General features: G+C 28.2%; 2 protein-coding genes and 2 long non-coding RNA genes across 4 annotated transcripts; 2 read left to right on the forward strand and 2 right to left on the reverse strand.

Moving 5' to 3' along the window:
• Positions 1–1,175: 1,175 nt before the first annotated feature.
• On the reverse strand, positions 1,176–5,728 carry LOC135122129 (uncharacterized). Its single transcript, XR_010279252.1, has 3 exons — positions 5,653–5,728; positions 1,345–1,429; positions 1,176–1,282 (listed from the first exon to the last, which is right to left on the reverse strand). It is a non-coding gene; the product is annotated as an uncharacterized LOC135122129 (long non-coding RNA).
• A 10,436-nt stretch (positions 5,729–16,164) lies between these two features.
• On the reverse strand, positions 16,165–17,174 carry LOC135122127 (uncharacterized). The gene is made up of 4 exons (XR_010279251.1): positions 17,091–17,174; positions 16,443–16,563; positions 16,295–16,381; positions 16,165–16,239 (listed from the first exon to the last, which is right to left on the reverse strand). It is a non-coding gene; the product is annotated as an uncharacterized LOC135122127 (long non-coding RNA).
• A 2,650-nt stretch (positions 17,175–19,824) lies between these two features.
• On the forward strand, positions 19,825–24,277 carry LOC135122138 (uncharacterized). The gene is made up of 9 exons (XM_064046360.1): positions 19,825–19,900; positions 20,160–20,243; positions 20,369–20,474; positions 21,272–21,361; positions 21,544–21,680; positions 21,822–21,944; positions 22,773–22,967; positions 24,018–24,090; positions 24,159–24,277. Exons 5-9 carry the CDS (start codon positions 21,576–21,578, stop codon positions 24,203–24,205), a joined length of 543 nt encoding a protein of 180 aa, XP_063902430.1. The 5' UTR covers positions 19,825–19,900; positions 20,160–20,243; positions 20,369–20,474; positions 21,272–21,361; positions 21,544–21,575; the 3' UTR covers positions 24,206–24,277.
• A 9,868-nt stretch (positions 24,278–34,145) lies between these two features.
• On the forward strand, positions 34,146–35,477 carry LOC135122131 (protein Skeletor, isoforms B/C-like). Its single transcript, XM_064046354.1, has 3 exons — positions 34,146–34,222; positions 34,339–34,398; positions 34,466–35,477. The coding sequence occupies exons 2-3, from the start codon at positions 34,376–34,378 to the stop codon at positions 35,397–35,399; spliced, it is 957 nt and encodes a 318-aa protein (XP_063902424.1). The 5' UTR covers positions 34,146–34,222; positions 34,339–34,375; the 3' UTR covers positions 35,400–35,477.
• The last annotated feature ends 36,612 nt before the right edge of the window (positions 35,478–72,089 follow it).

Genomic DNA, 72,089 nt, shown 5'->3' on the forward strand with positions numbered 1-72,089 from the left:
ATATTTCTGGGCCCTTAGTGGAGCTCCTAGAAATCTTCTTACTGTAGTTAAGAAATGCTTTTCGATACAATAAATGTTCTTAATAAACGCGAAACCGTTGAATTATTATTTAATGAAGCTTTTTGTTTATATTCATGGTTGTAATATAGCTAATATTAGTCGCTTAACTTATTTACAACGCCTGTGTACGTGTTCAACGCATGGAAGAGAGGAGCCGATCCCTTTTTTTTGGTTGATTCTCAACAAAAGCTGGTCTGTTATAAATTAAAAATGTTATGCTTCTATCTTGATAATTGTTTTTTCTTAGCACTGCAAGTTCTCAACCCTGCCTGACGGACAAAGACGCTTTAGATGTGATCACCGCTACTAAAACTTTTATAAATATCAAGATGAACATTCTGCAGTAAGAGATTTCTCGAGAATAAGCTATAGTGTCTTTTATAGCAAAAAAAAAACTAGAAGAAACGGCTTAGTTAAAGTGTAGTACACCTACACCCGTGAACTTAGCTCTTTATAAAATGCGTAATTTAACACATCTTTAAATTATTTAAAGGCGAGGCTTATGTAAAAACACTTAAGTTTGAGTCGGCAATAGAATATAAAATTAGTTGAGATCAAGGCATCTTACAATCAAACGTTTAGTATATTATACTACTCACTGGTATATTAGGCTCGTGTGGTTGCGTTATAACAAAAAAATAAAAAATAAGTTATGTTTCTTCATCACCAGCAGTAATGCTGTTTGTTGAAAAAGGAACATATTATCTCTCTCATTGGCTTTCTTTTACTAAATGTCATTGGTAAGATAAATTGTAAGGACGCTACTAAAAAAGGCTACTAGAATTTTTAAAACTAAAGGGGTATTTAATGCAGAGTTTATCCAGTTTTGAGTTTTAAAATATCAAAAAGCAAAACGAGCTAAAGGACGAGTAAAAGGAAAACTCGTTACTTTTTAATATATTAAAGTTAAAGAGAAACTGAAGGTTAATTTTAAACTTTTTAATAAAAAACCAGTAAAAAGGTGATTATTAACAGTTTTATTAACCCCGTTAAAGAGAAGAACTAATGTTACCTTAAAACTTTTGGCTTTTAATATTAAAGTAATATTAATTATTAATTTTCTTTGTGCATTAATACCGAAAAAGAGCAGCATAACTCTTTTTCTTGCTGGACAATTATATTATTATTATTATTATTATTAGTATAAGATCTAAAACAAAAAGGGGTTCCTGGTGTTCTACATATCAAAGTTTCAGTAGCTGCTTCATCTACATCACTATCTCTAGTAACAATTTTTATTATTATTAAATTTTTATTGGTAATAATAAAAATAATAAATCTCACGCTGTCTGATCAGAATCTTTAGTAGGACGTCGGCGAAGAGATTTTGTTATATAAGACTGTTCGCGATACTCCTTTATTCGCTTTTCTATAATCATAATTTTAAAAAAACTTTTTTCAGAAAATGGATAATTATGGTATAATAATAACTATTTAAGGAATTAAATTTTGTTTAAGCATTTTTGCCACCAAAAAAACTGTCCTTGTAAAACATTGAATGCTAATAATATTGGTTACAACGATAATTCTGTTCAATAAAATTGAAATTAGAGCATTTTTCATTGGTTAAAAAATTGTTATTTCTTTAACTAGTATATTATTTTAAATATTCACAAAACATCGCATTTCAAATTATGAAAATAAATAAAATATTTTCTTTCAAGGCTCTGTAAGTTTTATACTCTTGCATGCTACTTTTAAAGTATCCACCGCTTTATTAAAATCGAACCGTTCTAATTTTCAGAGCTGTCACCTTATTGGTCAATAATAGGTAAAGAGAGCCACGTGTCATGGAAAATCTTAAAAATTAAAATTTAAGCAAAATTTTTATTCTCGAGTATTAGCTATGCGGCTCTTCATCTTTTTATACTTTAGTACAATTTTTTTTAAAAAAACCTAGAAATTTAACTAAAACTTCTTTTTAGTAAAACTTTAAATATTCATATATAAAGAATTCGCTACACGCCTGGCTCATCATTCCTCAATACTTTTATAAACCATTTTTTTGAAAAAATAAACAAAAACTCTTTTATACAAATTTGAATATTTAAGTACGAAAACTCGAAAAGCGCTTCAGCATTCTTTAATACTTTTATATAAAAAATTTTTTCTTAGAAATCATAAAAGTCAACAAGAACTTTACTATTTAAAACATTGCTTTTACAAAAGTAAACTCGCTACACTCTTTAGCGTTCTTTTATTGCTTTAATAAATGTTTTTTTATATAAACGTCAATATTTTATATAGAATAAACTAATTATCCTTAAGCAAACCAGCTATCAATTCAGCATTCTTTCATAATTATTTAAAGTTAACAAAAAACTACTTTTGAAAGACTAAATTAATATAGTGAATCTGCCTTGAGGCTCCATTCTTTAAAACTTTTATGTCTTAGAGCGGAATAGAAACGAAACTGAATATATATATTTTTTAAATAAAGCTTATGCTGTACTTCATTTATGGTTGTGGTTCGTGCGGCTCAACGTGATTAGAGTTTTTTCTAATATTTTTTCGAAGTTAAAAAAAAAATTACTAACTTTTTTTACGCGCCTTTTACTTCACGTGGCTAAAAAATAGTGTTCCTGGTTAGTCCAAGTTCACAGTAAATAGTGAAAAATATATTTTTTAAACAATAAAAGGTATAAATTTACATAAGTATTATATTTTTAACTATTTACTTGCTTAAGGCTAAATGGTTGAGTAGTTCAAACCGCTTCGAAAGATGTATATGTTTTTAATCAATAAAAAGTATATTATATTTATTTTAACTTTTCTAACTTGCTCTAAGCTAAATATATAGTTAATTCAATCCCAGTTAGCAAATAAATAGAGAAATATTTTTTTTGGACAATAAAAAGTATAGAATTGTATAAAATAAAAATTTTACAAATTTTCAAACTTGCCTTAAACTAAATATTATACCTGCAAAGTTTACCCTTTAAGGAATAATTGTTCTATTAATGAATATCATTATCTACAATTTCTTTACAGCAGTTATATTTAATATTATAAATACTCAACTAATACTTTATTATGTATATATTCTTACTAATCTATTTTTATTTTTGGGATCTCCATGACTTTAAATAATTAAAAATGCAAGTAATTTATAGTTGTGTATATTTTATAAGTATCCACTTTAACTTTTCTCTATGCTTTCATCTATTACTAAATTATTTTTAAGAATTTCACAAGAAAAAAAGTAAAAAGAAGCTTTACATCTTTTTACCCCTTTTGATCTTCTCCATAACTTCCATAAAAAATTTTATTCCACTATTTCTATATTTTTTAATTAAATTTATTGCTTCTTTTATTACTAACTAAAAAGCATTTCTTTATTATTATTAGCATAATGCTTCTTTTATAACCAACCAAAAGAAATTTCTTCATTGTTATCAATATAAATTTTTTTATGACAAGCAAAACGGCACCTCTGAAAAAATATTAAACAAATTTTCTAATTTTTTTTTTATTCTACAATTTTTTTGCTATTTATTTAAGTTATCAGTTATCATTATTATATAAAAGTTTTTAACTCAGTTTTCTTAAAATATTTTTTGGTGTAAGACCAGCTAGTTTCATTATTATATTTTACTTTATTAACATTTATAATATAAACTAAGGAAAATAAGCTCGATCCTATTCAACTAAAAACTTTTAGTATTTTATAATTATTACTATAATTATTATTGTGACCTTCAAACACTTGCGAATATTCAGTTAAGGGAAGAGCTAAAAAACTTTTTTCATATGAAAAAGTTAGTTTGGTGTAATAAGGTGTGAACTCAAGAAATGGCTAGCAACTGTATTAGAGGGACGCAAAAAAGTTCACAACTGATTGGTGGAACAAAAGAATGGCAGCCAATAAAAAGTTGTAGCGGTTACACCAATGTAAAGGAAAGCATATCAAATTATAGATATAATTTTCAGTGAAATTCTCTCTGATTTCTGATTGGCTAAAGGTTTCTTGTACAAAAAAATAATGAATTCTGTACTAAATAATAAAAGCTACGATTCGTTGTCTTTTCTTTTAAGGAAGTGATTGGTTGAAACATATTACTATTTTTTATATGGAAACTAACTTCCAATAAAAAAAGGCACATATATAAAAATAACTGCAACCACAAAGAGCCACTATATCAACCGAAAGTCATAAAAGTAACAAATCCCAAGCGGTTTAATATATTATGTATTTTAGACGCTCATCGTTGTTTATTATAGTTATATTCATTTAATATTACAATAATAATAATAATAGCTTTGAAACGTCAAACATACTTTTTAAATTTTATTTTTCCAGTGTAAATAATATTTATTATAATCAATGTAAAATTTATTTTTATATTTAAATATTTATATATAATAAAAAAACAAATAATAATATTTTTATACCGGAAATACTTTTTTACTCATATTAAAAATAAATATCAAAGTAAATAAAAAACTACTTTGTTTTTTAATAATGATTTTTAATTATAAATTTATTTTTATAAATAATTTTACACTAATAATTAGAGAGAATTTTTTAATATAAACTTTAAAAAAGTTATAAAGAGTCCGAGAGTTTTTTTTTATAATAGAAGTCTTGTAGTTTATAAATCATAATACAATAAAAACTTTAATTCATAATAATAATAAACAAAAATTTATATTGTTTTTAATGATTTATGATAATATAAAAAAAAACCTTATTAGACAATAATAATGTTATTATATTATATAATAATAATAACAATTATTATTATCTAAGATAATTATATCAATAAAAGTTTGTGGTAATAATAATTATAATAATAAAAGTGAAGAATATAAAACTAATAATACTTTATAATAGTAAAAATAAAATATTCTTATAAAAAATTTTTATTTTAAGTAATAATAAATATAATAATAAAAGTTAAATATTAATATAAAAGTAAAAGTTTTTATCATAAAAATAATAATAAAAGCTTAATATTCTCTTGAAAAAAATTTTCCTTTGGAAAATAATATTAATAAAAGATTGATTATTAACATAGATAAAAGGGAGTTTTCTTATAAAAAATAATTCAAATAAAAGTTTATTAATCAAAGTCTTTCTTTTATATATTAAATAATAATAAAAGACTAAATAGTGATATATAAATAAAAGTTTTTATTGATAAGTAATATTAATAAAAGTTTATTATACCATTCAAAAGTTTTCTTCATAGTATATGATAATAAACTAATAACAGTTTTTATAAGTAAAAAAATAATATAATCTTAATAAAGTTTTTCTTTTAAATAATAATATAATAAAAAGAGTGAATGTTGATTAAAAATGGTTTTAATAAAAAACAAATAATAAAGTTTAATATACTCTAATAAATATTTTTTACTTATATAATATTATAAGTAAAGTCTAAATAATTATATACTTATTAAAAGTTTTCTTTTATATATATAAAATAATAAAAGAGATTGAATATTTATATATAAAAATGATAACATAAAAGTTTATTATATTAATAAAAAAATTTCTAAATAATATTTATAATAATAAATATAATAGTAGCAAATTTTAAAAATTTTTAGCAAATATAATATTTAAATGGAAATCATAATAATAACCAGAAGTAAGCATAAGCGAAGGGGAGTTTTGCATAAGCATTTTCTTCGCAAACTTTCCAACGTTTTGATTATTGTTAGTCGGGGAATTTTTCCTTTATTATCAATCAATACAAACAAAATAAAATTATAAAAATAACAACAAAAATAATAAAGAAATGTTATAAAATAGAATTTACGATAATAGCTTTAAAAAATTATATAGAATTAGAACTAAAAAAAAATAAATATATTTTTAAAAAAATAATTATTTATTATGAATAGGATTATAAGTATAATAATATATATATGTTGAAATTTATTCAAAAATATAATAAACAATAAAATCGTTATATTTTACTATAAAAATTATTAAAAAAATTCATGCTGATAAGAATAAGTAAAATTAAAATTTTGATGTGCAATAATAATAATGATAAAATGGATCAGAAATTTAATAAAAGGTCTAAAATATGAAAAATGGCACGAATAATTTATAAGAAAGAAGAACACAAATAAATAATTATCGACTAAAAATGAATAAATCAAAACAAATAATTGTAAAGAGATCACACAATGTTAATAATTTTATTCGTCTTTAAATAAAATTATTAAGAAACATAAAGATACAAAAAAGACTATTAACAACTAAGGTTTGAAGAGAAATAAACATTGGATCAAATAAACCTAAAAAGGTCAAGATAAATACAAAAGTGTATACCTTATGTTAGTAATAGATAATAAATAAAAACAAAAAATAACTAAATTGGTCCAGAACACTCTAAAAAGATTGAAATATAATAAAAATTGTTTCATTTTATAACACGAATAAAATAAGACAACAAAAATAAAAAACAGTAAAGAAAATAGTAAAAGGACAAAATTACTAAAATTATTGCTTTTATGTAAAAAATTTAAATTATTTATAGAAGCCAAAGAAAAGTACTAATAAGGAAGTTAACTAAATTGAACGCAAAAATAAAATAGAAATTGTTGTATTTTCTGGAAGGAATAGATAATTAATAATAAATACAAAAAATGATTGAATTGAACGAAATAATTCTATAAGATCAAAAAGTTTCAATTTTGTAACATTTTGAACACAAATAAAATCATTGATATTACCAAAAAAGGAACAAAAAAGGCAACACAACAAAGCAACATAAAAAAACAAAGCCATGAAATATTTAAAAGTTACACTTTAGGACAAAAAGGTACTAAGATACAAAGATACAAAAGGCTACAAATAAATTTTTTTAATATAAAAATTTACTTAATCTATCCAAATAATCTTAAGATTTTGTTGCCATTTAAGACACGATTAAAATAATTAAAAAAACAAAAAAATTACGATAAATTAACAGATAAAAACAATCTATAAAAAATTGCTAAAGTGGTCCAAATAATTTAAGAATTTGTTACAATTTAAAAAACGAATTATAATAATTAACAGCACAATAAGAGATACAAAAGGCTACCAATTTTAATTATTTTGACCAAGTAAATTTTAGAAACAATTCATATACAACCAATAAAATAGAGGGACAGAAAAGAAAAAAGTCTATAAGTATTAACCTTTTAAGTCATAATCAATAAAATAATTATTATTATAATTTTTTTTAATAAAATTATAAAAATTATTGAAAAATACTTTAAACTTTTTTAAAATATTATTAAAAATATTTATAACCAGATGTTTAATTAATACTTATAAAGCTTATTAATACTAAAATTACTACTATTAAATTTTTTAATTTCTGAAATTAAACTCATAAACTACCAAAATGTTCAAGTGTTACATATAAAACTTATTAGTACTAAAATTACTACTATTAAAATTTTTAATTTCTAAAATTAAACTCATAAACTATACAAAAATTACTAAAACTTAATTAATATAAGTTTTTTTAACAGTTCAATATTTTACTGTAATTTTCATATAAACTTTATATTAGTATTATTTTCAACTTTTTAATTATTATAATAATATCTAAAAATATTAAAAATGCTTATAATATAAGAAAATAAAATATATTCAACCTTTTTAAGGCCAAGTCTAAGGGATAAGCAGGTGGAATATATAAAGAATTAAAGCTTGAGCTATAAGATTTATTAATAGAAATAATAAGTAAAGACAAAATTTCCGGAAAAAAAAAATTAAAAATATGAAATTGTAATAAAAATTATATAAAATAATATGTATATGTAAAAAGTAATAGAATTATAATGTAAATAAAGAAAATTAATATTTATAATAATCATAAAATCAATAAAAATAGAATAAAAAGTATCATAATAAAAATATTAATAAAATACTATTTAATAACTAAATTATGGTTAAAAGAAATCAACACAAAAAATATAAAATGATATAGTAAATAGTAAATAATATATAATAAAAAAATATTAATTTAATAGTTTTACTAAAAAATAACAAAAATATAAAAAGTATAAAATAATCAATAGAATAATTGATTGTAAGTTTTTTTTTTAATTTTTTTATAATAAAATAAAATAATAACAATTATTAAAAAAATTATATAATAGAATCAAAAAGTAAAGTAAAAGATTTATTTTAATAATAAGATAATAAATAAAAATATTTATGTAAAATTATAATAAAAATATTAATTATTTATAAAGTTTATTTAATAAATATTATAAAAAAAGTAATAAAAATATAAATATTTAGTCAATTAAAGTTAATGTTAAGTAATATAAATCAAATAGAAAATATTGAAAAAGAGAATTATATAGACTAAAAGATATAAAGTAGTAATAAAATAAATAATATTAAAAAAAGTATTAAAATAAATAAAAAGTTTTATTATAAAAATAGGAAATAATAGAAATAAAAATTACTAAAATAAAAAATATTGAAGTATAGTATAAAAATAGACAATAAGTTTAATATAAAAATAATATAGTAGAATATTATAAATAATAAATAATAAAAATAAAAAAGGTATATAATAATATTATAAGAAAAGTCATAAAAAAATTAATAATTAATTAATTAAATGTTTATAATAATTAAAATAATAAAAAATATAAATAAAATAAAAATTATTAGAAAGTAGTATAAAAATAGATTAAAATTACTGATAAAAAAAATAAATATGAATAATAATAAAAGTATATAAAATAGTATAAAAAAGAAAAAGAGTTAAAAATAATAAAATAACAAGTAAAAAATAAAAATAATAAATAAAAAATATTAATAAAAGTAACCTATATAAAAATTTATAATAAAAAATAATATTTTTCCAAGAATAATAAATACATAGAAAATTTATAATCGTTCATTAATTAATAATAAAATAGAAATAAAAAAAATAGTAATCAGTAAAAATTGAAAATAATATAATATTGAAATAAATAAATAAATATATGTATTAAATAATAATAATAACAACAAATAAAAATATTATAATAATATTCTTATTTATGTTTTTCGTAACAATAAAATAATAAAAAGTAATTTTATAATAAAATAATAACAATAAATACTCAATAAATGATAATATTGAATAAAAACGATAATAATTTTAAAAATTGATAATAAAAAATATTTAAAGAATCAAAATAAAAGTAAAAAATTGTATAAAATAAAAAATAAAAAATAATAATTATTACTAATAATAAATATAACAATATATAATAAAAAGTATTAGAAAAATAATATTATAATAAATAAAATAATAAAGTCATTATAATATAGAAACAAGAAAAATACAACAATTATTTATAAATAGAGTTATAATTTAATAAATAATAAAAGTACTTTTAAAAAAGTATTTAAAAAAATATATACAACCATGATAACAATAATTAGTAGTATTTTATAATAAATAAAAATAATAAAAGGTAAATTAGTACTCCAAAAAAAAAGTTATAATAATAATACATATAAAAAATAATGTAAATAATAATTATTAATTTACATAATAATAAAGAAAAGAAAATTAATATACTAAACAAAAAGTTATAATAAAAATTATAATTATTAATAATTTATATAGTAAATATATAATAGAAAGAAAATTTTTATTAAATACGAGTAGTTATAATGAATAATAATACATAAAATTAATATTTATTATATAGTAACAAGATATATAATTAAAAATAATATATAAAAAAGTGATAATTATTTAATAATAAAGAGAAGTAAATTATTATTCGATTAAAAAAGTTATAACGATAAATAAAATTTTACAATAGAAATTTTAAACCACATTATATAATTATTAAGAAGAAATTAAAAAGTAAATTATTATTTAATAATAATACCGAAAATAAAATATTATTATTTTAAATAATAAATAAAACTCAAAAATGTATATAATAATGAATCGAAATAATAAAAATAAGAATGTAATTATTATTATTTTAGATAATAAATAAAAATAATAAAGCATATTATTATTCAACACAAAAAGTTATAATTATAATATAATTCCTTGTTTTATATAATATATATAAATTTAATTATTATTATATTATAAAATATATATAATAACGAAAAAAATAATATGAATAATAAAATTTTTTTATTTATGTATTAAATAAAAATGAAAAAAGTAAATTATTATTCAATAATAATAAAATATAATACGAAAAAAAAATTATCATTTCTTTTATTTAAAAAATATAATAATAAAAAGTAAATTATTGCTCAATATTATAAAAAATTTAGATATTATTTAATAGTAATAAAAAAAATGATACTAAAAATAAATTATTATAATTATTTAATATAATAAATGAAATTATAAAAAAATATAATTAATAAAAATAATACAATAGAGGTATACATATTATTATTTTATTAAAAAAAATTAACATTATATAGTAAAAGTACTTATTCGATAAAACTAGTTATTTTGAAAATGATAATACTTTCAAAAGTAAAATATTATTACTAATAAGTAATAAAATATTTATGGAAATTAAAATAATTAAAAGTAAATTACAATATTATTAATCAAAAAATTAATAATAATTTAATTTATAATTAATTTGTAAAAATAAGAGAATCTTTAAATTAATAATAACAAATAAAAATTAAGAATTATTTTAAATAATTTAATAACAAGAAGAATTAAAAATAAAATTATTTGTCGTTAAAAGTAACAGAACTTCTCAATAAAAAAAAATTAGTATAAAGGTATTATCTTAAAATATTCTAATAACAATATAATAATTAATAGTAAATCAGAATTTTGTTGTAATAAAAGTTTTGAAATTAAATAATTAAAGTAAATTAGAAGTTTATTTTTATAAATCTTAATAATAATGATGTTAATTATATTAATAACAATAATAATTATTATAACTATAAACATTTTATTTTCTATATTTGAAAGAGGCGAACTCGTCTTTGAAAAAAGTTTTTTTCTCGTACTCACAAACTTTTTAGTTTGAAGTGGAGATTCCGGCGGCCCCGTTTTTATAATAAAAACATTATTTTCTAAAATTAATATAAAAAAGATAAAACATAAAAAATAAAAATCTAAATTAAAAAATTAAATTAAAATAAATTTTTCAAAGAATTATAATTCAATAGCAAACGTAGAAAATTTATAAAATATGATAAAAAAAGAAATTGAAGAAATATTTTTCTATAAATAATTTTCACGTAAAAGTTTAGGGACCTTTTTTTTCTTAAAATTAATTTTAAACGAAGAAATTTTAGTAAATAAAATGATTCCTATAAATAATTTTAAAATAAGCGCCTTGTTTTATAGCAAGTTTCTGAGCAAGCATAAGTTGTTCGGTAGTTTGATTTTCAATATCGAGATTTTCAATTTTATTTTTTATTACCGGCGTCCTGAACGCGTGAATTTTCTCATTAAAAAAATTCTCATCGCTCTTTTTTAAAGTAAATTTCTCGCATTTCAGAACATTATGAACATTTTGTTTTTTTTCTTGATTATTAAAATTTCGAGTTAAAGGAGTTTGATAAGACGAATTGCTTATATTATTATTTTTATTATTATTTTCTTGTTGATTTATAATAACACGAGTGGATTTATAAATTTTCAGCGAATCATCCGAATTCAACTGATCTGTTTTACATGGTGAAGAATAAAAAAGAATTTCTGCGAATTTAAAAAAAAAAAATCTATAAAAAATTTATTTTAAAAAAAAATTAATACCTGGATTCACAGTTAAACCTTTTTTATGCTGTAAAGGCGTCCGAATAATTCCTTCAGTAGGTGAACGATGGTCAGAAATTTCAGGCATACTTATAAAAAAAGTAAAAATATAATAGAGTTAAAGTCTATTATAGCAAAAAAAATTTGTGAAAAGATATTTTTATTATGGCATTAGGAAATTAAATAAAAAAGAAGTATATAAAAGTTGAGTAGAGTAAATATACTTTATTTTAGTAAAGAGTTTAGGGATACGTACTCGCAATGGTTCACGGATTTTATAAACTGAGAAAGCATGAAACAATTTTTTTTATAACAATAATAGTAAAGTTTAGAACTTTTACTAAGAAAAACTTTTCACTCGCAAAATGGTCTAAAAATGCTTTATAAAAGCCTCAATGCGTCTTAATTAGTATTCACGCTAATCGCAGTAATAAGGATTATCGGTTTAAAATATTTACTTTTTGCTATTGTTAAAATATAATTCATTTCAGGCTTTTAACTTTTCTTTTTAAAATATTTAATAAAGTTTTTATCCAACAAAAATAGTTATTTTTGGTTATTATTAAAATGAATTTTTAAAGTCTTTTTTTACTTGTTCTTTCTATTAATATTTATTGTTTTTATTAAACAAAAATAGTTTTTTGTTATTATTAAAATAATATTTGCTCCAGCTTTTATCTTATTTTTTTAAATTAATTTGTCAAAGTTTTTATCTAGAAAAAATAGTTTTCTCTGTTATTATTAAAATATAATTTTTATCAGGTTTTTCACTTATTTATAACTTCGTTAAAGTTTAAAATAAACCAAAACTAGTTTTTGTTAATATTACACGGGTTTTTCAGAAATCTGGACTACAGTTTAGATTTTTCTATAAAAATAGCTGAGATTAGAGCAGCAAAACTTTATTATTATATATCTAATAACTAGTTTAGTGAGTAACTGATAATAGAACTATCAAATTTCAAATACAACGTTTTTTATATACTGTTGATTCTTTTATGAAGGAACTCAGAGAGCCTCTGAACAACATCAAAGTCTATTATTTTCAAGGAGTATTTGCTACGTTTTATTGACTGCGGTTTGTTTTTAGCTCGCCACCCTCTAGCACAAACTTTTTCTTTCAACAATGACTAAAATTCCACGACGGGAGATTCAGGGCAATTATCCTAATAAGTTTTTTTTTATCCTAGCAGATCATCAGTCACTATTTTAGAATTATGTGAGCTGGCTAGATTGGGCCAAGGTACATAGTGATAATTTTTGTATTTCCCACGAATATAGGAATTAATCTTTAATAGTCAATTAAGTACACTTTGAAGTTAATTGCAATTCCAGATTTATAAATGAACGACTCAGTACCTTTGGTTCGGCATCGACCCATTCCAAATACTTTGCCTCCAAAAGTTTGCTTTTGTGGTAAACTTAACACCGAAGATGCTTGTGTAAAAACGACTAATTCCATTAATAGTAATGTGAATGAGTAATATAAGACTCGCCACCCAAAGAAAGGGCATAACTTAAAAATTTTCAACAAAAAAAATATCATTGTTTATTCTTAAAAATAATATTGCACAAAAAGATAAACTTACCCAAATTTACTTGCGACTAAGCGAAGACAACACGAATCACTGTCTTCAAACACTTTTTTTGACTTGCCGGAATGGCTGTTTGTTAATTTTGACAGCCTCCCAACCAGTTTCTTTTTTTTCTGTCCGCGCTAACTCCACTTTCAAATTGATGCAGTAGATTTTAATACTTTTACAGCAGCAAAATATATTTAAGTAAATGTTTTTCTACGATCTCTGTTTTGCTGAAAACTTTTGTCGCGCGATTCCTCAGAGAGGCTCTTCCAACGCCAATTTTGTAATCTGCTGAAACAGTTTGAAATTTTAACTATAATCCCCAAGTACTTTATTTCCAACTACTTCCGTTAAAAGATACATCAGATTCTTTAATACTGTCGTTGCGAAAATATGTTATAATAAATTGATCAGATTTTTAAAAACACCGTTATTTTGAAGCACAAAGCGAATATTTATAGGTAGCGTATAAAACGGCCATGTAGAATTAAAAAAAATTTTCTTTTTAACAAAACTTATTTTTTAATTAATTAATAAAACTATGTGTTATTATTAACGTGAATAATAAAAACTTAATAACTTCGCTATTACAATACCATAAAGTAAACAACTCCCTTTAAAATATACAGATTATAAAAAGTTTTTGAAAGTTTATTTTATAGCTTAACAAGCCTTTAAAGAAAACAATGAAAATTCTGTTAAAATTTTGGTCGAGAGTATTAATGCTTAATTATGCAGGAAATAAAATAGAAGCGGTTAAAATAAGGTATGAATTTTTATTTGATACATGAGTAATAATATTTTAAAAAATATAAATTTAATTGTATTATTAATATTAATGTTCCTTTTCATTAAGCTTTGCGGTAAAAATATAACTTATATCTATATTCTTATTAAAAACTGCCATTTGGTTTACCTTAAATTAGTTTTAGTTTTCTTTCCGTTTCCAACTTTTAGGTTTTTTGCTTTCGTTCACAGATTCTAAATAAAGTTTAAAGTTTAATAAAAAATTTAGTATAGTGAAAGTTATAAAAAAGAAATTTCGCACGAATACTCCAGAATTATGTCATTAGAGTTATGCAAGTCTTGTTAGATTTATATAATTTTAAATGGCGTTTCGTTGGGCTCGATCGAGTTTCCAACGAATACACGAGCTCCAAAACAGTTTTTTCTATAGTCCACGAGGACAAGTAAAACTACTATCTTAAAATGAGCTTCTTAGCTTTTGACCATCATGCTAAGAGTGCATAGCGAGGACAGCGGTATTGTGTCTCCCCACAACTTATGAGTGAGTTCTTCCGCTAAACGGCCATTAGTGTGTCCAGCTATCCGTTCGAAGAGGGCGACGGCATCACTTTTAAAGATATTGGTTTAGCAGCTCAATTTGTAGTTCGTTAAGAGATGTAACCAGCGCACTGTCGCATTGGGAGAAAGGACGTAGTAGCCGATAAATTGTAGGCTCAAACAGGAGATGCTATGTCATTATCGACCGAATGCACGGTACATAGAGCCGTCGCCTATTGTAAACAAAAGCTTACTTTTGCTGCAAAATAGAGTATAAAGTATCTGGACCACTGCCTTGACCTTCACTACCACGTAATTTACGTGTGGACGTCACGACAGCTTAGAATGTATAATGGCCCAACATTTTATCTAAGAACACTACGAATATCCATGCCATTAAAAGTTAATAGTGTGGGCAGTGCATGGTGTTTTCGTTAAAAAAAGGGTCTTGCTCTTTGCTACTAAATGAAGAGGTCTCATTGATGACAATAGCTGAGAAGGGCCTCGAGATAAAAGTGTAGGTGTTGACATAGTAAAACGGGTGGCTTTGACGATGAATAAACCATCATATGGCAATCCGCGTGTGATGGTGAACCGGCAGAGAAATGTCGCTCGTATAGTGCGCGAATAGCAGCAGTGATTAAAGAGAGCTTTACGAAACTCCCCTCGAGAGATAGCAAGGCGACGAGAGTGCAGCCCATACTCGCACTTTAAAGACCCGACCCTTTGAGTATGACCTGGGCGCTTCTCGAAAGCCGCGGGGTAGAGCAGGTAGCTTTCTTAACAGGCTATAGTCGGTCAAAAGCCTTTTATCATCGAAAAATACAGCGCCACTGACTTTCTTTAAAATTTAAAGCTTAAGTCTTCCATTCGGTTAGGCGAAGAATTTGTGGGTCATTAATATCCCTTGCAAAATTCAAACTGAAAGTTCGGTTAAATTAGAAAAGCGTCCGCAACCACCTTCGCTCGGTTAAGTCTCAACGCTTCAGATATCTTACCAACTGCCGATAAAAGGCTGATGGTCGATAGTCACGAGGCTCTGTTGCCAATTGCTATAAACATCATGACTACCGTCATTTTTCTTCGCCGGAAATATAGGTCAACACCGAGTTGACGAGGCAGCAAAGATGATTCATAGCCGTCTCTTACAGTGGTTTCAAAATCAGCTCGGTAGAATTTTCATGATAGCTTTTAGCCAATTAGATTGTTACCCTAACGAGCAAAAATTACCATACTATATACTGTACCAAATGCATTGAAGCATTCGAAGTAAGCTCCGTCCTTCTCTTGTATTGACTATTTTTGAAAATACGTTACAACTCTTTTAACTTACAGTTTTTTGATTAACTTCCATTAAAGTTTGTGGTACTACTTAACCAATTATTGATTTTATAATAAAAATCAAATTTTATTTGTTTATAATTTAATACCTATAAAGTTCACAGTTAATAGCGTATAAGATTTTATTAAATACAAACTTTATTATTTTTATTATCCAATCCTTCTTTTTCTAAAGCGGCTGTTGCTATGTTTGCTATGTACTTGAACGTTAACAAAGCCGCAATAACCCCAACAAAAAGTATTAGCTGTCAACGTGTTAATATTATTATATTATAATTGTTACCGTTACTATTACTATACTTTCTTATAAGTAAAAACGCTCTCGTTTTCCGTAACGCGTTTCCCTAAACTTCCAATATGACAATAAACAATCGTTCCTGGTAAAACCTTCTTTGCAAGCAGTGTAAGAAGGCACGATATACAAACTTTTATAAATAAGAAAAAGAACCCCTAGCCACGTGGCTGCTACAAACTTCCAAAAATCGATAGACGTGCATCCAAGCAGGTAATTATTTAATCCAAATGGAAAAAGTGGAGAAAGACGAGTAAGAAATGTTATATAAAATCCTCTTAAGTTATAATATATAGTTATTAAATATTAATATTGTTAAAATATATAACTTTTTTAATAAAATAATAAAATCGTAAATCCTTAAGTCTAATAAATATATAAAAATCCTTTTAATGATAATCAGTATATAAGTTTTATATAATAATTAAAAAATCTGAATAATTAACTTTTATTTATTTTATAAATAAGTACGATTAAAATTATAAATACAAATTATATATAAAAATATAAAACTTTACTAAACCATAATAATAATTATTATTATAAAAACTTTACTGAACTACAATATAAACCAAGAATTATAATAAAATATTAAAGAACATGAAAGTTTACTAAGTCAAAGTAAAATACAAGTAAAGGTATAAAAAAAACTACAGAAAGTATTTAAAAACTTGACCCAAAATTTTTTTTACTATCAAGCAACGCAGTAAAAAAATATTGTAATAAGAATGATATATACCTCGTGAAATATATTATGAATATATAATAATAATAAAAAAAGAAATAAAAATAATAGTTACAAACCTTTTAGCAACGGCATTACTAATAAGTTCAAACTTTTCTCCGTACTTTTTAAATAAAAAACAATAAAGAAAACTGCTCACTAAATAACGTGAAGCACAAAATGCCACTCCTAAAAAATTAGTCCTAAATATCATCAATTAAATATAAACAGCAGCTGGTTAATAACTAAAGGATCAAATAAAAAAGTAAACCAACTTAACTGGCTGTTAATAAATTAATTCACGCCAAAAAAAATTGGTGTCTACCAAATAAAAACCACTACAGAAAATTTTAAGCAAATCGCCTAGCAGACCCAAATAAAATGGGCAAAAAGCAATAAAGTATGAGGAAAAAAGTATGGCTTGAAAGGAACATAAAGCTACAACAGATAATTAGTTAAAAGTGTCAGGCAATTTTAGTATTGTAGTATTGATGTAAGTGAACATCACCACTAATGGCAAACGTACTTAAGTTTTATGATAACTAAACTATTTCCTTCAAATATTTTAATTTTTGCTATGCGCAGTGCCGTATTTTATTTAAAAATAAAGAAAAACTAATAACTTTAATAATAGTAAAAATCAGTGGATAAAAAATCTTTTCAAATATTTTTCTCAGTAAAAAAAAAACGAATTATAATTACACTATACAATCCAATTTTTCCATTCTTGTTGTTTGATATAAAAAAAATCATAAAATTTTTAATTTTTTATGTATATAAATATATAAAAATATAATTATTTATATATAATTACCAGCAGAAATAGCTTGAGTAAAAGATATTAACAAGGACGCCTCAAAAGTACCATAAACAAAGCCACAAGTAATATGGAAACCCCATAAAGGGAGTAAAAAGACTGTTGAGAGTAAGTAAAGAGCAAATACGCAAAAATAGCCCCATTTCCCTGCCGGTTTATTATTATTAGTACTATAATTATTATTATTTTTATAATTACTTTTACTATAGTACTAATAGTAAACAACTATCAAAATATTACAACGCTAAAAAAAATAAATAATTAATTTTTTAATGAAATACTTTTCGTATATATATTGGCAGTAAAAAAAGGAAATGGTTATTCAAGTGATAGAAAAAACTGCACTTTCTCCTATAACATACAAAATTAAACTATATAAGTGTTATATAAATAAAAATTTAAACTTTCAAGGAACTAATTTTTAATGATTACCAAAAGAAAAAGAAATTTCAGCAATTATAATACAGTATAACTAATGAGTTGCTCATCAAATTGCTAATATAATAACATATAAAAAATAAAAAACTTATCAAATGCAATAGTATTATAAATAAGAAAAGTTTATATAATACTTTAAGTTATTAAAGTACTGTAATTTACGTAAATAATATTAAACCTTTCAAAATTCAGTAAAAAATTGGGGTAAATAAAAAGAAGAATAATACAGAAATAATAATTAAGTTAAATATAATAATATAAAAGACTAAAATAATATGTTAAAGTAAATTATTTCTAATTTAAAGTTATAAACTAAAACGTATAAGAGAAGAAAATAATTAATATTCAATTATTTAAACTGAAGGGATAACTTTCAAATTTTATAACATAAGAGAAAAGATTAAATAAAAGAAAATTTATAAATAATAAGAAAAAATAAATTTTATGTAGCTTTAATTATTTAAAATGTATAAAAATTTAACCAACTAAAAATGAAAAGATTTTTGGATAAAGGAAATGACAAAAAATTAAGTTACTTATTAAAATAATAAATTTGACAAATAAATTACTTTATAATTAAATTATTTATGTATAAACTGGAAAAAGTAAGATATGAAACTTTAAATAGAAGCTTTAATTAGAATATAATAAAAATTTATTATTCATAGTAAAAAAGTAATATAAAATTGTTGTTATTAATAAAACTCTTATAAAATAAAATTTTTCAGTTTATTTCAGAGCTTTAAAAGTTTTTAAAAAATAACTATATTTTATAGGCCTAAAAGTGTTACACAAAAAGGATATATAAAAATCATAAAATATATTATATGAAAAAATTGTTAAAGGCTAAATAGTAAATAGATAAAAAATTACTTGAAACTCAACGTATTTAATAAATAACTAATTTTAACTGTTTTAACCACATTTTCTAAAAAATATTTATTAAATTATTATAACAGAAAGAGACTAGATAAAAAAATATTAATTTATAAACGTATAATAACTAGCCCAGCTGCATTATTTACAAGAAGTTACCAGCTTTCATAAGAAATATATCTAAATTTTCTAAAATTTGTGTAGACTTCAAATAAAAATCTTGAATAGAAAATTTTTTCATTACAAAACAAGAAATAATTATTGATATCACACAAGCACATATAATACTTCTTCCTTTCATTATATAAACTATAAATAAGACAATTTAAAAAGAAAATTAAAAAAAGGTATATGTAGCACGGCAAAATGATGTACGTTGGTGATAAATATCTGTCACTCGCAATGTTCTTATTTTTGATTGGATTAAAAAACTTGACAAAAAATATAAAAGTAAATGATTGGTTGATGTTTGAAAACCCAATAATTTCATTGGTTATAATTTATTATTCTAAGAAAACTAAATCATGTGTTTAACTGTTTTTCAATATTAAGCTAGTAATCGCTTCGTATTAGTTGTATATTATTAAATTATTATAATATAATTATTTTTATTTATTATAAATGTCGTTAAATTCTTTTGATTACTACGAGTTTCTTGGCCTCACTATTGATGCTACCGATAGAGAAATTACTAGAGCATATCGGAAAAAAGCAATTATCTATCATCCAGATAAAAATAAAAGCGAAAGCGCAAAAACTGTAATTTTATCACAATTATCGGCGATGAAATATTTATATATTCTTCTATTTATTATTATTAATTTATTATTATACTAAAGTTCTATGATATTGGCTTTATTAATTATTTTCGGGGAAAAGCGTTTATTTTATAAAATATTAAACGAAAGTGCAAATACTGAATTAATAATATAATAACGGCGAAATTAATTTTTTTTTTTTTATAATTATATTTTTTATTATATATAACTATTAATTGTTTATTAATAATATTTACAAGATTTTTCAAGATTTGGCTAAAGCGTATGAAATTCTTTCGGATCCAAAAGCTCGTGCTGCTTACGATGTTGTTAAAAAAGTGAAGGTGCTTTAGTTATTATTAATTTAATTATTTATTTTAGTTAATTTTATAGTATGTTTATTTAATTTTTATTTTAACTTTTATAAATTATTAGAACTAAAAACAGAAATTATATAATATTGATTTAGTTAGAAAAAAAGAAAAGGGAGTTACAGTTATCCGAAAAAAGAAGAAATTTAAAAGAAAATTTAGAAAAAAGAGAAAAGGAAGCAGAAAAAAACAAAAATAAGAAAAGTAAATTTAAAATTTATTTTATTATATAATTATATTGTTATAAATTAATATTGTTTACTATTTTTAAAATTGTAATTTTTATTTTTTAAGTAAAGTGTAATATTTTTAGCGAATTCATTTTAATTTATATTCTAAAGCTATAATATTTTTTAGTAAGGGAATTTGTTATGAACATCTTTTTAATTTTTTTTACTTTTAATGCCGTATTTACAAAATTTATACACCATATTTTTCTTTTCTTTCCTTTTTTTTCATACGTACGTAAAACTTATAATTAGTTTAAAAATAATGTTTGGATTTCTTCTGAAATAAAGCTGGTTTATTTTAGCATTTGTTCTATTTTATATTTTTACCAACAATTTTACCGAAAATTAATTTACTGAATTTTGGGGGGAAAACGCTTATTATTTTTAAATACATTTATTTTATATACTACATTAACTTCTCACTAAATTTTGATGTTTTTATATGAAATCTGGCGAGTTACCTTTTTTTTCGTGACTACTTATTATTATTATTATTTTATTAGTATTATTATTAGTGTTATTATTACTAAACTTATATTAACTCAAAAAAATTACAACATACTAATAATAATAATTTTATAAATATTTTGTTTGGCTGAGTTGAATACTAGTGTTAAATTGCATCGATAGCAACCATTTTTTTAATATTAGCATTATACTTTTTTTATTCTTCAAATAATATCTTTATTTTTTCCACTTAAAAATTTTTAAGTAATATTTTTTGTATATTATTTTTATTGTATTATTATAAATATTTTTACAAAACAAAAGAATATAGAGAAGATGATGAGAGTTTTGATTCTGATATTACTGAAGCGCAGCAATACTTTTATAAAGAAGTTGAACGTCTTCGGCAAGAAGGTTAATTATCATAATAATAATAATATAAAAAAGTGTTCATGATATTATGAAATATAAAGAAACCTTAATAATAAAAATAATACAATTTAGTAGTTATATTTTTTATTTAATAATCTCTAATTATTTATTAATACCTTATATATCCTTATTATTATTGATATTTTATATATTGCTATTATAAGGAAATACGCGTCTACAGCAAGAACTTGAACGCATGAAAGCTCGTCTCTCTTTCTATGACTTTCCTATGAAAAATCAAAGTTATAAAAGGCCTGAGGAGTATTGTAAGGTAAAGTTAAAGTGGAAAATAAAAGAAAAGGTTTATTATTATTATTATTATTATTATTATTATTATTATTATTATTATTATTATTATTATCGTTATTAGTATTAGTATTATTATTAGTCGTCATCGTCATCGTCATCAACATTATTATTATTTATCATTTATTATTTATAGAAATTTACAGCACATGAGCTAAAAAGCTATTTGGAAAGCAAATATGGCCTTGTAAAACACGTGGTTGTATCCATGAGATCCACTGGCACTGCTGTGGTGGAATTTGAGGACTTTTCTAGCGCTGTTATTAATTATTTTTAATTATTATTATTATTATTATTATTATTATTATTATTATTATTATTATTATTATTATTATTATTATTATTATTATTATTATTATTATTATTATTATTATTATTATTGCTGTCGTTGATGATGATGATGTTGTTATTATTATTTATTATTATTATTAATTATATTATTAGAAAGCAATTATGTTTATAAGTTTCAGTAATAACAATTCTTTTATAATTTTATTATTATTGTATTTTTCTTATCGTTACTTTTTATTATGATAATAATATTTAATATCTTTATTGTCTAATTTTTTTTTCACTCTTTTATCATACTCTTTAAGTTTTTTATTTTTTGCGATTTGTAATATTTAAAAACAATTATAATCTTTATATATTTCACTGAATATTATTATAAATACTTATTTTATTAGGAAAATTACATTCCTTAAACTTTCAGTCTATCTCTAAGTTTCCCATTAAGTTTTGTGTTTTGTTTACTGGTGATATTTTATACTTTTCATCTATTTTAGCTCTTAATGATGCGCGCGAAAAATTGTATTAAATTTTAGCGCCAAAATTTTTTGGATAAAAATAATTAATTTTTTTATGAATAAAGAAGTTATTCTGCGCAACTTTTGTAAATAGGTGTGCCATTAGCCAATCATTTTTTGCAGCTAAAATTTTGTCTGTAAGTATGAATTTTTGTAAAATTTGGCGCTTATAATAATTTTTGTGCTAAAGTTTTTCTATTCTTGACAAGCATATATATAGTCGCGCTAATGTATATAGCATCTACATTTATATTTTAGCGCCAATTTTTAATTATAAACAGCAACATGCAGTTAGTGATTCTCAAGAATCGATTCGCGTAGCTTGGATTATTGAACCGCCTTCCTTGGACTCTTTTCTGCAATGCGAGAAACGGAGCGAGTTATTAACCAATAGTGGAAGTACGAGATTTGAGCAGTTCGAAGCAATGACACTTTTGAAAATGAGACAGTCGCAAGATTTGCGTAATATTGCTTTAGTAAGATTGCATGGAAAATAATGAACAAATTCTAATAATAGCAATAAAAATTACGAATAAGCATTAAGAGTAATAATAATAATAATTCTATTCAGTAATTTTTATACTAACGAATCAGAATACGACTTTAGTTATTCAATTTTTTTAGTTTTTTTTTTTTCCCTGCTTATGTTATGAGAACTCGTGAGTGGGAAAGAATATTAATATTATTATTGATAATATTTATAATTTTTTTAAATATTTTATATTAACGGATTAAAATACGGTTCCTTCGTTGCTTTTGTGATTCCAATTATTTAGTGAGTTTTTCTTCGATTATTTTATGAGAACACGTGAGTTGAAAAAATAATTATAATAATTTCTTTTTAAAATTTTCATGCTAACGAATTAGAATATAACTTTTTTTATTCAAATTTTTTGGTGATTCTTTGCCTGATCTCCTTTATAAAGATCACGTGAGTTATTGCTAAAAACTTTGTTTTTACTGCCGAACTGCTTTTGCTTGCAAAAAAAAGAACGCATAATTTTATTTTAACTATTTTGCAGCATTTGGTATATTGTGGGAACTATTTTGGCACTTTTATTTATATAGTGACCCAATTTCGCGGCTCGTTTCACGTGTTTACAACTTCAAGAAGTTGTGTGATATGCTTAATGCCAATCTTTTTTTTGCTTTATTATAATTAATATTTAATGAAGTATATAAGTATATATAAAGCTTAAATGCTTTTTATTATCTCCTTTTCATTATTTATAAAAAAAAAAAATTCAACTTCATAATTTTTATATTTTTCATTAAAGAAAGGGGATTTAAAATTTAATGAATTACAATAAGCACAAAAAAGATATTTTTAATAATTGTTTTTATTTTCATCCGTTAAAAAAAAACGAAGTTTTTATATTTATTAAAAAAAGAAAAAAGGGACTAATTTTAAAAAAAGTGTAAAGAGCAAAAAAAAAAATAATAATTACTTTTTATTGTTTGTATTGTATATATATAAAAACACTTCAACTTTATTGTCATTTTTATATTTAGTTAAAAAAAAAAAGGGGCACAAGGGAAGCCTAGACTCCTTGCTCGAGTCTCCAGCGGCCATGCGTTTAAGGCAAAAAGGGGAAAGAGGTTTCATTATTATTGTTGCATGCAATAATTTACGTGAAAATGTTGTGTTTTTTTTTTTTTAATTATAGAGCGGCTTATTAAACAGTTGCAGGAAGAGGAAGAAGAAGAAAAATAAAAGTTGAGTGAATATTGAAAAGAAAAAAAATTTTACGGAAGCAGAAGTAAAGGTGCTAGTAAAAAAAAAAATTTGTAAAAAATTTGAGAAAGTAAAAGTTTTAAAATAGTAATAAATATAGTCACGGAAAAAATAAAATAGTAAAAGGCATCTGAACATTGATAGGAAAAAAATTAATTTATTAAAGGTTTACTGAAGTGAAAGTAAAGAAAAAGTTGTACAAGGTTGAGAAAAAAAAAAGTGTGAAAATAAAATAAAAACTTTAAATAAGTAATCAAAGTTAAGTAAAAAAAAGAAACAGAGTAATAAGAAATATATAAGTAAATAAAGAGATTAGGAAGGTTTTTAAATAAATATATATTAAAAAGATTCTTAATAATTAAGAAGAAAAAAGGCGAGTTATTATTTGCTGTAAATAAAAATACCCCGTATACTTTTTTATTTGTTACTAAATACAGTTTTGTATGTACTCTAGTTTAGAGTCATTTACTATTTTTAAATTCTTCAAAATTTGAGTTCTTGTTCGGGAAGGTTAGAAATATGCTTGCAAGAAAGCTAAATTAAAGATTTCAATTTTTTGGTTCGAAGGCAGCTTTTGAAATAATAATGATAATAATATCAGTAAATATAATATTCTTATTATAAAAAGTTGCCCCATTTTTAACTTCCGTCGATCTTGCAGCCGCCGTGTGAGTATGGCTGTTAAGCACTACAATAACCAGACTAGTACTTACCGTAGATGTACAGAATTAATTCGCCTTGCTGTACTAGGAAGGACTTTTACCGTCAAATCTATAAAGGATAGTAGTCTGCCTAGCATTAGAATAATATTTGTAAAGGTCATTCAGTAGAAGGTTTTGGCGAGGTGGCTTGTAAGAAGGTGTGATGTTTACTACATCCTATCTGTGAAGATGACAATAGAGGCCAGCTCTATCAGTTTGCGGGTCGGGGTCACCATCTACGGTCAGAGGTGCCCTTAGTTTTTAGTTTTGAAGCTTAAGAGGTATCCGTATCTACAGCTACTAGGGAGGCATGAGAGACTCGGACTTAGTTTAGAAATAGCAAGCCTACGAATTGCGACTATGGTGCTTTCTCTTGGAGGGCAAGCACCCGAAAAGTACCAAGTTGCGGAACGCACTCTTTGCAAGAACTACTTTTATAATCGACAAGAAAGTATCACAATCGTGCAGGAACAATAATTCGATTTCATGTGGGGTTTCTTAACACCTTAGTCTATGTTAAAGACAAATCACTAGTCAGATTTAGTGCAGTTATTTTTTTAATTCTCTTCTTGATTGTTCTTTATTAAAAAGAGTAGTGTATTTTTGTCTCTGTGGGGTACCCTTAGCCACTGGTTAAGAGTTAAAACGTAAACCCTGTTTCATTAGCTGATGTTATCGAATTATTAAAGCCAGAATTCACACTAGATCATTTTTTTTTAAATCATGGTTACCTCTACGCCTAACTACCGTTGTTGTTATCCACAACTTAAAGGTTCAGTGTATAAACTTATTTGAATAATCCCGCTTCTACCAGTTATTTATAAAGCTGAATTGTCACTTATGCAATAGAAAATTTTTACAGGTAACGCCACAAAATCCTGGTATATGGAGACAAGCTCTCCACGCTCGTCTTGAGGCATCGCATGTGCTGTAGGCACTCTTGGTTATAATTATATTTTTTATATATTAACTTCCTTTAGTGCTAAATGCATCTGCTATGGGCTTCCTTGCTAACGCTGCCAACCCAGCGAGATTAATCAAGTGTCATGGATATAAATATAAATCTAGGAGATTTTCCCTCAGCTCTGTAGGTGCTTCTTATGGTGCGTGAAGGTCATATTTGCTCGGGAACCGCGTGAATATGTATGTATATGCTAGGTAACCACACTATTTACTAAAACGCGAATGCCCCGGCTGTAGCTAATTCGCTATAGGTAGGCACCTGTTGTACGCTGGTGCAGTTATTAATAAACTCGGATTAATGAGTCTGAATCTATTATATTAATAGCACAGATGACTTTGGAATAAGGTGATTGTGTTGAAGTTATCAGGGCGTCATCACAACCAACCTTGCACGGAGAGCTTTCGGTTGTGCTTACTTGCTCAAAGGTGTAGTTTACGACGCAACTTGGACAGTCTCACCAAGGCTCTTTATCATAAGTTTCAATAGGGGGGCTCTGCATGAAAATAGCTAGCAGCGACAGGCAATGGCTAGTATATCGCTGCAAAAGCATCAAACTAAGCCGCCACTAAAGGTCATATCATTCTAGGGGAAAATACCCTGTAAGATCAAACTCAAGGGAGTTTCTTACCGATAAGCTAGACTTGAGAAAAACAGGAATATAGGCACCTGCTTGGAGGCTTAAGCTTAAACAAAGATATTACCATTGTTAGGAGCATCTCTTTGAAAACGAGGATTTTTTAGTCATAGTGCAGACAACACCTAATAATCTCATAGAAAGTTATCATAGTGGCGGCTGTACGGTTGTTTATGAATTCTTTTAAGTAGTTCAGGCTGCATTAGCCGATCATAGAGATGGTAGTCGTAGAGGGGGGCCTGGCCAAGGAAAGTAGAACTTGACTTGCCACTAACATTTATTTTCGCCCTCCCAATAGATGGGTTGGCCTTAATCTGGCTAACTGTTTAAGGGTATAAGTTATGCAGGTATTGGTGCGTTATTTAACTAAAGCTGGACCCCATAAAGTGTTTTTTGATGCCCTCAATTATGTGTTATTAACCAGTAAAACAATTACTAGTGTTACTAAAAATGGAATTTTAAAAAAAAAAAAAAAAAAAAAAACTAGCGTTAAATTCAAGATAGCTTTGTATTGGGATGAGGTAATCCTGTGTTTATTTTTACTAAAGTGGACAAAAAAAAAAAATTAGGTTTCTCTCTTGGATATGTAGATTCTTGTTGTGCGGCGGTCGCAGACCCAGGACCAAGAACGAGTCTACTCCGTAAACCAGGATTTCCATCCCGACTCAGCTAGGTACTCTGTACCGACGGTTAGGTGGAATAGGAAAAGAGAGAAACTAATTTTTATTTTTCCGTACTACCTTAGATGGGGAAGCTAATTCCCATTTTTATGTCTGTTAACTAGTGCATTGTGTTCTACTAAAGTAGAATTTTACTATAGTTTTACGTGGTAAGACTTCCATTAGAATCGGAAAAAACTAGTTCGTATCTAGTCACAGCTTCACTATCTTGTAAATAGTTATAAAAACACGTGTTAATGTGTACATGATTTAATCCACCTTCTTTTGCCATATAAGCGCTCATTTTGGTAAGTAATATAGTTTAATAATTAAACTTATTTCCTGGTTCAAGGAGGTGTTTCTTAGAAAAAGAAGGGCAATGCCAATTTTTATTCCCGTGAAAAGAGTCCTAAGCGTTCGTATTCTTGTAGAAAAGTCCACCCGCATTCGAAAAAGAGTATTTTTGTTAAGCATTCGTAAATTTTTTTTAATTTTCTAAAAGTTGCAATAATGTCTCAAAAAGCAAAGTGTTTTTTTTCTTTTTTTTTGTAAATAGTCAAAAGATTTAAAAATTTAGGAATGAGACTATTACGAATTTGGTTTTAGATAAGAGTTACTAAATACAAAAAATTAATTTTAGATAAAATTAATTCTAGTCCCTTTACTTTGTTATATTTTGTTAGGTTTAAATTAATATCTCTTTTTTCTATATTTTCGGGACATGTTTCATATACTGGAAGTTTAGAATGTTCTGGATACTTTACAACCTTTTAAGAATGTTAGAAGGCTTTTCGGTACGCTTAGCTAAGTCGTCATATAAAGTTCGGGGTTTACTGGGGAGGGAAGGTAATGCAAATGCATAGGAGGCGATAAATCGTCAATGCTGCCTCGTCTACCCTAAGGTTATTACATTGAATATGATTACAGTTCTAATGATCCGCATTTGGTCTCTTCGCCAAAAAAATAAAAATTTCAACTCTGGTGCCTGTTGGCGAGCATGACTAAATAACACTGTAGATTTGCGCAATAAGGTAGGCGACTTTAACGAGGAGTAAAATCGCCTAATTCATCTGCTTATAAGGCTACTGGCGTGTAAAAAAACTTTTTAATTTGTGGCGCGTTGCGCACATAAATGGAAAAAAAATAAAACCTTATGTGAAGGTGGTCAAAGAAAGCTTCTTGAAACTCCTTTTAATAGTAGCTTTAAAAGTGAGTGAGCATTGCTCATACGTATATCAAAGATACGATTATTCAGGTAAGATACGAGGAAGTTAAAAAGAGCAGGCGGGAGAGTTAAAGCGAGTGATCTGTGAAGCAAGCTCCTGGGACACACTTAATCATACACTTTTTGGTCATCAAAATAAAACGGTACCGGAGCTGACGCATCGCTAAATATATTCTAGCCGTAATTCAAATTGGGATTTTAGAGGGGTGCTTGACTTGCGTCAATAAACGCTAATAAGTGGCGTGTTATGCGGTTCACCTACTTTTCCTACTGCTGACCAGAGGCTAACAGGTTGGTATTTTATTATTACGCGGAAAAAAAGCAAAGCCTCTTTAACTCACGAGGGAGCACACTGGCACTCACCCTCCCCCAGCTACTGGCTTTTAAAGAAGGCAAGGGAATTCCCAGCTCTCTCCCTACGTACAATCCTAAGGTCATCGTAAGCAATCCGTCAGGGCGGCCGCATTGTAAACTATGTAGCGGAGGAAGTTAAGAGGACGACACAAACTTTGTATCGTTGCCCCGTGGTGCCACATTCAAACTTGCTTTGCGCACCAAGGTGACGTTTGTATGTTTTGGGTATTTGGCTATGAAAAACAAGTACTGCGAGTCATCACAGACTCGTTCTGGTTTGTCCAAAACGCTGAGTTACATTAAGTCCTTTAGCATGAGCACCTGTCTTCTGCTATACAAGGCGATGCTCTCACTACCTACCTACGAACGGCTAATCAAGCACCCCTAATGGTTAATGGCAGAAGAGCTTAATTTTACAGTTTTGTTGTATATCGATAATCTAGTTTAGAATTATTTGTGAAATTATGTGATTGTGCTTTACTGCAAGTTTAAAAAGGCTTATTTGAACCCTTATTGGAAGCTTGAAAAACCAGGAAAATTTTGGTTATATATAAAGAACAGTAGCAGCAGGAATACCAAATAAATACCCATTCACTTGTAAACACTTATTTCTCATTGACATTTAAATTGGAGATATAGTACCTAAGAGGATTTTATGTAAACTTTGCTTTCAATAAACTATTATATCGAAGGCAATAAATCTATTTAAAAAAAAATTGCTAGTTTGAGATCTAGAGAACAAACACTATTGTTTTTACATTTAAGATTTATCTTAGCATAGATTAAAACACCGTTAAAAATTTTTTAAATTAGAGGAAGCTGAAGAAGAGGCCGATAATTATAATGTAGCCGGTTCTAAAGGCTACTGGTGTTTTGAAAGCAGAAAAAGTTCTTTTATAACTCCTTTATTATGTACTTTCAGTGTGTAACTGTTATTAGGAAATCAAAAAATTTGAGGTAATTTCCGTTTTAAGCCGGTATGATCATCAGGATCAAAGTAAAAGGACGCTACAATTAAGGTCGTAAAAAGAATTATATGGAAAAGTTTTGTTTTATTCCGTTTACAATTTAAAGAAGTATTTCAATGACTTCGAACTCATAATAACATTGTGATTTATAAACTTAAGGAACTTTTGGGTTTGTGCGTAACTAATAACTTATAAAGTCTAGCCTCTTTTGGTTTCTTGAATTTAATAAGAGGATATTACTTATAAGGAGCCATTAGTCATTAAAAATAATAAATTTTATTCGAATAACAATACAAAATTGCTCAAATAAATTTCTTTGATAAACTACTTACTAAAAGAGGGCACTACTTTCTGCCACGAAAAATTTTTTTAATCTTCTTTAGTGAAATTATGTTTGTTTGTTTTTTTTTTTTTTTTAATAAACATTTGTACTATTTTGTTTATAAAATTTTAAAATTTTTGGTATACAGGGAAAAAGAAATCCTTAATACTTTTTATTAAATTATAATTTAGTGACTAGACCTAAAAATATTTTAATAGTCGAGGGGGAGAAATAGTATTTAAAATGCGCTTATTCTTAATTCGAGAAAGTCAAGTTTAGTAGTTAGTTAAAGGACACGCAACAACTCCCCCATACAAACTAAGGAAGTGCGCATCAGAAATTGGTAAAAGTAGTAAGAAGGAAGAAAAAATATTGAGAGGTTTGAAACACAACCTTTATGTGCGCAAATAAGTAAGTAACATTAGACCAATAGTAGCAGAGAGTATAAAGTAGTTAAGATTCTTAGCTTGATGGTCAATAGAAATAATTAAATAACACCCATGCTGAAGATATGTTATCTTTGCGACAAATAACCACTCCCTGTAGTTGTATACTTATAAAAATAATGGTCCGGACTTAGCTTGTTAATTATAGCAACAGGTAAGTTTTACTCCTTCAAACTCACAGGCCCAACGGATGGCATTAAATGTTCCACAACTTCTAAATCTAATATTTTTAAGCTTTCCAATTTTTCAAACATCTCCAACTATTATTTTTGTCTTTTGTATAAGAGAGTTTCCATGTTTGTGTTGTTCTTTTATTTCATCCTTTCTTCACTACTAATTTGTTGATGTTGTGGACATAAAGATACCGCCCCCTCTCTCTTGTCCGATCTGCTACCACCAATAGAATCAGCTGCTTTTCGAAATTAAGACAATATTTTGCTCGTCGTTTTAAACCTAAACCTTAATTTTCAGTATTGTCAGTAGAGGTTATGCTCTTTCAAATTTTAAAGGTTGGAACAAGGAGCAATCAAGTTGTAAGTGCTTTTCATTGCGAGAATTCGTACTGGGTCAAGCCCCAAATTAAATTGCCTGAGCACATTATACCGATTTAGAAGAATGTAACTGTGGCGATGGAAAGCATCCTAAAAAATAAGGTGTTTCATAGGTTTATAACACATCAAAGCTAGCGAAACCAACAATCGTTTGAATTAATCAGTATCTCAGGAAGGCTTACATGTGCGACAAAGGCTGGAAGGAAGATCAAGAGTGGTGAAAATAATATTTTTGTATCAGTAGTTTGTTGTAACTTTAGTGGAAAATGAATTTTTTTTTTTTTCAATTACTGTTACGCATCATCATGTATTTAGAATAAACTGAGTTTATTTTGGTATTATTTATTAAAAACAACGTAAATATAAAAAGTAACTTGGGGATTATATATTCCATCTTTGTTTAAAATGGCGTAGCTTGGTCCCCGAAAGTTAAAACATTTTCCTTCGTCTCTTAGAAGTTGTTATTAGCAACATACGAGGGATCCACGTTTTGGTGTAAATTTTTTTTTTCCCAATACTCCTTCATAAATCACTCTTAGAAACTCAAAAAAGGGTTATAGATCAGAAAAAAAATTTTTTTTTAAGTTTATAGGTAAAAACTTTGGCAAAATTAAATTTTTATACAAGTCTATGTTTAATGAACCCAATATATCGTATATATGCTTCATAAAATAATTCTAAAAACACATTTAGTAAAAACCACTTAAATCCTATGTATTAGTGAGTACAAAAATCCTTCTTAATAAGTTTTGTGACAAAAGAATAAATCATTTCAGACATTTCAGGCAAATAGGTATAGTATTAAAACTCTTAATAAGATTGCTAAAATAAATCACAATATATTATGGATCACAATAATTATACTTTTAAATTTATTATAAAAAAAAAGGGTTAGTTAGAACCTTGGCTATTGACGTATAAAAAAATTTGTTAAAATAAACCATAAAAAAGTTTTAAGGCTTGATAACATTTTTTTATTTTTACACACTTTCTAAGCAAAGCTCAATATTATTGGGATAATATTAATTAAATTCACATGAATTGGAAAATGTTTTTTTGCTAGCCAGACTATTACGCTTTGAAAGGGTGCAAGTTAAAATAGCGTTTATGCTTAAACTAGCTAAAATTTGAAATAGGCTCGTAAAAAATCTAATATAGTAGAGTACTGGAATCAGTAAACTTTCTAAAGCTTACTCTTACACTTATTAAGTGAAGCGCAAGATACTAAGGAATAAAAACTTGCAAACCCTTGGGTTTAAAAAAAAAAAAGGCAAAGCTTCTAACTACTAACAGCCGTACAAAATCTTATAGAGTAGTATAACAACATAGCAACCAATAATATATCTATGAAAAACAATGTGGCAGCGAGAAAGTAGGGCAAAATCTTTATTTCCTAAAACCTAAATAGTAAATTAAATAACTGCTAGTAATAGCAATTATTTCATGTTATTTCTGTTTTTGTATCCAGTAAGTACGGGCCCTATATTATTCCATTTTAAAGAGGAAAGCTTTGCCGGCAGTCAAGTCGCTCGTTTGTAAAAAAGTATTCCCCGCACTGAGCAAAATAACGTAACATTTTTTTAACTGCACCCAGTAACAGGAAAGTCATTAGGATGGTTTTGGTTTTGTGGTTCCTCCCGTATCGTATGTATGCAAAAAAATGTATAGTTGTAATAAAAATTTTATGAAAGCTCTATTATTTCTGGAGTGTAGCAAGATCATAATAAGGAAATCTCAGAAGGAAAGTTAAGAACCAACTCTCACATATATGTAATTCTATATATAAGTAACGAAGCAAGTCTGTCGCATGAAAAAAAGTGCTCGAAACAATTTTAAACTACGAAAAAAAAAACTTTTTTTTTATTTTTATTTTTATTTTTAAAGCATTCTTTTACCTAAGTTTAACTGGTCTCGAAACTCTAAATCTAAGTAAACAGTATTAGCGCATTAACTCAGTAATTAATTATACAATTTACACTAAATTACCGAACAAGCTCTAATATCACTAACATATGAGCCACTACAAGCAAGTAAACAACCAGGGAGTAACTTTAGTAATTAAAGCTGCAGGGAAAAAAAAAAAAAAAAGAGGCTGCGCAATCCATTATATTAAATTGCTTGTGCACACCCTCTTTCTCCAAGTGTCTTAGAGAGACAATAAATAAAATTATTCTTTGTACAAATAGAGGGGCGCGCCTGTGTTCGACTTAATAAGTTTCTGCAACACCGGTTAAAGAGCCTGACTGTGAGTTAACTTTGTCCTTAGCGGTAACTAAAAGAAAAGACAAACATTGAGTGCAGTAAGATTTGTATCTTTTTCATGCTTGTGACTGTTGTTGACTAGCAAAGGTGCGCGTGAGAAGGTGCGCGTGGAAAAACCTAGTAACGCACATTACCACATTTAGTTAATTATATATGTATGATGCCAACGAACCGCACGACCAGTTACTCTTTTCTTATCTTTTTATGTCAGTTGGGGGCGCAGTTGCAGAGAATATTCCAATAAACTTGCTACCTCCCTTCATATTGATTTTATAGTTATAAGTGCTACAGTCAACTCGAACTAGGCGAGCGGAAGTATTTAACTGACACTGTAATAATATAGCAACCACAAAAAAAAAAAAAAAAAAAAACCACACAAGCAACTATATGTGCGCCTAATTGTAGCATCATTAATTTTAATATGTGCCGATGCGCTGATTCCTGCCCTCATTACGCGTAGTGTAATATATATACTAACTATAGTGTCTACGCCAATGGTGTGGAAGTAAGAAAGAAGCAAAAACTGGGTCAACTGAGTTGCTTTACGCTCACACTCCTACGATATAGAGTGCGGTAGGAAGCACGGTTGTACCAAGCATGGATATACAATCTTCTAAAGATTATACACATGATTTGGTTTTCATAATAGCTCTCATTGGCTATAATTATAACAAGATCGCACAATCCTCTCCAAGCGCACAGCATACTGTAGCCATTCTGTTGTGACTGGCTGTATCTCTTTTAGATTGTGGTAATTAGGTATGTACTGTTGCACTTTAATTGTCGGTTTTAAACACCGGAGGATGACGTGTGCCTGATATCTAGGGCATATAAATGTCTAGTGGCAAGGGATTCTTTGCTTGGTGGTGTGCTGTGCCTTTTCCCTTTTTGCTGTGTGCGTATATCCCTGGTATTCGTACTTATCCAGTCTTAGCTAATTCTGTTTTATATACACTAGGAAGTTTGTGTTTCTTGTGTGCGATTATCAAAACATATGTACAATTAACATGATAATTTTTTTTTTAGAAGAAACCTTTATTATAGCTCGGAAAACTCTGTAGTCATGTTAACACTAAAAAAAAAGATGTAAGGGTCTACCTTTATTTTATAAATAAAATTTTTAAATAAGTGTTGCTAATTTATCACTGTACAGGTTGACCTTCTTGGTTCCGGCCTTGTTTGCTCTCTTTCAGTCGGTGAGTGCTCAAACTGTAAACTTGGGGATCTTCACTAGCGGAGGTAGTCATGGAATTAAGACAGGAAACGTCTTACTTAAAGATGATAAGACATTGATTGTAAACGGGTTCCACTATGATGGCCGTGCACCTAAATTAAGTTGGATTCTTAGTAATTCCGAGAAAGTCAAAAATTTAAATTCAAGTGAAACACTTTCGGGAGAAGAATATGTCATTATACAAACCGAAAAAGGTAGTCAGACTATTTTGGATGCTTACACTAATGCAACTATAACTTTAAAGAGTAAAAGTGACAAGTTCACAAGCTATAAGTATTTGGCATTATATTGCTTTGGAGTTACGCAAACCTTGGCGTACCTTAACCTCAAGGCGGAGGGTAACAATAAAGCGAATAATGAAAAGTTTCCGTCTGACGGAGTTGGTGAAGCGAAAAGTAAAGACTTGGGGATCTTCACTAGCGGAGGTAGTCATGGAATTAAGACAGGAAACGTCCTACTTAAAGATGATAAGACATTGATTGTAAACGGGTTCCACTATGATGGCCGTGCACCTAAATTAAGTTGGATTCTTAGTAATTCCGAGAAAGTCAAAAATTTAAATTCAAGTGAAACACTTTCGGAAGAGGAATATGTCATTATACAAACCGAAAAAGGTGGTCAGACTATTATGGATGCTTACGCTAATGCAACTATAACTTTGGAAAGTAAAAGTGTTAATTTCACCAGCTATAAGTACTTGGCATTACACTGCTTCCAAGCTAAGAAAACCTTTGCGTACCTTAACCTCAAGGCGGAGGCTAGCAGTAAGCTTCGGTCAAACGGGCTGGCGACAGCGACTTGGTGTGCAACCCTGTTTGTACCCTTGGTTGGGATCGTTCTTGCCATTTTTTAGGCATGGCGTTTTACTTTTAATAAAAGAAGGTTTCTAGTACAATAAGTTCAATTTTTTAATAATAAAGTGAAAAGCTAATTTTGGTTTTTCTAATACAATAATTTCAATTTTTTTAATAATAAAGTGCAAGGTTAGTTTTTTTTAGTATACTCTAACGAACATCGATAACATTTTTTTTTTTAGAATTTTTGCATGCTGAGGGTCTAAAAGAAGTAATTGTTTATTGCCTACACAAGACCAAAGCTTTGCTAGCTATAAATATGTGATTAGGCAATATAGTAAGATTAGAATAGAAGGAAAAATGTTTTTTTACGTAAAAATTAGGTCGCTAGCTCCAAAATGTTGAGGAAAAGATCCCCAGTTCATAGATCTTAACGCAAATTATAATATTTAGGCAATTTTTTTTTTATTTTTATTTAGATTTATTTCATTGCTTAGTTGCTAGTAGATAAGGAAGGTACACGGAAAATAAACCGGCAGCCGTTTTAATTTTGTTTCAGTGCTTTTTTTTTTGTTTGTTTTAGTCATATCTGTACGCTTCTATAGATATATCTACATTTGTTTACAATTAATTTTAAAGGGTTTAAAGGTTTAGATACCGGGAAGTAGAAGTTTAAATACCCTAAAACTAAAATCTTTTGAGGATTATGACGGGCTAGAAAAAGTGGCCTATTCCTGCCCTACTGATAGGACAGCGTCCGTTTTATGGCAAACAAAAAAAACTCAATCGCATTCGCAGAAAACACTTCATAATAATCCGGCGTGCTTTCAAGTGTGTAACTTTAGAAGTACTGCTATTACTTCAGATAAAGCGCTTAAAGATAGAGCCTTACTATGTATGACTAAAAGAACAGGATAAGTGAGGTGAGTCGTGCCCTTAGTTTCCTCAAGTTTTTGCAACCGTCTAGAAGTATTTTTGTGAAAATAAAAATTATGCATTTAGTGTTAATATTACCTCTAGCCTCCTTAATTAAAATTTTATTTTTAAGTAGCATTTTTTTCTTAAGCTACTCTTCTATGTTATTAAAATGACTATTAACAAAACTTACCTAAAAAACTAAGTTGATAAACATATGCCCAGTGTGATGGCTCATTTTTTTTGCTATTACACTACGGGTTGTTACTAAAAAGCTTTTAAATTTGATGACTACAGAAGTGCAGCCCCCAAAAAAAAGGATTTTTTAAAAGTTTGCTGATTATCAACAAGCTTACTAAAATCAAAAAAATAAACTGAAGTTATGGTACAGGTGGTTATGCTTTTGCGAGAGGAAATATAATTCTTTAACCAAAAAAGACTTTGCAAAGTTTGTTTAACTTTCTTTATTTATGTATATAACCGCCAAGGAACCATTAAGAACCCTAAAGACTAATAACCATATGGGGTGTCTTTATAGTAGGAGAGTTATTTGACTGATTTTTACCGTCCATAGAAATAACAAGACTCTTTGTTTGCAACAGTTATATTAAGCAGGAATTGAAAGTTTTTTTCAGAAGGCAGGAATACCTTGGCATTTTTAACTCGTTTGTCCAGTTTTAAAAAAAGTTTAAAAAATCTAAATTTTAAAACATAACCGCTAAAATGGGTTATTATTAGAAACAACAAGGTAAGCATATAGCATTGCAGAGACGCTTTACTTAAAGCTCAGTGAAAACTTAGTAGTTACCACAGCATAAAATAAGTTAGTCTAGACACAGGGTTTTCTTTTAAAAATGCCGTAAACCGCCGGGGAGAAAGTCAGATACATTTAAGCAACCTCTAGCACCGAGGTGCTCTTATGTTAGCTAGTATGCAGCTACAAAAATTATAAAATACATACCTGTTACTATTGCCTAAAAAAAAAAAAATCATATTTTGTTGATATATAATTTTCATAACTTAATACTAGAAAGTGGGGGTTAGAGTAAAGTACATTAACTTTGAATATTTTGTATTGTTAATAATTTCAGTAACTATTGATCAAAAAATAAAATTCGCTTAGAAAATATATATACTTTTAAAGTATATATATTTTATTTTTATTAATGAATTTTATTTTTATTATTATATGCGTATGTTGATTTTTTATAAAATATAATAATTTTTACTGTACTCGTCATTATTATTTATATCTTATTTACTAAACAAAAAATACTATTCCGCCTTTCACATCTATAATTTTTTTATAATGGTAATTAGAAGTCAATCCATATGTAACCAGCTAACTGGATTTAGTGAAAATAAAAAATATATATATTTTTTATTACTGTTTATTATATTTAAGATTTTTATTTTTATTTTTACAAGTGCAATATTTTTAGCGAATTCATTTTAATTTATATTCTAAAGTAATAATTTTTTTTAGTAAGGGAATTTGTTATGAACATCTTTTTAATTTTTTTTACTTTTAATGCCATATTTACAAAATTTATACACCATATTTTTCCTTTCTTTCCTTTTTGTTCATACGTACGTAAAACTTATAATTAGTTTAAAAATAATGTTTGGATTTCTTCTGAAATAAAGCTGGTTTATTTTAGCATTTGTTCTATTTTATATTTCTACCAACAATTTTACCGAAAATTAATTTACTGAATTTTGGGGGGAAAACGCTTATTATTTTTAAATACATTTATTTTATATACTACATTAACTTCTCACTAAATTTTGATGTTTTTATATGAAATCTGGCGAGTTACCTTTTTTTTCGTGACTAGTTATTATTATTATTTTTATTTTTACTATTATTATTTATATATTCATTAATTATTTTAATTGTATACCATTTTTTTCGTGACTAGTTATTATTATTATTATTTTTATTTTTACTATTATTATTTATATATTCATTAATTATTTTAATTGTATACCATTACCGTTATCGTTATCGTCATCGTCATCATCATTATTATTTATAAAAATTTACAGCAGGTGAGCTAAAATTTATTTGGAAAGCAAGTATAGCTTTGTAAAGCACATGTTTGTGTCCATGAGATCTACTATCACTGCTGTAGTGGAATTTATGACTCTTCTGACGACCAACAATAAAAGTATGGCCCGTATCAGCATTAGGGAATCATTAATAATCATGTGGCCTTCCTATTTATAGGTATCATTAAAAAAGTGCTTGGAGGAGTTATTCAATGATCATATGATAAATATTGTAATTGGGGGATGCGATAGTGGACAAATGAGGATTGGCGCCCACGTAAAGAACCATCTTGACGATAATACCCAGAAATTTAGTAGACAATAAATTTTGTATAATAATAGCTAATATAAATAGTAATTGTATTAATAAATAATATTTTTTAATAATAAATGATATACTCTATAAGACGAGGCATTTCTAATTCTTTCTACTCCATAAATTTTAATCTATTTGAATTTTTAAAACTTTTTTTCTTTTATTACTATTAAGTTAAAAATAGCACTCTTTATTATTTTTCATAGCAATTTCTACCAACATGTTCATCACAAGTAAAATTTATAAGCTTTTTTAATCTTTTATAACTATAAAAGTTAAATGTCAGCTTTTTTTTAGGAGTCATGTTTATTATCTATTTAAATAAAAGATTAACTTTAAATTTATTTGATAACTAACTAAAAAGTTTAAAATTTTAATATACTCAAATCTAACTTTCCTTTTAGGCGTACGTACTCCGCGCTTTTTGTTGTGGAACTCAACTTTGAGTTAGTAAAAATATTATGCTCATTATAAATTTAATGCTAATATTTTTAATAAATACAATACATTCTATTAAATAATCTCGTTGGGAAAAAAATATATTCGTCGTACTAAAATTAAAGAGAATTTTTTATAGGGAGAGAACTAAAATATGATTTTTTAAAAAATTCTATTTCTTTATATGAATTTATTTTTATCATATTAAAGTAAATGTTAAAAATTATTTTTGTAATAAATTTTAATTAAGTAATCTCTACAAAAAGCGTTATTGACGTACTCATTTTCTGAAAAAAATTGTTTTGGTACTAAAATTTATTATATAATAATTATTTTTATAGTAAAATTGAAGCAAAAATAATAATTGTGATTTAATTTTTTACTAAAATTAGGAAAATCAAACATTATCGTTAAAAAATAATAAATAGTAGTACTTATTTTTAAAAAAAAAACTCTAAAAAAATAGTCTTGTACTGAATTTATTGTTAAAATTATTTTTTAAACTAAAATAAGGAGGTATAAAAAAATATTACACTTAGTTTAGAGCAAATAATATATGGTCTAAGTTTTACAAAAAAAGTACACAAATCATCGTAAAAATTTATTTGGTACTAAATCTACTGTGAATACTCTTTTTGGGACTAAATTTAATATTGTAAAAAGTAATACAATAAATTATTCTCTAAAAGAAAAATTAAAATCGTCGTAATAATTTTAATGCAAAAATATAATTGTAGTATAATTTTTATTAAACAAATTCATTCAATTAAAAAAAATTAATGGAAATTATTTTATTTTTCTAATTTTTTAAATTTATTTTGAGGCAATTATAATTTTTGTTTTTCTAATTATTTCTTTTTAATATAATTAAAAGTAAATATTATATTTTCTGTTATTTAAAAAAATTATTGTATAATATTATTAAGGTATAATATTTTTTTGATCCATTTCTTTAGAAAAATATAAATTGGCACTAAATTTAACGTTAAAAATAATTCATAATTTCGTATTTTTTTTAAATCGTTATAAAATTACTTTTGTGGTTAAGAAAGTGATACGCTCAGTCTATTTTAATAAAAAAAACTATTTTTGTAGTACTTAAAAATTTTGGATGAAAATTATTATTACAAACAATCTTTTGGTTTTTAAAATTTTTTGTCGTACTAAACTTTAACGTAAAATAATATAATCAATTTTTTGTGGTACTCAAATTTAAATTATAAAACAGTTCAACCCATTATTTTTTTAAAAAAATTATTAGTGGCGCCTAAAACTTAAAAAAAATTAAAAAGTATATTATTCTATTCTTCCATCTTACCGCATTCGACAATTGCTATACTTCCATGATTATTCGTATTGATAATTTTTACAACAGCGGCAGCGAAAAAAAGAAAAAATATATGTTTCCATAATATCCAAGTTACACAAATTTGTTTATAATGCACAATACTCCAAATTTGGCATCTACAGCTTTCCAGTATCAAAATATGTTTGGTCTACATATATAATTCTCACCTCAGTTAGCTCTAAAAGCGTTGCACGGTGCAGATCTATAATAAAAGTAATAGATTATTGTAGTTAATTAACAATACAGTAGTAGTATAGTGCCTGTAGATTTTATAATTGAAAGCGTCTCGCACTTCTTTATTCTTGGAAAGTAAAGGTCAACAAATCTGGATCTCAATCTGCTTAATTCCAAAGTGTCCAACGATTTCAATAACGAGACGTTTAGCTCCTCTAAACTTGTTTGGAAAAAATAGTCACCTTTGAATTTTTTAAACTAGACAAATCTATAATACTAAAAATTTAATTTATTAATTTGTATAATTGAATAATTATAATTATACTTAAACTCTGAAATAATTACATCCATTTTTTTGTTAATTTTCAATGAACCGGAATTTAGTGCAATCTCTTAGTGTATCTTTAGAAATTCATTTTTTCAACATCCGGCAATCTTTATATATTAAATATAATCTTATACGAACTTCCGAATAAACTTTTAGTGATAAGTATAAAATATTGAGATTCTGCAAGAATTAAGCTGTTCTGTAATTGCTACAGCAACGCCAGTCAAAATTTTAATTACTTGAATATATAAATCTGCTGCCAGTACGAGAAATTTAATAAATGTTTACAATATTTTTACGGGAAACCGATTTTTATTATAAAAAAGTTACTAAATTTCATTCAGATTTGTAAGTGATAGCTTGGTAAATCCCTGCGAACCTACGAAGTTAAAGTGTTTTGAATGACATTTTATTATATTTTTCTTTTGAAAATTAATTATTTATAAATTAAAAATATAGAATTAGAAATTTGTAATTGGAGATTAATAATAGTGAAAAAGTGAGAATTAAAAAAACCAGAGTTGCGGATCTCGAAATTTTTTAACGTACTCGATTACAGGAAGCTCACCATAATTTTATTAAAAAAAAATAACCTAAAATAATCACCTTTACCATAAAGTTCCATATTCTTAAATAATCTAACGAAAATCTTTTTTGTTTTTTTAATTGAAGATTTTAAAGCGACAGCAGAAGGATACACTTTCATGTTCTATTCCATCTTTGAGAACAAAATTTTGCAAACCATCCCAACTTTTAGCAAAGAAGGCACTTTATATTACTGTTTATGTAAATTAATGTTACAACACGAGATACAGTGGGAAGGTAACACCTTATTATAGTGGATTTTGTAAATGAAAGAGCAAAGTAAATAGTTAAGAAACGGCGAGGACACGATTTATAAGGTATCTTTCTTTAGTAAGTTCGAAAAAGTTGTTTGTTCCTTTAATTGAATTTTGGCTTTTCATTATTAATGTAAGAAAACCATTAAAAGTTCTATAGTTACTAACTTACTGCTTTTAACGAAGGCAATTTTTTTTATAAACTGTCAACGATTCAAAAATCTTTCAGTAAAAACAGAGCACCACCTTTCTTCTTGAGAAGTTTGTGTTAACGATTCAAAAGTTCTAGTAGTTTTTTATAAAAAATTTACTTTATTACTACGGAGTATAGAAACACAGGAAGCATTTCAAAATCTTATTCCCGTTTAATAAAGTTTAACTCAACTTTAACATATTATCTAGTTAGCAAGCTTTCCTCGTAATTACAAAAAGTTGGAGATAATTTGAAAGGTAAGAAAATAATATTTTTTTAACACAGCATATTTTTTTGAATAAAAAAGTATATTCCAATAACTAATGTTAGGTTTCTCTCGCCTTCATTTAAAAAAACAAGCTTCTAAGTAGTAGAGTCCCTTCAATAACATATTTTTTTGAAAGTCAAAGATCACGCAGTTAGTTATATAAAGTATAACAACTAAAAAAGATGCTCATAATTTCATTTTCATTTGTTAGCATTGCAATTTTAAACATTTAACCAATAATGCATTTATTTACCAATTAAAGCATTATATACATTTTTGGTTTTTTTATCTTAGAAGGTTGTTTTCATATGATTACTTCTCTTACTATACTGGGAACTACTTGATCGGCTGACAGTGATGCTGGCCGGTGTCTCCAAATGGCCTTGGTATTTGTGCCCGAGGCTGTCTCTCCTGCTTGGTGGTTTCCACCGGTTTTCCACCATACTAGGCCAAATGGTGGGAGCCCCAGCCGGATATACTCCGCTTTCCCAGGTCGAGGCAGTAATTATAGCTCTATGAAGAGCGTATACTGGTGAGCACTCAGCACTCGTAATCTAACCCTAGTATCCAGATTAAGCGGCTTAAGGCCGCTTGCAAAAACTGACTGCAGTACGCCAGGGTCTAATTACTTTTAGTTGCGCCATGATTTTTTTAAAGCATAATTTTTTAAAATTAAAACTTTAACAGAATAAATTCAACGTACGACCAAAACAATTTATCAGTTTATATTTATAAATGACAGTTCTTAGTGCTCTGCCAAGTCAAAAAGCTTTGAATACTCAAGCTCTCAGTCAGAAAGGATCGCAGACATAATAACTTTCGATCGATAAGAGTTCATTATTTCCTTGACCTTAATAACAAAGACTAGTGCTTACGCGCGTCACGTGGGCGGAGATAACATGCCCCCGACCCATGGTTCGTAAATAAGTCCTGTCACCAGAAGACGGTTAGGGTGCCTGACTAGCCTATCGTAAAAGGCGTCGGCATTGCGTTGGAAGACGACGTTTAGAGGTCCAGCTTAATATCGCAGTGAAGAGCTTCATTTCGCACACACTATTTGAGTGGTGTCTTAGGCCCAAACAGCAGATGCATGTCATTATTGGCTGGATGTAAGAGAGAATTAATGTTTGTTTCGCGCAGAAAGCTTGCTCTTACCGCATAGTAAAGGGTAAAGCGTCTTAGGTGCCGCCTTGGCCTTCGCCACTACATAATCCACGTGGGTCTACCAGAAATTTTCGTTGTCAATGATGACTCTCAAGTTTTTCGCTTGAGAATACCACAAAATCTTCACGCCAACAAAGGGGCGCGTTTCTTAGTAATTTAAAGCGCTTTACTCCGCATTTATAAAAACTTTCCAATTACGGCACTGGTCAGCTAGGGTTTAAGATAGCGCTGTACATGCTTGCATAGCAAGGCGGAAGGCCTCGACAATAGTAAACGGTCGTATCATTGGAGTAAAGGGCGATAGGTGTGTGTGGATTTAAAGGTAAAGGCACGTCGCACGTATAAATTGCAAGTAAAAGGACAGGGTTAAGGCACCCTGTCCCCAGAAATCGCAGGGGTAACTGTATATTCTTCATGCGCAAGCTGAAGAGACGACCATTTAGATATGAATTCAGCACGTTGAAAAAATGATAGGAAAAGATAACGTGTGCAGTTTTTGCAGCAGACTTTCATGCCAAACTTGATCAAATTCTTTTCAAAGCCAAGGAAGACAGTGCTTGTTGCTTCTTACAGTTAAATGCACGGGTGGACCATTCAGTTAAGCGGAGTCGTTGAGTGCACTTGCCGAAATCCAAACTATAACTTCGGCATGGCAGCCCGAAGGTCAACGATCTCTTTAAGACGGCGCAGTAAAACGGCCTCAGTCACTTTGCTGACCGCTGACAGGAGATTGATGGGTCAGTACTTGCTAATTGCTGATTCCGGTTTAAGTGTCTTGAGGCAACCTTACAACGGTTGCCGTCTTCCATCGGATCAGAAAGGCGCCAAGGACCATCGCAGTTTTTTCTAGGAGGTACAAATAATGCATTCCTGTCAACAGCGTTTTCTCAAGCATCTCATTAGTGGTGCCATCGGGGCCAAGCGCTTTTAGTTTGTGTAGCACTTCGACAATCGCTTGAATCCCGCCAATATAGACATTGGAATGGGGTAAGCCCAGATGAAGGAGCGCATCAGTGAAAGTTAAGTGAATAGCTACGACCTTTTGGGTAGCAAGGAGATTAATGAGGAGATTAGCGAAAAACGTAGTTTTGTCTCCATCACTCTCGGGCAATATATTTCCTTCACGAAGAGGCGGAATCGGTGCAAGACCCCGATTCTTGACCTTTTAACAAAATTTCTTAAAAGGAAGAACGGCTGCTGTTACCTGATTTGGATATATGGTGTAGCTTGGCCCCCCATTGACTTTTAAAATGGACCATCAGCTTCCTATGCACCTGTCTATTAAGCGCAAGCTTGTCTTCGTCACTCTGGACAACATGGCCACCCGAATAACACGTCGACATTGGCAGGTAAGTAGCTTTACTTCGTAGGCAGAGATCAGTGCGATACGTTACTTCACGAGTTGTCTGGCAGTAGTGCGAGATATGTTCAGTGTGCTTTTGAATAAGGCGACACCATCATCAGCAGGACGGTGTAGAGAAAAGTGAAGACACGGCGGGAAAGTGGTTCTAAATACTTAGCACACTTGTCCCAGGTTGGTAAAAAAATGGGTAATAGGTCTTCGGTGTGTCCTCATCGCTTAATTCGAGAATAATTGGAAGGTGATCAGGGGACAGCTCGTGGAGCACTTCAACTGCCGTAGAGAGATGTATATTTTTTAATATGGCGATATCCATTACTTTCATATGCCTGTGGTCGCCAAGTGTGTAGGTCTCCGGGGGCCAAGTATGCACAGCCCCGTGCTTAAGAGCATAGGCCTCAATAAGTGACCATTCGAATTATTTCCTTGGGCTCTTCCCTGAAGGGTGCTTGCAATTGAGGTCCCCGCACAAAACACCAGAATCACTCGCAAAGATGGCGGTCAAATCGGAGGGCGGAATTAGCTTCCAAAGGGATTTGTAGAAAGCGATCACAGACACGAGCCCCTGGTCGATCATACATAGGGAAATCCCTACTGCCTGGAGGCTTTGTAGAACTGGCAGAGATATCGAGTGATGCTAATAGCTCCGTTTTGTCAAGACAGCCACACCCTCGCCGCGTGCATCGACCCGGTCTTGGCTATACTAACAAAGTTGCACAGGTTAAATGCGACATTAGAAAGGAGTTGCGCCTCGTTGATGTCGCACACATCAATTCCTTCACGTTGTAACAGCTCCTGACACTCATGCTTCTTACTCTGAACACCATCCGCATTCCAGAGCACTAGTCGAATGTAGCGACGCGTCTTCTTTTAGAAACAGTTACAAAGAGATTCTACTCCTTTCACAGGCTCAAGCAGACTGACTAAGTTCGTCGTTAAATTGCTAACAGCTGCCTTTGTAGCTGTTGCTAATCAGTTTTCGTGGTGGAGGCGTGACCAGTAGCTTTAGAAACTAACGGAATAGCGGGAGAGTCTTGAAGAGGTTTGTCCTTAAACGTAGCGTGTAAGAGGATCCTGGACTAACGGTATTGTTTGTAGTGAGCACAGCCGGGGTGAACTTTGCGGGTCATCCTGCTGCCACCCGCGGATAGTATTTACAGCTTTCATAATTAGCGGTGTGCGCTTCCGCAATTTGCATAAGTGGTGGGGACTGTCTCGTGCTTTTTTTATCGTGCAAAGAGCTGTCAAGTGGCCCTCTCCAGCTTTTACGCATAGGGGGGACGCAGTGCGAAAGCTTGCGGTGTGCCTAAAGGTCTGACAAAACATGGTACTGGCCAACGCGATTACTCCTCAAAGTTCCTCCGAAGTTTTCTAACTCATCCGTATTAGGTATATATTTAAGTTGCTTAAAATTAAAATCTATTTAAAAAATGCATTGAGCGTGATTCCTCCGATATCCTCTAATATTTCTTTTTTGTAATATTGCAACATAAACAGAATATAGTTCCCCTATAGCATGGCAGAGCTATTAATATATAAATATATAAATTAAAAATATAGTGACAAGCTTTTTCTCATTAGTTATTAACCTCTCCTGTGTTTGCAGACCCCAATTTGTAAGTTAGTCAGTAAGTTTTCAAGATAATTTTTATTGTTATTAAAAACTTTTTTTTAAGGTTATATATTATTTATTTACGATTGTTTATAGATCTTATGCGATTACTAATTATTTATGTCATCTATTACGTAGATACTTTTGTTTTTAAAGCTCTGTACACAGTTAATTATTTTTTATCAGTAAATGCTAGGAAAGAAGCTAGAGCTTACACAAAAAGGAGTCCCATATCAAGCTCTCTACTAGTACGAACTTGATTTACTGGCACTCGTTATGTAGGTGAAATATACTTTTTTTTGTTCCATTTAACACTTCCGCTTTTCTTTTGAGATATAATAAATATGGAAGAAACATGTTATAAGTAGCTAAAGCTTTTCAGTATACTTCGTAAAATTAGGTTAAGCGTTAAAAACCACGTTAGAGGAGTTTCTTCACAGGAAGAAGCCAGTAAATATACGATTGTCGTTTTACTTATTTTTGTAACACTGGGTTTTTTTAAAAGAGCAGCCACTTCAGATTAAAGTGGGGCCAAAAAATAAATTTAATATTTACTTTAAGCAATGGTGAGCCACTCTAAAGAAACGAGCAATTATGAAAGCATGTTTTACGGTGGGCTGTTGATCCGTATTACAAACCTTAGACCGCTTGTTTTTACTAGTGAATATAACAGTTTCGTGGTGACCAAATTTTACAGTTTAAAGTTTTCCAAGCCAGTTTTTTTTTCTATATATAAATTTAATATATGTAGATACGAATAATATAGTAGTATGTTTTTTTGAGTTTCACTTGAACTAACTTTTTGTTCTTTTTTTTTATTTAGCACTGTTTTAAAAACAAGTTTACAAATTAAAATTTTAATATCCTTTCACTTTTACAAAATTATTTTTTCCGATTAGTTATTGACTTATTACGAAGTATACTGAAAAGCTTTAGTTACTTATGTATGATATGTTAATCACTTCCGCGTTCATATTTATTATAACTCTAAAGAAAACACAGTGTTTAAGTGGAAATAAAAAAAAAAGGTTATTTTACCTGCATAACGAGTGCCAATAAACCAGAGAACTTATGAAGTTACAATACTCAACTTATATAGATCTCGGCTACTCCAAGATACTATAACTTTATCTGCTCAAAATTTTGTAGAGTTGCTTTATTAATTATATATATTTTATTTATTACTAATGTTTTGGATTTTTATTTGCGGAAATTAAATTAAGGGCCTATGAATTTAATTTGCATTTAGTTAGCAATTATAAGAAACTGTTATCTCCTTTAATATCACTAGTACTATTAAAGTTTAGTCGAGCACTTAGTGGTACTTTATATGCGTACCATGAAAGTTAAATCCTAGCCAATAGTTATAATATTAATATATAGTTAACAAAACTTTATTGCATTACTTTATGGGACCCCTAATATGAATGATATTGAACAATAAAGTTTAAAGCGTATAGCCTATTATACAAAGGCTAAAAGTGGGTGTTAGCAGTTTTATATTACATGCCCTCAAAAATTTTAACTAACTGCTAGGTGTTTACAAATCTATAAGCCGAATGTAATAGGTTAGTTTGTTGGTAGCAAGAAGTAAACTATACTATATGCGGTATGTAAGGGTTTTTAAGAACCCTTTAAAGATGTTCTTGCAAAAAAAAATTTATAAAATCATAGGAAAATAGTTTCTAAAAACCCCTACAATTTAATAAAATCAAATATTATACGAAAAATTAAAAATATTTATTTATTTAAGATTTTAACATATTAATAGATAGCAAGATTTTCAGGACGGGCTCCACAGCTGTTTATTAAAAATATCCGCTCAGGGGTTTATCCGGTCTTATATATAAATAATAATAGAAAGAGTTATGATTACAGCCTTGAATAAAAAAAGGTTTGATTGTGCTTTAAAAAGTTTATGACGCTCTTTAGTTTTACACCGGTTATAATCCGTAAGAGTTGGCCTAGTAGAGCTTGTGGTTTTCATAGGCTACGCTACTAAGGCAAAAGTAATTATTGTATTGTTTCTTATATTTAATCTACTTCTTTTTTAAAATTAAAAGATATAAAGCTTATTCTTACCTTGCGGATACTTCGTGTTAACGTTTCGAGTAAGTTTGTGGTTTATAGAATACCCAAGCTTTAACTATATTTTACAGTAGGAAATGTACTGACTATATGTCATTAATCTTTTAACTTTCATTTTATTTTTATAATTAAGCTAGCTTCTTAAAAGGTTTACAATATTTCGCGTTTTTAGTGAACCAGTCCTCTAGTTCACTTATGTAAGTTTGTAAATTTTTAATTGCAAGGAGAGCTGGCTAATAAATTTGGATAGATGGATGTGTCCTCTGCAAATTTTTAGGTATAAACGTATTCATGCTGTTGGGTACGGGTGTATCCTCCATATAACTCGTAAAAAGAATTGGCAAAAGTAGAAATCTTTGAAATACATCTGATCTAAGCACCAAAAAACAAAAGTTTCCATGTTCAACTTTCGTTAAATATATTTATTTAATAATGACTTGAGAGGTAATTTCTTCAGCTTAAGTAGTAAATCATCGTGCTACAATTTGTTAAAGGCTTTTTCAACGTTAAGAAAAAGGACGCCTGTTTATTTGCTAAAGTTAGTTGATATGGTAAATTTTCTGGACGCGTAAAAGTTGCTGCTTTTTCGAGTGCTGGATATCAAAACGATTTAAAAATTTAAAATATGTTATCGCGACGTTACCCAAACGGTAAAGGCTAACAGGGTGATAATCCTTAAGGTTTGTAAACAGACTAGAGTACTTGGGTATGACTGCAATAAATGTTAAATTTTGAAAAAATGGAAACGTTCAAAGCATCAATGAGGAGTTAATAAATACTAATAGTTATCAGCATATTAGTTATAACAATCGAGCAATATTCTTTTTTGAAAGAACTCGTACCAAAGCTAGCTTTCAGACCTTCAACGACCACCGTTGATTAAAATTCCTTCATTCAAATTGGGTTTAGTAGATAATACTACGTCTTAATTTTCAAAGCTTTTAAGTTGTGAACTATGAGCAAGCGGAGTAAGTAAGTTTGCCTTTAATTTCGTCTTCGAAAAATTTATGGTGTCCCTTACTAAAGGGAAAACTTGTTCCTTATTTTGACTTTTAATTCTCTAAACAGTGGCCAAAAAATATTGCAGCCCTGTTCATTTACAGAAGAGAGCTTTCTCTTTCTTATGCATGTGTATAATTGTTAAAAGCTTCATATATAAGTAGTTCATGAAGACTGCCCAGTATTTTTTTGTCTTCGAGAGAGTGTGGTAGCTGTATTTTTTTCTTTGTTCCCGTCGGGTATTAATCAGTAATTTAAAAAAATGACCAATTTTTATTTTAATTGTTGTAGTAGGACACTAGATATAGGTAGCTCAGACTTAAGTGATTTCACTCTTACAAACTTACGTTTCCTAAAATAATTAGCTAATTCATTTTGAATTGTTGCCCAGTTTGTGTACCTTTAAAAATATTCATTTAACTTTGAGTTTAATTTAAGAACATGGACAACAGTCAGACCAAGATAAAACAAGCTGCTACGTAACATACTGAATAGTTATAATATGTCCCGAACATTATTAATATAATGTTAACATGTTCGCAACACCTGTAACCCTACAGGATGACACTACATGGCTTGATATGAGCGCCCCTGGTTTGCCCGAAACGATACTTTACACTAAATTCTTCGACTTGAGCCCCTCTCTCTTCTGATACAAGGCAATGCTAACACCACTTACAAATACAGCTTATTAAGCATATTTTAATGATTAATGGCAGAAGCGCTTTAGTTCACATTATAGTTGTTTTTATACTAGGGGTTAGGCTAGATACTACAATGCGATTGCTTTAATACAGATTAAAAGCTAATTTGCACGCTTTCAACCTGTTAACAGCTTAAAAATTCGAGCATCAAAAAAAAAGTTATATATATTATAAACAGAAGCCGCGGGATGACCACATGTCCCCATATAAACTGTAGGTATACTATACTGTTTATAGTAAAATAAGTATGCCAGATTGATATTTCAACTGAAGTTTAGTACATGAAAAAAGACTTGTGATAACTTTACTTTCAAAAAAGTACTACATTTAACGCAATTTAAAATTTATTTAAGAAATTATAGTTCAACGTTTAGAGGCCAAATAATATAGTTTTCATTATAAATATAATTTTGCATATTTTGAAATCATTACAAATTTCAATAAATAATAAGCAGACTGTAATAAGCTCCCGAAGTTTTGAAGGTAAAAAACGTTCCTTAACCTTATATTATGTATTTTCGGCGAAGTTGTTATTAAAGGAATTAAAAATGGTTATCCTAATTAATTATAAGTGAATTTCATCATAAGCCGTTTTTTTTTAATTAATATTAAGGTATAGACATGCTAAATTTATGATCTTAAGTGGAGATTTGTTTATTTTGGTATTAATACTAAAGAGAAGTTTAGATGGCTTAAGTCCCTATAAAGCTCTGGAGATAACTAAAGGCCCTTGGGATTTGTCTGTCCGTTTTTAGTGATCTTAAAGTTTAGCCTTTTTAATCTATTAACTGTAATTAAAAGATATTCCTATAAAGGCCCATTTATCATTTGAATAAATCTCTTAAATAATACTAAAAATTAATCAGTAAGAATTTTTATAATGATTACGTAATAGTATGCCCTACTACGAAATATTGTGTACTTCCTTTGTCTGATTATCTTTGTTTTATAATTATTTTTTACTAGTTTGTTTTAAAAAGATTAGGTAAATGGTAATAGCAATAGGTTTCATGATTTCTTTTTAATTATGATAATTTAAAGGCCAGACCGGTTTAAGATTCAGGGGGAAGGTTCCAAGTTCCCAAATCTAAAAAATTAAGACCCCTATTTACCTTACAAAAACAACACAGATGAGTTTTACCCTCTTTTTAACACGTTTTTTTTAGTTGTTAGTAGCAAACTACGACTAAGGTTTTGGTGTTAGTACTATCTTAAGTTGCTTTTCCGAATTTTTATCTAATAATTTTCTCAAAAAAAAAAATATAAAAGGTGATTGCTCAAATTCAAACTGGGCGATTTACTATGAAAAAATTATAAGTAAAAATTGGCAAAATCAAACTTATAAATAAGTTTATGAAGAATCTACTCACTATATTATATATTCCTCATTAAAATTATCTTATAGCAACATTTTAAAAAAGTAAACCTTTCTTAATAAGGTCGGTATAATGAATAATACATGATTGCAAAATTAATAATAAGCACGTACATAATGAGAACATAAAATATACTGTGTAAAATTTTTACAATTCTTAATAAGTTTCTTAATATAAACCATAACTTATTGTAATTAAAATAATTACTTATATTTTTTAAATACTGTGGCAAATTAGTTTTTTTACTTAAAACCTAGGCTCTATAGAATTATGAAAAGACTGTTAAAATCTAATATAAAAAAGTTTTAAAACTTGGTAAGATTCTTAATATCTTTTTTACACTTTTTAAACAGGCTCAATGTAAATAGAAAAAAATTGCTTAAATTTTTAGGATAAGGAAATTTGTTTTGCTTTTCAGACTAATACACTTTAGTATTGTGCCAATAAATTAATATTTATGCCTAAAGGTGTTATAGAGGAACTAAGCTTTAAAATTAATGAAAGGCCCCTAAAAAATTTTCCATAATAGTGCGGTAAACTTTTTAAGTAAAGTGCAAGATTTAAAAAAAAAATCAAAACACCTTTTGGGGTTGCAAGAATAAATGTTTCTAAATACTAGAATCGTTGTTCATATCAAGGGGTAAAAAGGGAACATATGGAAACATACAACATATCTATGAGAAACTGTGTAGTAGCATCAAAGTAGGGCAAAACCATTAATTTTAAAAGCCTAAATAATAATTGTTATTACTGTTAATATAATATTTCATGGTAATTCTGAATTTATATCCAGCAGGTACGAGCACTATATTATTCCTTCATGTTAACTAAAAACTTATCGGCAGCAACTAAGTCGCTCGTTTGTAAAAAGTATTCTGCATCCTTAGAACTTTAATTAAAATGATAAACAATATAAAATTTTAAAATGTCCAGTAATAAAGTAAATCTTTAAGATGCTTTATTATTATTTGAGGTTATTTTTCTGAAATGGTAATATAACTTAACACCACAGTAACTAGTGCGTAGCAAGGCGTAAGAAGGAAACCAGAGTGGGAAAGTTGGAAACCCACTCTGATACACGATTATAATTTAAAGTTACTACTAAAGTTTGTCGCTTGACAAGAGTTCGTAAAAAGATTTAAATTACGAGAAAACCAAAAATTTAATCATTATTACCTAAACTTTCTTTTGTTATAGTTAAAATAGCCTTGGTGCTCTAGGTGGTACAATTAACGATATTAGCGCTTATTCTCAGTGGTTAAAATTTCTTATAATACTAAATTACCACACAAGCTACACTACCAATAAAAAAGCAAATACTTGGTTGCAAATGTCTCTTCCAGACGGCAAAAACTGGATATTCCTTGTACTATTAAAGGTGCGCGGCTCTAATCGACTTAAGTTTCCCTCAACGCTTGTCTTGCGCGGGCATCTTCCATTGCCATGTGGTCACAGCGATTTAGGATATTATTGGTCTTAATCTAAAGTTAGGTAGATCGAAAGACCAGTGTTATACCTCAGCTTAGGTGGTTGGGCTCTGAGTAGGAGGCCTGACTATTGGTTATCCTCGGCGCTTTCCTGCAATGTTGTACACTCTTATAATAAAGTAACGATTTAACACAACAACAGCGTAGGTTACTATCGTTAAGCGACCGAAGAAGATCGGCCCTAAGGTGGAATTCGTCGTTGGACTCTACCTATAGGATCCGATGTGACTTCAAAATTCACCCGATGATGTAAATGTGTCGGACGCCATCCAAGGATAAACAGCAAGTGAAATGTAGTCACTATATTGAAGGGTGCTGGCTAACTATATTTCGAACTTCTTGGCTTGACTTGAGCTGAAATTATACAGTAGGCTCTCGTAATTAATCATCCTATCTCTTTAGCTAAATGATCAGAAGACAGTAGGCAGTAGCATGGTTATCGTGCTTTTAAGGGAAAGTGACCCTTTGATGAGTCCTAAGGGAGAATGATCTAGTCTAACAGCCAAAAGTCTTCTTGGACAGATAGACTGCTCTTGAAAATGAGAAAACTAATAAGTCACTTGAGATCTTTAAAAGGTCCCATTCTTTTAAATCCATTAAGGATTATGGTGAACAGTGTTAGACTAGAAAGGATTTACAACTTAGCTGTTAACTTACGAATATTCTCTCGATAATCAAACCGGTGTTGATATGCTAGAATTATTGCCTACTGAACCGTTTTTTTTTAGACAAAGGTGTAGGTAGAGGTCCTTTGACTTTGTGTAATATGAGGCTAAGTGGTAGCAATGCCTGCATCTGGAGCGAATAGGTGCGTCCGAAAGCCTGTGGTATTTTTTCTTGAAGTATACCTCTGTTTTGTACTGTTCGGGACTTTGAAGGTCGCTAGCATGGGTATCGTAGATAACACTATTTGCATCGATTCTAGAAGCTTTAGGATTACCTTGAAACCGGTTCTGATATAGTACATAACCCTATTATCACGCTAAAAATTGCATTAGTCCAGAAAGTGAGGGACTTATTAACTAAATCATAACATTTATATTTAGATTGGCACGGTTTAAACTTACTTCGTGCTACATCGAGCTGAATATATGTACAGTTCGTGGTGGTGCGCTAAAGAGAGTTTATATCTCATGAAAGGTAGCGTCCTAGAATAGCATTAGGAAAGTACAGTATACGAATAGTATTATTTACTAGTATATACTATATTAAACGTGGCCGATCCCGGCTTAATGCGCCTCTGCGAAACCACTCATTCATTTTGTACAATCACGATAACCCTTTGGGAGAAGGCAATGGTGAATAATAATTCCTTAACCCTCGAGGAGGGGAATTTAAATCAGATGGTTTAAAGTGCTTCTAAATTTAGGCAGTAGTACGGTGTTAAAAAAAAGATAAAACATTCTTGAAAGGCCATGCCCTTAAGGGCCCACCGACCTTATGTTGTATAAGGATTATGGTGTGTGTTTTTTTATAAGTAAAGTTTATTAGTTCAAAGCATAACCCTTGACCTAACACAGGGTAAAATACGAACCCGGTCTTTAATTACTAAAATGACCGCCTTACGCAGCTTCCAAAATGTTAGTTGCCTATTAACGTTTACAACTTATGACTTTTGTACTACCCTTTAAAGTCATGGCCAGCGTATTCGTAGAATTTGAAGTAGCAATTCGGGGACGGATGTCTAGTAAAGGTTCACGCGGGATGCCTAGTACGTACCCGCACATGTATTAAACTCCGAACTGCACGCCCAATCTCTATTTTTTCTGTATTTAGGGTGCGGTTGCAGAATAGATCAAAACTTAGGCACTATCTTTACCTCCATATAAAATCTTTGATGCTCCTTGGAGTCTTTCAGAGCCGATGGAAGACGGTTGGTGACGCTACCAGAAATACTTAAACCCGAATCAGCATCTTGCAAGTACGATCTGTGAGACTACTGTCAGTAGCGGGCAAAGTTGAGCGAGGCCGTTTTACTGCGCTGTCTTAAAAAGTTGGTTGACGCTCAGAAAGTTTTACCGGAGTTCAGTTTGGGTTTCGGAAAGGGCACTCAACGAACCCCGCAGCTCCTCCGCTTAACTGTTTGAACTACTTCCGCTTTTAACCTTAAGGCAAGAGGCACTATCTTCTTAGATGTTGAAAAGGCATTTGACCAAGTTTGGCATGAGGATCTGCTGCACAAACTGCGCTAGTTATCCGTCCTCCTTGGACTTTATAACGTGATGATATCATATCTGAATGGTCATAGTTTAAGCGAGTGCGTAAGAGATACTCGTTCGCCGCATCGATATATGACAGCAGGGGTCTCACAGAGGTCACTTCTCTCACCCCTTTTATTTGCAATTTACATGAGTGACGTTTCCTTGCCTTCCTGCCCACACACACGGAATCGCCCTTTACGCTGATGATATGACCGTATATTCCTTTTCGTATTCTCCCGCCTTGCTATGCAAGCATCCACAAGCGCTATCTTGCCGCCCTTGCGGTCTAGCGCCGTAACTGGAGGGTTACTATAAATGCGGTGAAGAGCAAAGCTATATTAATTTTAAAGAAACGCGTCCTTTCGTTGGTGTCCTTTACTTTTAATGGCGTGAAGATTCCATAGTGTGCTCAAATGAAATACTTTTGGAGTTTTCGACAACAAAATTTTCTGCTGCCTCACGTGGACTATATAGGGGCGAAGGACAAGGCAGCAATCAGGGATCCTTTACTTTACGGCAAGAGTAAGCTTTCTCTGCGAAACAAACGGACATTGCAATTGGATTTGTCTTCCAGCCAGTAATGACATACGCGTCTGTGCTTGGGCTTATGACTCCACTGCAGTAGCATTAGCACTTCAATAGAACAAAATTGCTGCGTATGTTTAACAAAGGCGCCGTGGTTTGTGCGAAATGATGTTCTTCACCGGGACCTTCCGCTGGAGCCTTTAAGCATTGTCTGCCAACGCCATGCCGTGGTTGGTTCTTTACAACAGGCTCACCAGGCACGCTGATGTCCTGCTGTTGAGCGCATTTATTTACGAGCCAAGGGACGGGCCACATTATCACCGCCTACGTGACTCGCTTAAGTGCTAGTTTTTTTTTTTTTGTTAATTTAAAAAAATGTCACTTATTTGTGATTTATCTGCGATTACTCCTGCTTGAGAGAAAAAGTTAATTATCAACAAAATTATACTAACTTTAGAGAAACCTAAGTTTGGATTATTAGATCTTTTCAGAAGTGCGTTAATAGATAATTAAGCTACTAGGTATTACTATATTTTCTTTCAAGTTTTTATTGTTATTTAATTATATATTGACTTAAACAGTTTATTTCAAGTACGTCTATTACTTATTAAGATGTAGGCAATATTCTGACTTTGTGTTGCGTTCTTATCCGCAAGTGCTGGTTTTATCTTTTCTATACACACTAGATCAAGTAATTATATATACTCTTGTAAAATAGCTTCTTGACTACTATATAACTCGCACCCAAATTTAAGTTTTAACTAGCCTTCTTTACAAAATCATAAATTTTTTTTTACTTATAATCCTTAAAAAGTTGCGAGTTTATGTTACTTCCTACTATTTTTTTGTGGCGGATACCAGTTTGTATTAAAATAAAGCGCAGTTGAGGATATAATAATCCAAATACCTGAAATTATTTAATTTATTTATACTTTTATATTGTTTATATGTAAAAAGAACCTTTTCTAGTAGTTTAGCTAGCTACGGGGTCTTGGCAGTGGTGACTCTTTTCCATCGTGTTAAAAAAGGAGTCAAGCAACACTACAGAATTGGCAGAAGAGAACAGGTGGTTTATCGCCTCCGATGGCAATTTTTTTTAGGTTCTCGTTAGTGCACGGTTGAATAAGTCATGGCCAAAGGTTGATGTCACCGGTGTCTTGTCTTCGTCCTTAAATACAGAGGAAGTTGGAGGCAGGCAGGTCGGCCAAGAGCGCCACCTTATCTTACTCTCTTATAGCTAATATAACGCCATTACTAAGTGGAAGAGTTGATGTATGGGTAGCGGTCTTTAATCCATTTGACAAAGCGTTAAAAAGAGGACCCTCCTTCGTTTGCCGCAACAGACAACCCCTGCAGTTTGGCTTCCAGCGATTTGGCAGTTCTTTTGTAATCAGCCTGTAGTGGTTGTTTAGCTTCAGTTTGCCGTCAGGGGCTTCGAGTAGCAGCTGCCAGATGTAACCACCGGCGGCGTTGGCCAATTATGTTCATTATATAACCCGACAGTCGAGAAAAGGTGAACGCTACTTCGCGGCCGTATCGGTCTCTATTAGTTCGCCTTAAAAATGAGCAATTACGTCTTTTAACATAGAAGGGGTTGAAGAGGATCAAAATAATCCTTTTATTTTCACACATTTGTATGCAAGCGTAAGGTAGTTGCCTGTGTAATATACCCCGCTAACCTAATTTTAATTAAGCTATATTTCACCTTTACCAACTTAATATACTTTAAATTAAAAATTTTTTTTTATTCACTTTTAAAACGCATTAAATAACCGATCTGAGACCGCTTGCTTCATGAATATAAAAATATTTAAAACACACGAAAAGATAGGATTGGCAAAAACTTTATTATAAAGCATACATCTGCAGTTGGTTTAAGAGTAATGTTTACAGATTAATTGAAGCGTATTGAATACTGAAATAATTAGTAAAGTTTGTAACGAATGCTCTTAGATATTGTACTATAGCGTAAAAATTTTCCTATTGGAAAAAATTTTTAATTTTTTTTTTTATAAATGCAAAGAGTAATAATTTACTTTACAGAAGAGTGAGTGTGCACGAACTTATTGGTTTCCTTAGTGTACTGGTCGTGCAACTTGTGTATACATAAGTAAGCACTACAACTATACCGTCTACTCTTAAATAAACTAAAAAAGTAATTAACTCGTGACACTTTGGCAAAATGACAGCGCCTATCTGGTTATTTTAAGCAATTTTACTTAAAAAGGGATTTCTTCTGAACGCTCAAGAATGTAATAAATCGCCTTTATTTTACTTTAAAACAGTAAAGTAACCTATACACAAAGTAAAGATGACCTTGTCAAACCCTTAACTTTAAGAGGGTCGCTTGTCTGAACAACTTTTTAGAAGTGTTTCCTTTGCTGCGTCACCAAAGTGCTTATGCCACATGCTATGCTATGTTATTTGCAATACCCGGCAGCTTGAACACGAGCATAGCCATGTGTCTTTTTACAGGTTTTTCCTCTCGCTTTCAATTACTTCTTTCACTTTTCCTTATGGGGCAATGTTGAGGACCCTTATAATATTACATAGGGAGGAGGTATTCAACAGATTGGTTAACAAAAATTAAAGAGATTTTTTAAATTGAACTTACCATTTCACAGAGAACTTACACTCATGATAATGGAGTTTCGCACAAACTAAATTACGCCAGTAGCTGGAGCTATTAATATATATATACTACAGAAGCGTAAGTTATAATTAGCCTGGTTATAGCTTTTATATATGAAAAGTTGATTGACTTAACTTTTTAAGCACCATAAATAATATAAAGCAAGAAAACAGAAGGGTAGACACAAAATAACACGAGCACTGACACGCAATTAAGTCACGTGCTATAAGCGCATGATAGCAGAGGCGCATGGTGTGTCAGCACAAGGTTCGAGCGAGTGGTACCAGCATGCGGAATATAAAAGCACATGGTACAATTTACTTCGTGATATGAGCACGTGGTTACCGGAGTTTTAGTAAACGCCTAATAAAATAAGTAAACTTCTGCTACAAAATTCAAATAAACAGGGTATATTCATTACTATTTACTTGTTGCTGTTTTTTTAAATTTGTTACTAAATTTATTATATCGCAAAGCGAAGAGAAAATCGTTCAAGAAGACTGATAATAACTCTTATAATTATTATGAATTTATGAATACTATATATATACCTCATGCTCTTTATAAAATTTGGTCCACAAGAAACAACTTTTCTGCTTTATGTAGAGTTTCCAAATGAGATTTATAATTATTATAAATCTTACTTTTAACCATCAATCCATAGTTTCTATTGCATTCTTTATCGCATCGATTAATTAACTTTAGTTTAATAATACCGTATATTTTTCTTATTTTTGATTCTTGAAAGAGTTTACTATATATTATATAAATTTAAATGGACAAGTATAAATTTATAATAGAAAAGTTTATATATAAAAATAATAATAATAAAATTTATTTTTAACTTCCTTTGAACAGCTTTCATATATTCACCAGTAAAATTTGAAAGATGGGAATACCTAATTACCCACGGACAAAGTAAAAAGTAACCCTTAGGAGACCAAAGAAAAACACCTTTGCACTGCCTATCGATTTTTTTTTTGCACTAATATCGAGTTTAACTTTTATGAAAAGCTATGAAAAGCTATATAGTGTACAAACCTGCAACCTCAACAACTTCCTTATCGGATAGACAGGCGCCATAGATGCCTCGTAACAGTTTTTTTTATAATAATAATTAATAAAAAATAATAACTATAGTATTTCTATTGTAGGTTTTTATAGGAAAAGATATTTTCTTTCGTCCTTTACAAAGTTTATATGAAAGTAATAACAATAAATACAGTATTTTTATATATTACAAGCATTATAATAATTACGAATTTCCAAAGCCACACTTACGAAAAGGTGATAATATATAAGGAACACACTAGTATAGAAAAAATATTAATTAAAAAACATTTTATAGTTTATAAAATTTATTAGAACTATTATTTATTATTTATAATAAATATAGTTTTTTTTTAAATAATAAAAATATAAATATTTAATAATATAATTCAATAAAACTATTTTTTTATTTATTATTAAATATTGTTTGTTTTATTTATTAATTTAAATACTTATAATTAATTTTATTATATTTATTATTATTATTATTTATTTATTTAAAAAAAAATTATTTAACTATTCATTATTTAAAAGTTTTATTAAATTATTTATTCAAAATAAAAATTTGAAATATAAAATTTAGGTGACAATTATTTAATATATTCCTTTTTAATAATAATATTTTACATTACAAAAACTTATTACAAATTTTATAATATGTATTTCATACTATAATAGTAAATATTATTATCAAATATATATATTTTTTTCTTATTTTTTAGTATATATAATATATAAATAATATCACTATATTTTTATTACTATCATAGAAACTTTATTATGTTACTATATAGTTCGAATAATACTCTTTTGTATTAACAATTTATATCATATTATATAAATAATTTTTTTTTTAACCATAATTATTATATAGAATATTATATTATCTAATAACAATAATAATTATGTATGCTTTATTATTTATTTTTATTTTTCATTGAATAATAATGTTCTTTAGAGAAAAATAATATAATAGTAAAAACTTTATAACTTTTTTTTAATATTTTATTATTGTGTTAATATTTATATTAAAGTAAATTTATATAAATCTATTATTATTATCATCAATTTTTTTTATTTTATTATAATAATTATCTATATTAAATATTGTAAAAGTATAAAGTTTTTATAAATTTTATTTATTATAATTATATTGTAAAAAATAATTCATATATAATAAGTATCAAAATTTTTATGTATTTATAAAAAAAAAAAAATTTATTTCTATTTTTTTAGAAGTAAAATTTACCAACAACGAAGATTTTATATTCAGTTTAAGTAAATATATAAAAATAATAAAACTTTTATTATTATTAATGAAAAGTCTTAAAAATTTGTATAATAGAATGTCGTTTTATAATAGTTATTATTATTATTATTATTATTATTATTATTATTATTATTATTATTATTATTATTATTATTATTATTATGATTATGATTATGATTATGATTATTATTACTATTATTATGTTATAGTAAACTTACCCAGTATCATTTGTCTATTTTAGGATCCCACGCGCTATCACCTGCCCAACAAGCATAAAGGCCGATGGAGCGCATCTGATCTGTAAAGAAATAAAAGACCAATTGTAACACTGCTTTATATACATGCTCCACTAATAATATTTTCCGGACAACAAAAAAGTTCAAAGTCAATTGCTGCCGCCCAAGTAGCCCTTGCTGAAAAGAAGCATGTGCTGTAGTTGTTATAAGAAAAGTTCGTTAAGCTTTACGAAGAAAAAGCCTATAAAAATAGTAAAGCGATTAATATTTTTATAAAAACTTTTTTAATAATAATTTAATACTCATTAATTAATTATTTTTTTTTAGAAAACTTTTATAATAAAAATTATAATATAAAAATGGATAGTTATTCATTATTTATACTATTATTATAATTTTAATAATTAATAATAACAATATAATCAGAAAACATTTTTTTACTACCAATTAAAAGAGGTACTGCGAAACAAACTTTATAGATAAAAGCTTTTAATATTAAACATATACAAAAAAGGTTTTATAAAAATGGGTAATAACAAAACTTTTATTATATAAAAATAAATTTAAATATAAATATTGTAGAAAAATATAAAAAGTTTAAACAAATAATACATTTATTTTAAAAAGACTTCTGTTATTATTATTCGGAGTAAAAAAAAATTTATATATAATTGTTTTTATTAAAAGAAATAATATATAATAAGAAATAACTAGAAAATATAATGACATAAGTTTAATAAATTTATATAAAGTATTAATTTTTTTTAATAAATAATATTATAATATATATTAAAAGCTATAATTAATATATTGTAAAGTATAAATTTTTTTAATAAAATATAAATTAAGTTAAAAATAATATAAAAAAGTATAAAAAAATAATATTACCATTCCTTTTTAATATATAAAAGTATTGACTATTTTTTTTTATGAAATAATAAATATATATGATATATGAAAAGTTATAAAAAATAATATTAAAAATAAGTATATAAAAATAACATTATTATAATTATTCCCTTTTTAAAAATATATAATAAAGATATATAAAAATTAAAAAAATCAATAATATAAGTTTTTATAAAAATATAAAATATAAAAAAGTAGCCATTAAAAAAACATTAACTTTAGGAAGTTGAAGTGGAGGCTTACGCAGCTGATAAATAATACTTTTCGTTGCAGAAGAGCCTTTTTAATATAAATATATCAATAATATATATATATAAACTTTAATAAGTAATAATAATAAAATAAAATATATGAAAGTATAAAAAAAACTTTAATAATACTAAAAAAAAAGAAAGGAAATATAAAACAAATAATTAATAAAAATTAGATTTTGTAGATATCTCTATAGAAAGGGTTGATAACATTACCGTGGATAAACAAAATGAGGCGTTCGAACTGTAGAGAAAGGTTATGAGGATATAGGTCAAAAAGTTGACTACTGTAAGTTTTTGAGAATAACTCTTGATACGGTCCCTATTGGCAATCTAGTTAGACTACCTAAAAGAATAGAGAAGAAAATAAATGTTCTAGCTCTTTTACTTTTGGAAAATCTTTAAATTTATTTTTTGATGACCGTCGCAGACCATCTACGGTTCCTTACCAGAAATTTTTAGATTTTTTAATTCATTATGGCCTTTTAAAGAAAGTTATTGATAAAACTAAAAAGTATTTTTTTGTAAAAGATCCATAAATCTTTTTTACTTTTTATTCTTCCTAATCGTTGAAGGATTTTGTTTATTTTTGGTCTAAGTTTAAGTTGAACTGCTATGGTGGATCCAAACCTTTCTACGCCTTTGTTTTAGGGCCCATTCGTGTATATTATCTACTTGAAATAAATTTTATCTCTACTCAATAAGATTGTTTTTATTGCTTTCAGAATATAATTGTAAAAAGAGTATGAAATCTTATCGTATATAAATAGATTTATAAACTTTTGCGAACTATAAAAAAAAAAAATTAATGAAAATGAGATCTGTTTCAATATTTTATCTGCTGAGGACGTAATGCCAACTCAGTCAACTCTAACCCTAGGGAGACCTAAAAAAATCTCTATTATATTCTATCATATTAATTTTATATTCACTCAAAAATATAAACTTATAAGTGAATGTAACATATTTTTTTATATAAATTAGATAAATAAGGATCATTAATATCTTTAATAAAAATTTCCAACTACTAGTATATATTTAAATTCCTTAAGCCATTAAAAGCTGTCAGCTTTAACTTTACCTAATTTTATTGAATTATGTAGATATTTTCTGTGGTTTTGTGTTGACCGCTAATGGATTAATGAAATTGTTGTCAGCAGTAGTTGGGCGACTAAAAGACGTACGATATAACTCGAAAAGAGCTTGGGCAAATTAAATTCTGGGTTAGCTACAAAAACAACTGATGTGTACTGAGGATAACCATTTTTGTATGAATCCCTAGCAAAATACTTGGAACTGCCATTCAGAGACTTTCCCTAATTTCGGCAAATTGATTTTAAGTAGTATAACTTTTCAAAGTGTCTTTTAGAATTAAAAGATGTTGAAGAATAGGAAAAAAGTAATACAAATACTTTTAAGTATTTTTGGCAAAGTTTTATAACAAGTTTCGGTTTGGTTGAAGCTGTGCTTACCTTCAAGGCACGTTTAGACATGGTATTAACGGCTATACTTTCACTCTAAATAGCGTGAATTTAAAATAAAGTTTGACTCAATTGGTAGATAAACTTAACGTTTACGCTATTAGAAAACAGAAGTAATCAATGATACTTTTCTCATTTTTAAAAAATCGTTTGTTGAAAAGATGCACTAATTTAAAAAACTTTGACTTAGTGGAAGTTGCAAGACTTACCAGAAATCGAAATCTTTCCTCAACGTTAATAACTTCAAAGCTTAACAAAAATATTTTCATATAAGACCGCAATGAAACGTAAACAGACCTTTATAGAAAGTAGGCGAGAAAAGAGAAGTAATACTTATTTTGCCACAATAAAATAATTTACATTTAAAAAGTGACAAACTCTACCCTAGCTTGAGACAAAAAGCCCCTGTTGTTAAACCTTATCCCATAGCCCTTGCACAACTTTAAAGTTGATGACGGACTTGCCAAAAATTGCTATCTCTTTTCAACTCTAACATCTTTTAAGTTCAACCCGTTACATAGATGAACAAATCTTTTTTTCTTTCAACAACACATTAATATTAAAAAATATAAAATTCCAAATTTATTAAAGGATAAGCAACTAAACATGAAACCAATTATGCGTACATAGAGAAGCTGCTTATATCAAAAAAAATTTTGGACTACTAATTATTTTGTAAATATGCTAATCCAAAAATTACCAATATTCGCTGGCAATGTGTAGATGCAATGCTTAGGCGTTTAATGAAATTTATGCTATGTTAAGCGAGTAATACTCCAAATTAATATTATTAAATTAAATTTGTTTCCGGGTACACGCATAACATCGAATTATTTCGAATTATTTTACTTTGTTTTCCTCACCTCATGACTTGCTCATGACCCTGCCAAATAAGGAAGAAATATTATAATTTAAACAGAAGATAAATAAATAAATATCACTTACAACGTAAATTTTCCAAAAAATATTTGTTAAATTCTGATGGTAAAAACTATTACTATTATTCAGTCTTTTTTAAGTTTTGTACCCTCCTATTGATGAATCAAATCATTTTTATGAAAATTTTAGGAACATTACTGGTAACTAGGGCAGGCACGTTACTAACAATTATAAGTAATTGAAAGCTGTCCTTTCACTACTTTATGTTATTTTTGTTAGTCTAAAATTAAGTTCCCGTTAAATAAAAATGTTATAAAACGCAAAAATTTTTTAAGTTAAAAGGCTATGTTCTTTTTTTTAACGTGTTCTTTCTAATTTAAACTCGTTCTAACAAAACCCCTTTATTTATAGCTGGTACCACATGACTTATAATATTTTTTAGTATTATAAACTTTTGGAAAGTATGCAAATTTTATGAATGCTTTACAAAATTTTTACTACTATAAAATCTATTTAAGGTTATTTGAAGTTCGCTACGTTTACTAAAAAAATTCTTCGATTTCCTGTTTTTTAATTAGGAAATCGCTAAAGCAGTTTGACGTAATTAAAATATAATATTAGTAAGTGGTATAATGAACTGTAAATTAAAAACAAAATCTTTTAAATAAGCACATAGAATTAATAAATCGTCTATTAATGAAAATAAATATACTTTATTAAATATTTAGTGGGTCCAAATAAATTTTCTCTCTCGTATTATTAAAGCTAAGCGTTTATAGTATCATCAATTTATTAATAAGTGAAGGAACCTTACTGAGCCAGAAATTTGAACTTTTAAATATTAAAACCGGCAGCTTTCCATCCACATTCAAAAAAAAATTTGAAATTATATAATACCTCCAGTGTCCCTTACAAATGCATATCGTATCATAATGGCGCCCAAAAATTCTACCAAACCCGTTACAAAAACTTATTTAATAAAATAAACCTTAAAACGCTTGTGCGATTCTTACTATTATTTGTAACTGAAGGTTGACAGACTGAGGGTATACCACCGAAATTAAACATTTAAGGGATGCCGTGAGCGTTGCACACTTTCCTTTTTTTTGTCGTAGTGTTGTTGACAATGTTAGGTGGTGAGTGTTGTGCTACTCAGGAGACTCGAGAGCAACCATATAAATTATACAACTCTTCTTAATTTTAACTCTATATTATATTTCTTTGTAATATAATTTAACATACTACTCTCAATTTGTTTATAATATATTCGTTCTTGAAGTTACCAAGTCTGTAAGATCAACATTATTAAAAATTGTAATTTAATTAGGAAGTGACAAGCCCCACCCCATCCTCAGGCCAAGAAGCCTCTGTTTTCTTTAAAAAAAAAAAATTATCATGGGTGTATATATCAGATTAAATAATATAAGTGGAGATATACTTAGCGGTTTTCCACCACACCTAGGCCCATTGACGAGAGTTCGACCGGTTACCTCCGCTACCCCTCCCCCCTAGGGGACAGCCCCTTGCGCTTACCTGTGCCCAAATCAAGACTATGCATTCTGCGCTCTGCTTAAAGGGCACCGCAAAAGTCATTAGAAAAAAGTGTTTCAAGCTTTTTCTTTTTAGTTGGTCTCGTTTCTTGTTCCTGCGTGCAGATAGCGATACCAAGTAAAATAAGTCATTTGTATATTATAAAGGATCAAAGAGAATATATAATTATAAGGAAGCTTTATGCATGATAATTTGTAACAATGGCCTTCCTTTGACATATTTTATTTGCTGTAACAGGAAAAATTGATGGGAAGCTCACCAATCGCAAATTTGGTTACTTTTATATCGCCTACTATGAAATTTACGAATTTCATAAAATCATTGTAATATGGGCGATACTTTGGTCGTAAGGAGAAATAATAATGTTTATTAGACTTTACCTTACGACTGTCGTAGTAAATTAAAGGCTTACTAGGAATTAATGAAGAATTTCTCAAAAAGAAAAAAAGGAAGCTAATTAGTCGTCTGCGGGCTTAAATAAAAGAGAATTCAATTTATTATTATATACAGCTTGGAACAGGGCTCAGCCACCCACTACATTAATAGTTTTTAATACGGGTATAATCCAGCAAATATAAACTAATTTCTAAAAATCAGAAGGATCTTGTATACTTAGTTAAAACAGTTGAAAAAATTTCTATAAAAATTTCAAGTAACAATTCAAATCATTAATGATGAGCCCCATTAATAAAGTATTAATAAACTTGAAAACTTATACTCATAGGAAATAAAGGTTTAAGGTGTATAAAAAGTTTGTTCGTAGTTCAGTGTTTTAATTTACTTGAAAAACTATCTGACTCTTAATTACTAGTTGCAAATTCTTTTTTTTAAAATAATGTTTACTTGTAGTTTTATGCATTTTCTCTGCTTTTTAAAATTCCTATGGAAGTCAGAATGACTAACTAATTTTACCTTTTGAATATATTATGATTATTTCTTTCGATGTACACCACTTAATAAACCTATAAACACTAATTAAGCGATCTTTTTGACTATATTAAGTTCAACTTTATTAAATTTTTTTTTGATACTTTGAATAAGTATCTTAGCTCTCCAACGTTTTATTTTTAATGCCCGTATCATTGTTGAAGTGGGGCAATGGCGTACCATCACTTCTAATATGATATATAAATATTTTAATAAATTATAATTTATTAAGAATATAGATAACGGTAGTTAAAATATAACTTTCTTCAGTAAGTAGGCTGTTAATTAATACGACTTACAAAAGCAGAAGAGTCATAATGTCCAAGAATTTGTCTAGCTTATCTGATCCCGAACTGTTGTTTTTGAAAACCCTGTGAGCATTGAATAGTAATTAAAATGGAAATGGCTTTCTGCGTTAAACTATACTTATTTTGTTTGTTTCAATAAAGTTAAATAATTAACTTACAAAGCTACTGACTCGTAAAGGGCTTTATACTGGTTATTTCTCAATAAGTGAAGTGCTTTTGCGGTGCGATTTCTTAATATATTTTATAAAATTATTTAAACTTAAGTTTAAAATTAAACTAAAAAATGGAAGTAAACCAAAAACTATAAACAAATACAGAACTTAATATATATAATTGTAACAACTCTTCCTATAGATTCACATATAATGCTAAGCTTAATGATCAACTTACAAAGACGTTGTGTTATAAAACTCATCCACCTTTTGTTTAATTACTGAAGCGAATAGGTCTGAGGTGTAATTTCTTAATATAATAATTATGAAGTAAATAGAAAGGGAATCATTTAATCAACTCTTAAGAGTAATTGGAAGAGTTTGACAGAAGTAGGTATTTTCTAACTTGCTCTCTTAAGTTAACGAAAAAATCAGTAATATGGCCCCCATATATGTGGACAGTAATAATAAAAAAATTCAATATGGAATCTCTTCAATTATAATAAGTTTATAAATCTTCAGTTCATATTTATCATTATCATAAGATACTTTTGGGGAAGTAGTTTAGTATAGCTGCAATTATAGCTCTCAAAAAACAACATACGTCTAATTTTTATTGTCTTCTATACTCTCTGAGAAAATAAATAGTGGCTCCTAATATAATATAAATAATAAATAAATTATTATTTATACTTAAATGTGTGAATTGCCATAATTGACTGGGGTATATAATACGCTTATATTTAATTTGACTTACGGAAGATGTAATTTTGTAAGGTTCATTAGTCTCTCTCTCTCAGTAAAATTGAAATTTTTGCTTTCATGTTTCCTGTAAACATTAAACATTAAGTTTAATAAAATATAAGCGGAGGTTTATTATAATTATAACCTATACTTTAAAATTTACTTAGAGTTTTGTTTTAAAGTAAGTTAATTATACAACTTACAACGACGTTAAATTGTTAAAGTCCTCTAACAACACTTTTTGTCCCACGGTAAGATCCAGATCTAAGGCGTTCTTCCTTCAGATATTTACAAATTTTTCAGGAAATGAATTGATAAATAAACAAGGAAGTTTAAATTAAAAAGTTCACACCTCCTCGCCAATTTATATACTATAATTTTATTATCTATAACAAACTGTTATACCACTATATAAAAAGCTATTTTTAGCAATTATAAAACTCTTTTAACATATTAATTCGAGATGATATAAAGTAAAGTGATACATACGGTTTAGTCTTATTAGAAGAGCTATAGATAGGGGTCTCTTCCGTTTTAAAAACAATCGCAAACGCCAGCAGAGTTAGGAGAAAAGCACCCATAGTAAGCAAAACAAAGTGAAAGGCCCCGAAAGATCTCTTATATACCTGTTGTCTTTTATTTTATGCGATTATTTTTTTCAAATTGTTATTCTTTTTACGTTGAGCATCATTAATAATTAAGTATTAATTAATCCTTTTTTTCAATATATTTTTTTAATTATTTTTCTAAATATTGACATTTTAATTCTAATTATTTAATTTTTATATTGAACAATAAAAATTTTTATTGATGTTAATATTATTAACTTAAAATTTTTTTATTAATATCATTCATTTTTTAATCACATTTTTAAATTAGCTTTTGATTCCCTAATTGATTCCTTTAATAAACCAGTTAATAGAATTGCATTGAGAAATTTATTATGACAGTTCTTAGGAAGCGTTGTTTACATAAGCGCCAGCCTCTAAAACATAGTTTTGATGTAAGAGGAAAAATATCCCTTAGTCAAATTCCACTTATTCTTATGTCGGTTATAAACTTAAATTTTACAGTCTTAACTTCTAAAAAAGCTCATGAAGTTATTTTACTATAAATGCATGAAACTTATTGAGAGAATTTTGCTAATATCCCAAGAGGGGGGTTGGTTGGCTGGTAATTTCATAGCTATCGCTAGAAAGATCTCAATTTAAGTTCAAATATAATTTACTTCTTCTACTTGGTAAAAATTATAAAACGGACACCTTCTTACTTAAGCCGAGACGAAATTTTTAGCACTATCTCATACGTACAAGATTTGCATGTTTGTTAAATAATCATTTAAATTGTAAATTTTAGCTTACGTCACGAAACTTTTAACCTGCAGCTGATATGGACCATCATAATCAATTTTTGATTAATGCAAGTAATTAATAATCTTAATCCTCGTTCCACAAGTCGGGGGCAATAATTTCGCAACCTAATCCTCTTTGAAATCAGAAGTTAATTTTGTACGTATTCATAGTATTAATACTAATTTTTTTTTACATTATTTGCATTTGCATAATCATTAAGATTTTAATATTACAGGTTGCATTTTGCATCCCTTTACATACGATAGTAATTGGCCAATTTATTGCTTTTTGTTGAACTACAGAATGCTTTTAGTTAACAATAGTTAATAAGTGTAATGCACCGAAATAGAAACGTTCCTCTCTTAAATTAAAAAAGAGTATTAATAAATTTAATAAATATAATATTATATATGATATGTGGTAGGAAAAAACTTAATGATTATCAAAAAAATATATATATAAATAGTCAAAAGAACGCAAGAAGGGTGAAATATAAAATATAACACAAGTATGGAGAATAAACAAAACCTAAACGCTCGTCTAACCCCTTCATCCATTTTCGTGCGTATCATTAAAGCAGTGGGCAATTGTAAAGATGTGTGGGGTATGACGAGGTAATAAAATTAGTAATAAAATTGCTTGCTCTTAACTTGGGATAAGACAGCCGCTTATGTTAAGTTCATGACTTTAAAAAATATGGAACTTGACCTCAGATGCGACACAGAGCCTAGGAAGGTCTATAATATTATCGGTGGTTCAAGACTGTTCATTATTTTGAATATTCACAGCCTTGATGGTGTCTTAAAGTGTGGGTTGTTAAAAATTATTATTATATATCTAAACTAAAAAAAAAAAAATTAATGTATATCATCCAATTCTTTTTTAAACTTCAAGCTTGGGGTTCAAAGCCGAAAAAACAGAAGAGAAATAGAACGCGATTTTTTGTTACTCTATAAGATAAGCATTTTATACAGAAAGGAATGTCACGAGACCAAATTATGAATTACGAATAGGTTTGGATTCGAAAGTGTCTATTTACTAAAATCTTGTCCAACTAATTACTATTACAAAACTTTTTACAAGAAAAATATAAATAAGATTACGTTACATAGTCAACTTATATTTTTGAGAGTAGAAGAACGAAATTTTATTTGCGTAAAAAATAATGTGCTTCAGAGAGAAGAATTTAGATAAACTTAAATTGAAAACTTTACTAAAAAATTCCTTAAGGAAGGGCGAGGAGGTTTAATAACATTTATGTATAAACCAGATATGAAGGATGCAGTACTTGAACTATCACTTGTAAGAAGTTCAGGTAAAATTTAGTGAACCCAAATCTTCCAGTTTCCTTACACTAGTCTAAAAATAACAAAAACCTTAAATATCAGAATCCTTAATAGCTATTGTCATGTAAAAATTTAGTTGGGATTTATAGAAGTAAATAAACAATTTGTTTGCTGTTTCATTTAATAATTAATCCGGAGACTGCGTAAATATGTTTAGCTAGATAGTGCAACTTCCTTTGTTAATAGCAACAAAAAATATATTATAAAAAATTCTCACGACCATTTTTTTAAAAATAAGGACTAGTCAACTAATAGTAGTACACAATTTTTGTAATGGTCTAACATTATAGCGGTGTATAAGAGGGTATATATATAGTGCAATTTGAAATAAAAAATTAAGGCCTCCTTATCACAACACACCTTGCAACAGTTATGTTATTTATACATTATTTTTGCAAGGGAGCTTCTATTACCCCAACTATACCCCTTATGCTTCCCAGTTGAGCAAGGCATCACCAAGCGCCCCAGCGAATAAACTACTCACAATTATAAATGATCAAAAACAAGAACAGCAATCGCAACCGATTTAACGACAATTGTCAGCTATTTTGTCGAAGAATATCTCGAACATGCCCCAGACCGTGAAATATCTTATAAATTATAAACGCTTGATCACATATGGTTACTTTTTTTGGAATTTGGAGAACGTCCAAAATAAAAAGCACAAGTTTCAGAAGTTTATGCAACGCGAAAGATTAGATATCTACCTCGTTAGCAAATACAGTTCTCCCTAAAAGTACCATTTAACATTTATAACTTTGCGAGGCCTCTCCAGGATTTACACTAGTGGTAAGGGGTAGCTGATGATCAAACGAAGCATCTAATATAATCAATTAATATTATTAGCTCTTCAAGTACTCGAAGAAGTTGATATCACCCTTAACCTGGTTAAACAGAGGCCCTTTACTGTATGACATTCCAACCATTCTATGCGGAGATTTTAACTGTAAGCATTATGCGTAAAAAAACCGGGTTGCAAACCGGAATTGCTACATTCTTGAGGCTTATTCTGAGGAACGCAGGACACAGTTGACAACACACAAGGCGAGGAAGAGGGGACATGATAACAAAGGTCGTATGCTTAATTTAGCGATCGAAAATGTTTGCCACTGTAGCAGTGACTTGAGTTTTGTCGCGCAACCTCAAGGCCGCTGGTTCATTTCCTGTCGGTGCCAACTGGCATTTTTGCTGGTTTGGTGGTTACGTGTGCAACTTTCTTATAAACAATATTTAATACAGTAGCCGATCTAGATATAGCCGTTCTAAAAGATATA

This window comes from Zophobas morio, unplaced genomic scaffold (genome assembly GCF_036711695.1).
Source record: "Zophobas morio isolate AGI-343-1 ecotype UQ-CSIRO unplaced genomic scaffold, CSIRO_AGI_Zmor_V1 ptg000896l, whole genome shotgun sequence".
Lineage (NCBI taxonomy): Eukaryota > Metazoa > Arthropoda > Insecta > Coleoptera > Tenebrionidae > Zophobas > Zophobas morio.

What these genes read in the sequence shown, in the direction of transcription:
- LOC135122138 (XM_064046360.1), top strand. Translation starts at nt 21,576, where the DNA reads ATGAAAGCTCGTCTCTCTTTCTATGACTTTCCTATGAAAAATCAAAGT. An exon ending in TTGAGGACTTTTCTAGCGCT is followed by an intron (nt 21,945 to 22,772) that starts GTTATTAATTAT and finishes AATTATAAACAG; the next exon opens with CAACATGCAGTTAGTGATTC. An exon ending in AAGGCAAAAAGGGGAAAGAG is followed by an intron (nt 24,091 to 24,158) that starts GTTTCATTATTA and finishes TTTTAATTATAG; the next exon opens with AGCGGCTTATTAAACAGTTG.
- LOC135122131 (XM_064046354.1), top strand. Translation starts at nt 34,376, where the DNA reads ATGTTAACACTAAAAAAAAAGAT. An exon ending in TTAACACTAAAAAAAAAGAT is followed by an intron (nt 34,399 to 34,465) that starts GTAAGGGTCTAC and finishes ATCACTGTACAG; the next exon opens with GTTGACCTTCTTGGTTCCGG.